Raw genomic sequence first — 64,797 nt, 5'->3', positions numbered from 1 at the left:
TGCCAGATGAAAAGGCTTTACAACAGGAAGTTACAAACCCATTAAAAGTATTTTACAGCTACGTTGTAGCATTTAATAGAGTTATGGAGTGTTGTTCATCATTGTTTATGAACATGTTGTTGAACGCTGCTGTTCAGTGTGGGAAAGCAGTACACACAAAGGATAAAAACAAATGTTCTGCAGAGATGAAGCTGTGACCTTTGACCTTGTCATGGAAGAAGTTATTCAAACTCTTTTCCCTTCATATGTTAAATGAAATGAAAATGTGCTCTTCATATATACAATAAGTCCAAACACTGTTATTCTAGCACTGCTGTTACAGTCATACAGATGCTGTGGGTGGATGTATGTATTGACACGTGTGTGTGGTGTGCTTGGCTCGGTGGGACGGGTGGAACCAAATGTGAATATGTGGATACAGACAGCTACTATAAATCAGTCACATGGATCCCAGTGAGACGCCAGGAATGAGAGAAATGAGTGAGGTGTCTCACCGTGCATTCATGAGAATTAACACTGAGCTGTGAATACATTACACGACCACCTCATTAAACAGAACCAGTATATGTGAGCTGGGATTTGACTGAACATTCCCAGTGTGACCTGGTTTCAGCTTTGAGTCCATCGGCTGCTCTCTGCTGTGTCAAGAGACTGCGACCAATGGAGACGCTGTTACTTCTACTGAGATGGCAGTAATCATCCACAGACAGACAAACAGAGCTGCTCCCCATTGTCTCTCTGCTCTGCAGCCTTCCATCACACCGACTGAAGATGTCACTGTTGTACACCAAATAGCTGCTCCCTGTTCTTCTCTGTCTGTGAGTGTGAGACGAGAAAACATGTTTCTGTGTTCGTCAGTGAGATACAAAGCTATGTTGTCGTATTTAAGATGTTCGACTGTGAAGTTTTGACAAAGCGGGGGGTACGACAGACAAAAAAACAAAAGAAATCCATCAGAATTAATCCAGCTGGGTGATCTTTAAGAGAGAAACACATTCAAGTCAAAACAACTAAATTACATATTTGAATTTGATTGTTAAGTATATGGCGATAAACTGCATTAACTCGCCGCTTTCCACATTTCAAATTCATCACTTTTCCTTATTTTGTTATTTTGCCGGCAAAGAATTCCCACAGAGAATGAAAATAGAGAAATAACGATTCCATCCCAGCGCAGAAGTGTTCATTAGGACAATTATGAAAATGAAGACTGCTCTTTAAGGGGCAGGAGGTGGTGCCACACACACGTGTCCGGCTTCACCCACTCTTCCACTGCACACGCTGGGTGTTTAGTGCATTTTCATTTTTATTTTTTTATGCTGGTAATTACAGCATCAATGTTATGATTTGATAATTATACTGAGAGATTCAGAAAGACGACAAATAAAAGGAGAGTGAGCGTGAAGCTTGAATAAAACATAAATTCGTCTGTGATCCCGTACGCACAGACATCATTGTTACTCTGGTTCGTGTGCATCATATGTCATTTATTAACCGTTACATTTGACATTTTAAACATTTGGTTTCTCTTTTCTTTGATTGCTGTGTTTGTGCTTTGTTCCACTTTTCCTCTCGATGATCTGTGAAAATTCAGAGAAGAGTAAATTCACCCACAGTGTACACTGATAAATCAGGGCTGGATTATTAAAGATAACAGTCACTAACTGGTAAATATTCTAACGTGGCCACAAACCCAGTTGTGTCCTCTACAGTGTCAGTGCTTCCAGATGTTACTGCTGTGTATGATATAAATAGGCTGTGAGGCTCGTCGATGTCACGTGTAGATGAAAAACACGCGTAGAAATTTTGTATAAAAATTAAAAAATTTTGTATAAAAAACTGAAATTGTGGACACATAAAAAATAAACAAAAATGTGACCTTTACCTTAAAATGTTCAAACACGTGTCTGAAATGATTCACAAATAAAAAGAATGATTTTTACATCAAAATGGTAAAAACGTCATTATTTATTCAGATTACTGTTATTGTTACAGCCGAGCGTCAGAGCTGACAAATGAAGTCAAACACAGGTGCCACTCAGTCTCCTGAGTGTTACAATGTTACATCTTTTTAGTAAAAATGAACAATATTCACATGTCACAGTAACTACTGGACCTCGGGTTACTGTTTTAGGCGTCCGCTTTGACGACACTCTAACATTGAAATGGATTAGTTCCAAAACTTGTACCTGAGATGTAAGAGAACACCTGTGTGGTACGAAGCAGGCAACAAATTCAAAATTAGAAGCCCAAGTGGCCTGCAGTCCTGCCATGCTAAGGTTCTTTGTTTTGGAATATCACAATCTGAGATTGAGGATTTAAAAACCTCCAAACACAAATTCTCAGATACAGCAGAAAGAAAGTCAGAAAGTGAATTAACAAGAAAACATGTTTGATATTTACCTGTGATTCTGGCCCAGTGCTGACAGTCAAACAGGACTCACTTTAAATTTATTTCACTTTAAACTGTGTTTTCTTGAGCTTATCTCCTCAGTGGTGTTCAGTTTAAGGCTTAATGTGCAGAAGGTTCAACCAAATAAAAAAGTCATGACTGTTTTTACTGGGACACCATAAAAAACTGTTATTACTTTATGTGAATAAATGAAATCTCTTTCAAAATGCTTTAATTCGAAGAAACGTTTCCATGATTAAAGCAGCACACGATGTGTCAGAAGGAGTCTTACTCTAAAAGGGAATCAAAAGAAAACGAGATCACAAGTAAGACCAGAACAGTTTGGTTCATATAAAAAAGCCTCTGAGGAATTTTTGTTGGTGATTTCAGAGGACTTCATTATTTACCTGTGACACAGGTATTAGAGTCACGCAGCGTGTGCAGCCTTCCCTGGAGTTACTCTGTTTGGTTTTGAAACTCTGAAAATTTCACATTTTAAATGTGTTCATTCCTAACTTGGTGACACACAGGAGCGACTCTCTGGTGTTACACTCCCATTGTCTTTGCAAAAGGCACCTGAAGGCAGACATGAGGTCACACATGTTGGAACGAGCTTTGGTGTTATTTCAGCTGTGTGCTGCAGCCAGCGAACAAAGACACGTGTACAGTTGTGTCAGTGCCATTTCAATCACACATGTGTCACTTATATACAAATCTCTGCTTCCTGTCTCCTGCACCAGTGCGGATAGAGAGGTTTTTCTGTGTAGGAGAATGCTGCAGCGAGTACTGGTGTGAATGGTACGGAGCTGTGTCGACGTCACTGTCTGCACACATCGTGCCCAGTGCAGTGACTATAATGGGCCCATTAAATTGCCCCACCTACTAGTATGTCCATCTCCCTCCCCTTTGCTTCCCTCCGCGCTCTCTCCATCCTACCCTGTATTTATCAGGCTGTGTGACTTTCTAATCCCTCTCTTTAGCAGCAGTGTGTGAAAGCTAACACTCCTCCGTGTGATTATGGAGGGCCCTGGGCTGCTGATTATCTGAAGAGACCACCACAGAGACCCCCGGCCATGCTCTCCTAAGCCACTGATGCTTTAACGCTTTTTAATTGATCTTCACACTTTTACAAGCCACCCCCCCCCGCCCCAAAAAAGAAAAAAATACACGCAGGTAAAACTGGATGTTTTGGCTGTGAGAGACTGCACAGCTTTTACTTTTTATTTTCTAACTGGATGTAGTTATTTGTTGACGTTTTTCTTGATGCTGTTTTATGCTGAAGTATTCAGTATGCAGTCATGCAGTCATCAGATGTTCACAGATGACCGTCACTGACCCTTCAGCATCTCTCTTTAACTGTCTGACACAGATAATCAGACATCTACAGTAAGCTGTAACTGTAACAGAGGTGTCACCACAGCTATAACATGGGCTCCACTTCCTGCTCAGCACCTGATGTTCTCTATAGTGGGAACACTACACATTACTGTGGTACTAATACATGTTGAACAGTGTGTTCACAAAGAACAATGGTTGGGGTAAGCTAGCCCTAGAGCTCGCAATCAGTTACAATTTTAAACAGATGAAGTGGATGAAAACATTTCCTTACTAACTCATGGTATCAGTGATAGATCCACTGGTGCTTATGTGCCAGAGCACTTTTGTACTCGACCTGGATCGGATGGTTTTCCTTTACATTTTAGTACCTCCATACGTGTGTGGTCATTGTCATAATAACGCGTCGGCGCGCTCCACGACGTAACTAATATGTGACACGAACGCTACACACATTCATGTAAGGCTTTATTCTGTGGGTCTGAGAACTTCCTACATACCACACTCACACTCTGATGGAACCATGGGGGCAGTGCGGGGTTCAGCAACTTGCTCAGGGACACTTTGACGTGAGGAATAGAGGAACTGGCAACCAAACCACTGATCTTCCCACTGCTGAAGACGCGCTGTACCGCTGCTCAGCTTCAGCTAAGACCATAGAAAGACAGCCTCGACAGTGTCTGTCTAAAGGAGATAAAAATAATAAACAGCTTCTGTAGGTGAACCTGTGAGATCATTAACATTTTATTTAACTTTTTATATAACAATTTTCATTAATTATACTTGGAGCCCAAGAAACGTTTCTGCAACACACATTTTCCAGTAAATGTGTGCTTCTTAATGTATAATGGTGTCACACAACAAAAACTGACATTATGACCAGATCCTGATTATTGTTTTGGAGTAACTGAGCAGATCTAACCAACTGCAAACAAATAACATAGGAGTAAAAACTGAACATCACACTTTAGCTGCTAGGAGGTTGACCTAATTTAACCCGAGTCGGCACTGGTGGAGCTAAAAGTTATGAACGTCTCCATCGTTTTCTGGTATTGGGGAGAATTCATAGTTTCATTAAATATACAACCGTCACACTCCCACCATGCTTACTGGTATGATGTTTCTTTTTATGAAGACTAAAAACTTCCAAAACATTTGAGCACATGTGAGACGTGTTCTTTGTGTTTTATCTGGTCAGCAATGAGTTTAACTTCAGTCTCTTTCTTATTGTTGAATCATGAACATTCATCCTAACTGAGGTAAGTGCCGCCTGCAGTTCTTCACATGTTGCTCTCCACAGCCATCGACGAACTCTCGGAGTAATTTTGGTCTCTCCTGGGATGGTGATTACTTTCTCACAGAGGTCCCTGTAGGTTAACTAAAAATGAAATCATGATTTCATTTTGTGTTTAGTTGGGTTATCTTTACCTGATATTAACGTTTGTCTGATGATTTGAAAAGTTCAAGTTTGACAAATAAACAAAACCTGAGGTTTCAGAGAGGCTGCAGTAACTGCAGAGTGTAATATATGTCCAATCATAGGAACCTCCTGACAGGGTTGGCTCATGCAGACAGTTTCTTATTTTTGTTACAACAGGGAGAGACAAAAACTTTATATATATTTATATTTTTGTAGCTTTTAGATTCCAGTAAACATGAGCACAGTCATGCACTACAGCCAGCTTTCATCACTCACTGACCAACTTCATTAACTGGAGTTATTTTAAGTCACTTGTTCTCCTGTAACCTAAAGATGAAAGTCCAGTGTAACAGAGCAACAACGCTATTATTTAGTAATAACTATAATATTGACATATTTACATATATATCATTTTCAGCCATCAGCAGTTTTTACCTGCTTGTTTGGACACAGAGCATCTAATAAAGCAGTACTGACATTAAATGGATGCAGTCACATTTCACAAGCTTTATGAAAGTTACTAAAATGTCTTCTATTAATCATATTTAAATTTATAGTAGAGACTAAAGTAATACATGCAGCACATAAGAAATAATGACAGACCACTCAGCACTCACTGTGTCCTTAAGGGCACAAGCATCACTCATTCACTCCTCATCTGGCATTCAGATCCTTTTATTCCTGTCCTGACGTTACAGTTTTCACTCTGTTTGTCTTCTTGGCTTTTTCACACAGCCGATAATTTATGTTTTTGTAAGCAGCTACACTTAAAAGATAAAAAAATAAATAAATGTGCATTTCAACCCATTGTAATGTAACAGATGGATATATGGTGACGCCATCGTCATAAAGCTTTCCATGAAGCGTGTCGCTCACAATGAACACATGGCACAAAAGGTCAGATATCATAACGACTGAAAGGACAAATCTTACGCTGCACAACGTTCAAAGCACCTTCATCAACACCTCTAAAGCGTACCATGCTTCTGCAGTTTCATCCGTTAACCCTGCTTAACCTCAGTGTTTAACTTTTATGATCATTCCCAAAGGTTTGGATCTTCTTATAAGCAGAGAAAATGTATATATAATTGGTATATATATATATATATATATCAATTTATATAGCGCCATATCAAAACAACTGTCACTTTATACTGTAGGGTAACAATGGTACAATATTAGAGAGAAAACCCAACAATTAGGCAGTCCCCTATGATTGGTGCTGAGGGGAAGGAAAAACTCCCTTTTAACAGGAAGAAGCCACCATCAGGGAGGGGCGGGGCCATCTGCTGGAAGACCATTGGAGGGTGAGGGAAAGAGAAGAGAGCTCAGGGAGCTAGGACACAAGACAGAGTTTAATGAGCAGTAGTGGCTTACAAGCACATGGAGAAGAAGACGTGAGGGAAGGATTAATGCTCAGTGGGAGCCCCCACCAGCCAATGAGGGACAGCGTGACTAAGTGATAGTTCAGGGTCACCTGATTCAGGCCTAAGCTAAAAGAAAAAGGTTTATCAGATATTTGTGACAAACGTTTGTGTTACCGGTGTATATGAACACACTGGAGTCTGTTAGATAGATATGATGAAACAGTATCAAACAGGACCAGCATGAAGACGAGTTTTACTGTCAGAGGCCACGTGAAGGTCAAACTCCTCTCCATCACGTTTACTGCTGTTGTTAAATAATATCTGTTAATAAAGACAAATTCATCATTTAAAACTGAAGCATTAATTAATGTCAGGACTTCTTTGAACAGTCAGATTCACTGTGATGACAAAGAGAGTTTAAAGAAGCAGTTTTAAAGTTTCTGTCTGTGAAAATGTTGCCTCAATATTGTTTCAGCTCATGTGTTATCTGGGTATGACAGTTATACCAGCGAGTCCATCATCCCTTATCTCAAACTTTCTTTTGAGCTACATCCAGACTTGTACACACGGAGGATTTAACACTGTTACCAAAACAACAAAGCTCTGAGGGTGTAAGGTTTGGGTAACTGATGAAGCTGAAGCAGAGTGAACGTAGTTACAGCACAGAAATACATCTACTATAATGACATGTATCCCCCACTGCTGTGCTGGCCATTACTGTAAATTAAAATGTTTTTAAGAAATGATCAGACAAGAGATTTTGGGCAATTCTGCTAAATGTTCAGTTTCTCTGCCACAGACCCGAGTGTGATCACATTTAGATGAAATCAGAGCCTGAAACTATATCATGGTTTCAAAACAGGAAAGAATAAATAAATGTATTTATTCCCCCAAAATATATGTATATATTATTATTATTAGTATTATTATTATAACTCAAAGTGTAGCGATATATAACTGTTGCAGTTATTTCATTGTTACAGTCACATTATCAGTGAACTGAGTCACCACTGCCGTCATATAATGAGTGCACAGGTTGTGGGTCAGCCACATGTCCACCATGCACACAGCATGGGCTGCTATGATGCTGCTGCTCTGCAGAAACACCAGCACCCCGAACACTGGGAGGCTGTGTCCAGTTCCACAAACCCAACACGTTTCATTGCCATGTTTTACTCTTGAAAGAACTCAGTTTTTCTTTCATTTGTCCATCTGTGCACACTGTTCCTTATCTGAACAAATCTGCTACAGTTGTTCTTATTTTTCCACTGTAACTAGGTGGAGGCAGCCAAACATATCTTTACAACAGGAAACTGTTTCCAAGCCTTAATAGTCTCAAAGGTACAAGCGTCTGTAAGGAGCTTTGCTTTGCATTCAAGTAAACTGGTGAAGTGTTCAGTAAACTATTTTCTCTGGACGCTGAACTCATGGACCCCCGATAAGGTGAACTAGGGGACAACTGCAATGAAGCCTAAAGTACAAACCCTGACTTTGGCTAGCCTCTTCTCAGAGCTTTAATAAGATGTGTAGCATCACAGGGAATGCCAGGACTGTGGTGTCTGGTGCCAGCATCGCCCACAACCACAGAAGTGTGTTTGAGGGTTTCTCTGACCTCTCCCACTGAGAGAGGGGCTGCTTTAATAAGGCTGCCTTATCTTTATTCACCATGTAACCTCCCTTCAAACACACACACACACACACACACACACACACACACACACACACACACACACACACACACACACACACACACACACACACACAAGCTGTGGAGTGGGCACTTGCACCCAGCGTCATGGCCGTGGCATGACCACAGCACTATTAGTGGTCTCCAGGACACCAGCTGATCCTCTCTCAGGGTCCCTGTCACACTGATGTCTTCATCACTAAGCTGAGCAGACAGACCAGACCTGCCAGCCAGTGGAGGTGACAACAAATCCAATTACCTACCCTCCATGGTGTCTGGACCAGACTTGGGTGGAGGCAAGGCTGGGGGCTGGGGTGGAGTGTGGACAGGGTGCTAGCACAAGCAGTGACACCAAACTGGCAAACAGGCCTCTGGTTGGCAAGTTTCAGTGTAGTCATGGAGGCTGACTTTGTTTATGAGGCCACATTACTGGCTGTAATCACAGCATTTATGACTGTTACAATCTGAATGATAAAACTTGCGCATACATTTGAGATTTGCTCAAGTGTTTAGTGTCAGTGTGTTTGATCTGAATCCAGTCTGTTGTTCACACGCCTCTGTGTCAGTAAGTGCACAGTCAGGTCTGTCTTGGTGTGTCTTCAGCACCAGGCCACATGTTGACAGGTGAGTGTTGCTAGCAGTAGTTATGGTTATTTTTGGAGTGGAAAATAATAGTGGACACAACCGTGGGCTGCCAGTTACTGGTAATTGTCTTGCAGCAGCCTCCCACAGCTGCTGATGCCAGTAACTACAAGCCTTATAACTTGGTAACTGCCTAAATGGTCACCTGTACCACACAGTAAGCTTTACTCACGAAATGTTCATCAACTGGAGAGCCCAAGGTTTGGAGCCATGAGAGGTGCTGGGAGCAAACGACCAGTCACAGACAGGTTTACTGACTGCAGACATCACTGAACCCAAAACAGTGCTGGGTGAGTGTGTAATAGAAAAAGCACATGAATGTGTTACTGTAGCTCGCGCTGAGTGGTCATCATGACTAGAACAGTGATTAATGCAGATATAATCATCATGTTCGCCACTTCGTTAGAGCTGCGCGTCGTGCGACACAGTTTTTGTGGTTCTTCGGCCGCCGCAGCTGTACGGTCTGTTTCCCGCTGTGTTAATGATATTCCAGTACAGTCGCTCAGAGACGCACACGGAGGGGCTGCTGGAGCCGTCTGAAAACTTGGCTTATAGTTTGGACTTCTTCTCCTCCTGTTTCAGTGCTTATGTGGTATTACAATAATAAATCAGGGTTAGCGCTAGGGTGGAGGTAATCGGACAGTATAACCCAGCTTTATTTCAGGCCCTCTGCCTTACAAATGCGTAACTATGAGAAATATGTTGTAATATAAAGTGTCAGGGAGCCAGATCCCCGTCACCCCCCTGTTAACTTATTCATGGATCAAACTGCCAGATAAATTTTGAAGTAGCAGCTCTCATTTCACTTTGGAACATGAGAGTTTACACACTTGGTCACATTTGCCTCTCCTCTTCCTCAGCATCAGCTCTTCAAACAGTTTGACCTCTTGCTCTCTACAGATAATGACTGCTGACCATACAATACGCCACAAAGCAGTCAAACTTCATTCAGGGCCTCTGTTCACTTCCACATCAAGCAGAGCAGTTGTGGGCAAATGCTAACCAGCTCAAATCTGAACAACAACACTGGTCCCTGCTGATTGCTTTGGGGAGAACGCGATAAACGAAGATCAGCGCAGGTCGGGCTCGATCCGCAGCACGGACTAAGGTGAAGGACAAGGGAAACGTGTCTGGTAGGGATGACGTCTGGAAGGGAAAGGAAAGCAAAAGGCGGCAAACAGCCAAAGCAGAACTCCTCAGCCATTATGTTTTCCCTCACGCTGTCAGTCTCCTCTTTCCACCGGAGCCTCGCGCTGTGTCGGAGGAGTCTCACCTTATCATCCACATAGCTCAGCGTCTGGAATTTCGCCTTCAGTCACTGACTTTGGTGCCCAACCGGAGAAGATCATTCACCACTTCCTCTCCCGACATCCCCTCCATACAGGCACGGGATGATCGATTCATGAGAGGGAAAAGGAGGGGATTTTGGGACAGTGTGTGTATGCTGTGAGAGTTAGAGGGCCTCTCACTTTTGAAGGTGGTTGAAGTCTTGCCAGGATATTTCGTATTCATAGTTAAATATTCAGCGCGCATGGTGGACAGGGGCAATTTCTGCAGTCAGCCCACCATCCAAAAGTGAAAAGGATGTGGCTTGTGGATGAAGGGAGCTAGAGAGATAGACACGCATGGGGCTTCATGGTAGTCAGATGAGAGGCTGCCAGCTGCTGATGGGTGACTGTTTGAGCGTGGCGCCTCAGGACATGCCCGTTGAAAGGCGATCCGATCCGATACCCCCACTTATGCAGAGTTTATATACATATGCATACATATCAATTGCAGAACTTCCAATGTTTTGGTCATTATGCCAAGTTGTTTGAGCGAGCATCTTGCATGTCTGAATGGGGAATGTAGACCTACTGGGCTATGACCACTGAGAAAAGCCTCCTCCGTATAAAACCACCCCGTGGTTCTTCCCAAATGTAGAATTGCATGACTGGTGTGTCAACAAAAGCTGTGAAAGCGACTAAAGTTTGGATAAGAGAACTTGCTGGAAGGATTAATCCCACCTTTCTATTCCCTGTGAGGCCAGTAATTATATTAAAGCTGTTGGTCTCATGTCTAACAGCACTAACTGCACTTTTACTGACATACAGTTGTGCTACATGGTGTTGGCACACATTCTGTAAAACTGTGTGATCGCACCGTAACAATAGAAACTCTGTGGCCCTGTGACATCAGTCTGCTGATGGTATAAAGATACATCAGCACATAATCAGAAAAAACAGCCTTGCTGTGTTTGTTTGTAATGCAGACATAAAAAATGAACTGAATGTTTTGGGATACGGCTGGAATGAGAGAAAACCAAAAATGATCTGACTTAATGTCATGACCACCAAACTACCAGGTGAATGTAAACCTAAGCAGCTCCTGCAGCCAGGCGTGCTTTATATTTGGGATGCTGCAGAGCACGAGTGCTGTAACTGCTTGTTATGCAGTAGAAGCTACTTTAGACTCTTTACTTTGCACACATGTGTGTACTACTCAGAGAATAAGGGACTGGCTATACTTCTAGTTTTGTCCCCACCTCCAGACTGAACACTGTATGACACATTTTGGTTAGCTTGAACATATGGGAAGAAATGCAGCAAACCTCCAACATATTCATTTTGAATAGGATTAATCTGTCTCTATTAACAGCTACACAGCACAGCTCTTTAAGGTGGTGGTAATTAAACCACTACTTATAAACCCCAATTATAGATCCATATCTAAACTCCCTTTATTTCACACTTCTTGAAAGAGTAGATGTTAAAGAATAACTGATCATTTGAAAAATGGTTTGCTTGAATAGTTTTGTGCAGCTGCTGTTAGACTCAGTGCAGCATTTGGTACTGTTGACCATAATATTTCACTACATGGATCAGAACACGCTGCTGTTATCAAAGTAACTGCACTGCAGTGATCCTCACACACAAAGGTCATGGAGTTCAACATGGCTTTGTGCTGGGACCAATACAGTTTACATTATACGCGCATCTCTTAGGCAATGTTACGAGCAATTCATTGATATACAAATCGATTAGTTAAACTACAGGCAGGTGTGAAAGATCTGGATCAACTCTGGTTACTACTTCAAAATTCAAATTACTCTTGGTCTTACAAACTGTAGAAAGACTGTGTCTACCCAAATATGAACTCTAGATGGCGTTACTTTGGCCTTTGGAGTCATTTCCGATGTCCTTCGGCTGTGATGACAGAGGAGAGTGAAGCTTTCACATAGGATTCATTTGCACAGTATCCCTAAAATTGGAAACATCCTGTCTCAAAGTGAGGCTTAAAAGCTATTTCATGCATTTATTACTTCTAGGCTGGACCACTGCACTTCATTATTATCTGGTTGGTCTAAAAGCTCCCTGAATGGGAGGTGGAGCCTTTGGGCCCCTCTGGTGTGAAAACTCTGTTATTGCTCCCAGTTTGGGTTTAGAAGACAGACACTCTCTGCCTCTAAGATTTAGCTTAAAGCTGGACTCTTAAATAAAGCATGTAGTTAGAGCTGGGTCAGGTGACCTTGACCAAACCCTAAGTTATGCTAGGATAGATTCAAGCTGCTCGGGGTTCCCATGATGCACCAAGTGCTACTTCTTCAATCGTATCTCTTCATTCCACTACTGTATTTAATCATTAGCATTATTAAACTCTGGCTCTCTCTCCCATGGTGTGTCATATATTATTTATAGGTATATCTATAGCGAGAGATGGGACTGTATAAATGTGAACATGTACCCAATCTCCACTCTGTGAGAAAGTAAAAAGATATCCCCTCTTTGTGTGATGTCACAGGTCACACCTTGTGGTTTGGAGGTGATTAAAAAGGACGAGTCTTATTCATCAGAGAGCTTCACCTTCCTCTCTCGTCACACCCTGCCGGTCCGGGACAGGAAGTCGCTCCTCTCCCCTCTGGCCCCGATCCAGGCCGATTCAAAATGGTGTACACCCCCTCTAACTACACATCTAAGTGATTATACTGCACCCCCAACCACAGCCACACACACACGCACAAACACACGCTCAGAGGGGCTAATTAAGGCTTTAATATGCAAATGAGAGCCGCAGTAAATTACACAGCTGGCAAATATGCCTGTTTTTGCCTGAAAATACATCATGAGTGCAGCAAGGAGTGTGTTGTTGCAGTTGTTGTTGTGTTTGCAGAGAGACTGGGGATTGCCCCCCTACCCCTCAGCAACTCCAGCCCCCCCCCTCGTCTGCTGGAGAGACTCATCCAGCTTTGTCCCTTTCAGAGGTATCATGAGAGAAATGTCGACTGCACAAGTAGTGCTGCATGTTAGTGAGGACAAAACCAGAGTTTAAACACGCTGAAATGAAACTGATATCAACCGGTATTCACATATACTAACATTACCAATATGATTACCTGCTAATGACCAAACATTAATTCACACATATATAAGTGCTGAACAAATCCAGTGTTGTGGCACAGCAGCCCTAAATGAACAATATTGGTTTTTACCAACAATATTATGAAAATATTTATTTATTTCTGTGCTCTTTAATGGAAATTACATTTATTATCTAATTATATAATTGTAGTTGTTAACCATAAATGTTCATTATGGTCATTATTTTAGCCAAATGACAGTTATTGACAGAAAAATGAGTTTTAGTCGTTACATTTAAGCTCGATTATTTCTCACAGTTGCCTGAAAAATAACAAAATAATTTTGAGGTTTAAACAAGTGTTGACAGATTCGTATAATATTGGTGCTTTGTTGTTTTGACAGTTGGTCTGAGATAAAATGAGGATAATAAAGACACACACAGTTATGTTCGGTGTGCTCGTGGTACCAGGCTGATCTGGGAGCAGTGAACCCTGCTCCCTCCAGCTACTCTAAGCCATTCCTCGCTGCCCTGTGAGGCATTGCTGGGAGGCTTGTTCTGCCTGGTTGCTGTTGTCTGCCTACGCACTTTATTCCCCAGAGCAGCAGTGTCATCATGATGTGAGCTCAAACCTGAGTGCTGACTACATGCATGGTCAGGCTGTCCCGTCACCTAGCTACCCTCCTGGGACTGACCGTGACAGGAAGGGGGCCCAAACACATACCCAGAGACCTTTTTGTCTCACGCTATTCTCCAAATAAGAATCCACGCTCCTTCAAATGATGCCCCCCTGTGCAGTTCATTTCTCACAGCAGTCTCTCCACAGATCCTAGCAGCCACATGCATCTTTTCTCAGATGTCACTCTCGTCGCTCTCACATTCACAGCAAAGTGATCCAAAGGCAGTCGCTAAACTAAACTGAGGTGTGAACAGTCAGCATTGTTGGGTGAAGTCAGAGCTGATCTTTTCACGGTCATTTATCAACCGCAGACATGATCGTTGTGTTTAGTTCAGTTTTATTTTGCCTCAAGATGCTTTAAACTGGAAGGTAAAACAATCAGATAACCCCCTGTGAGCCAGCACAGTGGTGACACTGGGAAGGAAAAACTCCCTTTTAACAGGAAGAATCCTCTGGGAGACCCAGGCTCAGGGAGGGGCCTCGTTACGGCCACTCAAATTCATTACAGTGGAAAACCTGCTACATAAACATCACACACAGTGAACATGTAGGGTTAGAAGGTTACATCTTACTGACAGCGTCACTTTGGTTTACTTAAATAAAACTTGTGTTATTATTCCATTTATTACCTGTAGTGTTAGTGAAACATGAGAATGATGCCAAGTTTATACCATGTTTGTTGATTGGATGGTCTACAGGAGACTCTGTGAGAGTCGTCACCTCCTAACTAGTTAATGCAAACACAAAGTACAGCTGAGCTTAATGCAGCAGTCTGTCGTGTACTTTCATGTAAACCAGAGTAACACTGGATCAGATGATTCTTGTTACATGAGGCTGCAGGTTTTCTTTGTCAACACTGAAATATCAGCAGCAGATTGAACAGAAACACCTTCACATCAAACAGCTTCAGAGGTCTGCTGTTTGATTCCTGGGCACACTGTACTGCAGATTCAGCTCCAAGTCCAACAGGATCCGTGGTCTCGGTCCTCCAGGTTATTTCGCTGGAGCAGCGTTCATGAGATGTCTCTTATGTGCAGATGTTAAAGTCATTCTCGGACTCTCTGAAAGCTTCTGGTAACAACAGAGACTTTACTGAATAATTCTACTGATGAGCAGATTTAGTAAACATGACTGTCTGAGATGCTCCAAGGCTCAAACATCAGTACAGTTTTCACCTCTGAGAAAATGAGGGCCATGCAGTTCGAAAGCCACCTTTATATAGGAAGAGGTTCACTCTGATTGGCTGGGTCACAGTGCTGCTAGCCTGTGCTGCAGGTCCCCTCACAGGAAGCAGTGTCCTGCACACACACCACACTTGTAATTATGCCTCAGTGAGACAACAGGTACACCTTGCTGACGCACAACATCTCCAGCGTTAACAGCTGACGGGATGCACACGTTGGCCAACTCCAAAGCCAAATATTTAAGCATCAAACAGGTAAACATGCTGCGAGGCCCCCTCGTCCAAGCCCACGTTCAGGGAGAGCTGGAGGGAAGTTTAGTTCATTAGCTGGGTTACACAGTCTCCTGATAAGGGTGTATAAACAGCTCCACCTTGTAGTGGCTACAGAGATAACTTGCCCCTTGGAAAAAAGCTGCTTTCCACCAGGGCCAGGGTGCATGAATATTTCAAGTGGGTAAATAATTAATAATTAACAGTAAACAGGCCACTGATCAAATGGAGCAGTGTGGCAACAGACATGAAAAATCAGACTCTTGTAAACAAAGACAAGAGGACCCAGATTTCCTCCCCCTCTCTCTCTCGCCTTTTAAATATGCGCATCTTCAATCACCCCCCACATCGCCATAAAACCACACACATGCAAGAGACACATGTATGAACACACAAAGTCCATATCAGTGACTGTGACAAATACACGGCGCTGCCACAGCCCCCTCTGTCACTCACTCATGCCCACACTTATTTTGCTTTAGAAGAATGAAATTTTCACATATTCCTCGGCGACCCGGGGAATGTGACTGAGCGAGAACACTTGATCTGGCCGCCCGCTGTTTTCTGATGGAAAGATTTGCTTTTTAATACAATCGTCACTCCTCCCACCTGGATATGCCAAGCCAAGACAAATCCCAGCTGTGTGGCTCTAAAAGCCACAGAACAGAGCTTAAAAATTCCCTTATTACAATTCCCCCAAAATGTCCCGCCACACTAACGCCGAGCGATGGTGGAAATGCTAATCACATCTCTCGGCAGCTTAGAGGAGCATGGAAATAGATCCGGCAGCGTGCAGGTTTGTGGTGCAAAGAAAGAGAGAAAAAAAGATGAAGAAATCCCAGATTTAATGACACACATTCACAGAAACGTCGTGGCTCTTCTCCAGAATCTGGCACATCCTGCCGGTTGACTTTAGCCAGAGGACACAGTTCATAAACATCAGACTAAACTGTGTAAACAACAAACAAGCCGCTCCCCCGCCAAAACAACAAACAAACAATGCAAACAAAAATAAAACATCTCTGGAAGCCGTGCACGGATCGCCTTCAGAGTTCATTTTAAAGTAAGCGTTCCTTTCCTCAGAGATTTTAATTAATGCTTTAATATGCAAATAAGTTAGCAGAGATAAAATCATGACAAACAGATGGCAAGTGTGGGTAATTATTTTGTGAATCCAGCAGGGGCGTGTATTAAAGTTATGGCATCGTTTTCCTCAGGCCTCTGCAACCAGGGAAGGTGGAGAGAGCGGCGAGCACACCCACACCCACCCGAAAACAAAAGTCACACATGAACCGAGACATAAATGAGTGACTTGTGGCTCAGAGAGACAAATCTGTAACCACAGCCTGAGTGGGACAAACAGACATGGAGCCTTTAATTCTAGATTAACAGGAGAACAGCAGCGTTCCTGTTTACTGCCTCACACGAGGCAAGTCTACGACACAGGGAACTGCACCCTACTGAAACCCTGCCCCATAACCTGATGAGCTACATGTCACACAGGCATATATGCTGGTTACATTACAGGCTTTACATCACGGGTGTCAAACATGAGGCCCAGGGGCCTGAATTGGCCAGGTCAAGACTCCAATTTGGACCACTGGACAGTTTTAGAAAATGTTAAGGGTTGCATAGATTTTGGACTTTTACAGCTCTTCTACTGACACCATACACTTCCATTTGTACTAGAGTCAAGTTCTTAGCTACTAGATAAACAATTAAATGCCAGAAAACCTGCTGGTTTTCATTTTTGTACGTTTTGCAGAGAGGACAAGGGGGAAATAAACCCAGCGAGGACCCTAACCCTGATGTGGTAAATCTGTGTACTGTATAGTCAAACCTCTGAAACGGGCGAGGTGGCTTCACCATGAGTGAAACTGAGAAGATGATGTTGGACTTGATAAATCTTTCTGGGCTGTTACAAACACTGAAACCAACCAAACATCCAAATGTCTGAATACATACTGTAACAGTACAAAGCTGTCGAGACTAAATTCAAGTTCAATTCTGTTCAGTCTGAAAGTTTAGATCATATTTTGCCATCATTTTACAAATGTAAAGACATGAGTGATCAGTACCTAACACCAAGCACGCACACAGAGAAGATGCAGTTCAAGTTGCACCTACCTGCTCCTGTTGGGGTATGTGGTCCACATCTAGACTACAAAGAGAACGGTTGATTTTCAAGGCCAGACTCAGGGCCATCAGGCCTCCCACTTTCACCTCATTGTGACGGAGGTCCAGCCTCTGAATCTGACGACTCTCAGCAAGGAACTCAGCAAGCGCCACGGCACCTCCACCACAAAAAACAGGGATATCAGGAAGATACAACATGCAAACCCAATATAGTCCCTCTGTAAACATAACATTATTTTATCTTATTTTATTTTCAGTTCAGTTTTTAGATATATTTTGATATAGAGAACAAGTACCAGGACAAGGTTGGGGGTGAAGGAGAGGAAGACATGATGTCAGAGCAGCATCAGTCTGACGGGATATATGAGTGTAAATCTGATCATTCACTGGAGGATACCTGAAAAAGTAAACGTGGGTCCTTTAAAGGCTCATGGGATAAAATAATCCCTTAGCCTATGAACTTTAGCTAGTGCCATAAGGTTCATCCATATGGGAAAATAATTTGAAGATTCAACAACTAACCAAAAACATCATGGCTCTGGATACCAGAGCATGTTTTCATACAGGATCTGATGGAACTGGAACAATAATTAATGCTTTGCTGTTAGGGGTAGTTTGCAACCAGCACCATGTTTCATCGAGTGATGCTGATGGCAACGGGGCAAATTTTGGAAAATGTTGAATCCAGGAAAGGAAATCTGTTTATCCCAGTTTATCAGATCAGCAGAGCACGCTGGTGTTAGGGTCAGTACTATGACCTCACAGGCCGAGGGCCTCCCTCCATAAATAAAAGGAGTTTGTTGTCTCTGTGGCTTCTCACTGTGTAGTCTGGCTTTTTCCCACAGTCCACAGAAGTATGGTAGTGGGTTATGTCTCTGTATTAGCTCTGTAACAGACTGGTGAGCTGTCCAGGGGGTACCCAGCCTCGTGGCTCAGGCCCTCCTTCTCTTGTGGCCCTGAACTGGATCAGCTAAAACAAATGGATGGATAGAATCATTACTGGGTTTAACTGTACTTTTTGGAATCAAAATGTAGGTAAATATTACTTTTACCTAACCATAGCTTTCAGGTTTGACCTGCTCCTGCTCCTAAATCCTGATGTAATTACATGGTACATGGACTGATTCTTATATAGTGCTTTTCTACTCAAAGCACTTTATACAACATGGCTCATTCACCCACTCACACAAGCCTTTTTTCTACACCTGAGTGCTTTCAATCCAAGTTTCACTCATGTTCATTCTCCGTCTGATGGATGCACCGCACAGCAAGGCAGGGATCCAACCACCAACCCTCTGATTATTGGATGATCTGCTCTAATGCCTGAGCATCACACAGCAACAACCAAGAGGCCAAGGTTTCCTTTACTCTGCATCACTGAAACTATTATGTACTATATCCTGTTACACTGATGCTCAAAGTGGGTCATAACGTGTTTTGTGAGCAGAAACAAGCTTCTGGATTTAGACTGAGGTGCGAAAGTAACTGTTTGATTTTTCAGTTTTTCCTAGCAGAGCTTAGACGTGTTTTTCACTGGTTAAAATATTGTTAATATCTCTTGTTAGTAAGATGATATCAGGCCCAGATGATGGAAAAAAGAATAAGACAGCAGCACCAAATCTGGACCAACCCTAAGGCTAATGTTACTGTGCAAAGAAGCTAATTCTGACTGATGCTGCGTGCAGTAACCCAACGTGACGCAGGCTGTATTACAAATGCAGAATAAAGACTAACGTGGTGTGTCTATCGTACCTTCACAGGTGATGCTGGCTTGGGCCAGGCCAAGCTGCAGCACTGAGCTGTTGACCATGAGAGGTTCCCTGATGATCTGGATCCCCTCGTTCCCCAACAGATTCTCACCCAAATCCAGGACCTGCAGGACCTTCAGCACCGGCTGCAACACAGGTTCAAGACGACTTCGTTAACCCATCAGTTAATCACTGTGTGCTACTTTGTGCAAGTGAGTGTGAGAAGTTTTAATTATCATTGTGATTATACAGTGATTATTCTTCCTTTTCAAAATGTTTCCTCTCGTGTTAATCTTCAGAACTTCTGTTTTTACTCTCCAGAGCCACATTAGCGTTGAAGGTTGATTAGCTGGTGCAGAAAAGTGGGGGTGTCGAGGGCACAAGGGGCCCGTGTTGCCCAGCAGCTTGGAGAGGAACGCGCCACCCACTCCTCGGTTGCCCCCTCGCCTCACCACCCTTGTTAAACTCCTCTGGTCACTGCTCTGAAGAAAGAGGGAGCGCGGGGGTGGAAATGAAGCTGGGAAAGTGACTGACAGACCCCGAGAGCGTCTTCCTCTATGTTAATTTGCACCGCAGTGACAACAAACACACTCGAGAACCCCCAACACCCCACCTTTTTTTCCTTTCCCTCACTGAGTCACGGCACACGGAGGCAGCGCCGCATCCGACGCGTGGCGAGAAGCTTCTCCGGTGAAGAGGGGAGGAGGAGAGGGAGGGAGAGCCTCCCTGAATGGATATGCACGAGGGATAATAGCAGACAATTAAAGAGGCAACTGCATGGTTGAGAGTGTGTGAGAGTCAAGCATGGTTGAAACCTGTCAAACGTAAACCACGGGAGGGTTGGAGTGAGAAGTCTGAGGGGGGTGCAGGAGTGTGAAACCACCAAAAACACAGTATGCTTTCACACATGCCGTGCTGGCTTCAAACAAAAAAGCAGCAGAAACAGGCAAAGCTGGCGCTCGGTGACACGTCCACCTCGGAAAAGCCCTGCTTAGAGTTTCTGTCATTAAACACGCCGTCTGATTTGACGTTGAGCAGGTTTTGTATGTCCCCGCTCTCTCAGGCCTCCAAAGGACTAAACCAGCCAGGAGGACAGAGAGAAAACGCAGATACACCAAGCGGAAAGGTTAATAACAGCTCTCTTCATCATCATATTCGACACAACCAGCTATGGCTCTAATTATCATCATTACGGCCTGCAAGGACACCTACTTATCCCTGTGACTGGCAGGCTGCATGAGCAGCCCTTCTTAGCACACATCTATTATTTAATCAAACTGTTCCTTCTTTTGGGGAAGTGTGTGTGTGTGTGTGTGTGTGTGTGTGTGTGTGTGTGTGTGTGTGTGTGTGTGTGTGTGTGTGTGTGTGTGCTGAGACAGAGAGAGAGGCCTTTAATTTCCAGCCTTTTGACTTTTACAATCGCCACTCACATGACAGGAAGGTACAGTTTATGCTGCCAATCACACAGGAGGAATGCATGTTATTAGGACTGTACAACGATGCTGGGAGGTTGGACTCATCTCTCCAGGCTCATGTTCCACAACTCCACACAGAGGGAAGCACAAAGTATCAGCTGGAAATGAAGCTCGGGTCGAGTGTTTGCTGACCGCTCTCCAAGAGAACACCGTCCTGGCTCTTGGTTTAGCTGTGCTCGTCAGACAGATACTAACAGGTTTCACTGTATTTCAGCCACATGCTAAACAAGCCTAGTGTCAGTAACATAAAAGATGTTTTTTAAAAAATATAACCCATAAAATGAACTCATTATTAACGCCCTCGAATCTTAACAACCACGTTGGATCGTCTAATCTCCAGCACCAAAGTGATATTCTCAGTCTTGGAAATGTGCATAAAAGCAGGATCCAAAGAACATAAAAGATGCTCTGCATGACTACAAAATCTGGCAGTGAGCGCAGGTTTGAGATCAACATTCATATTAGGCACGCTGTCAGACCTCTGCTGACAGTATGACTGGTGTCATTTTATCATCACAACTTAAAAATAAAAATAAGGTAAAAACCTGATATGATAAATCTGCAGCTGCAAACCTGCGTGAATGTTGACCCCTAACACCTTAACCTGACGCTGACCTGCTCTGAGTAACAGTCGGTGGTGTGCACGTTTGTGTCGTCGTCTGGGTGCAGCCAGCTGCCTAAAAGTGAGCCATTAGTTCCATTTGTACACTTCATGGCATCGAACAGTCAGAAGCCAGGCAGCGAGCCATGTGAGACAAGAATAAACATTTTTGCCTTCACACGTGATTGGACAGCATGTCGTGCTGGTGTCTTTGAAACATGCTGAACTATTCAGTGTTCACAGTTACATTTTAAAAGAAACACTGCAATGATGAGACATCACATGACAAACATGGACCCAAATGATAGATGTGTAATGTAAATGAAGCTTTTCTAGATAAAATGCTGCAGACATGTAGTAACAGTACATCATAGGTGTGTGTGCAGACGCTCAGAGGCAGGCAGCTGACACGAAACACATCACTTATGCATAGACTGTATATGAAGATGGACACAGCATCAGGTCTAAAAAGTTAAGCCAACGTGGAAGTGCCATAAATATTTTGTTGCCAAAATAAAAGCCTGTAAAAATGACTCAACTCAGCAAACATTTTCCTGATTAGTCTGAATCTCTGCTGCTAAGCCTTCTTTAATGTAGTATTTTACACATTAACTCAGGGTGTGTCGACCTAGAAGAAGCTATGACTTGCAGACTCTTGACATCCAGCCACACATGTAGGATTTGGCCTGGGTGTGGTTTATTCACATGCTGTGACTGTTTTACATTGAGTTGTGCTTCACAACTCTGGGATTGGACGCACAACTCTGTGGTGACCCCTGTGAGTAAGGCTACAACACATCGTTTTCTCCATTTTGGCCTCCCGTCCACACTGAGACGGCGTTTTCCTCAAGGAAAAACGCAGCGTTTTGGAAACGCTCTCGAAAACGCATGCATTTGAAAACAGAGCTGTCCCGTCGCAGTGTGGACGCTCGAAAACGCAGACTTTCTAAAACAATGACGCATTTTAGTCATGTGATGCAGTCATGTGACCAGTTAAACAAAGAAAGCGGAGTGCATTATACAGCAGTTGTTTTGATTGCTCTCAATTTTGACAGCCCTAAAAAGGATTAATATCAGTCTGTACATGCTGCAGACAGCTTTTCTTCAAATTCTTTAACTCTCACTCGCTTTTGCGCACGCGCAGGACTGGAACGTAAGCGTTTGGGCCGTTTCAATGTGGACGCACAACTCTGTGAAAACAACTGAAAATGCCGTTTTCAAATTTATCTGGGCTAAGGCTACGTCCACACTAATGCATTTTTTTTTCGAAAATGCATTGTTTTCTCTCCGTTTTGGCCTCCCGTCCACACTGAGACGGCGTTTTCGCTCAAGGAAAACACAGCGTTTTGAAAACGCAGCGTTTTGGAAACGCTCTCGAAAACGCATGCATTTGAAAACGGTGCTTTCGCGTCACAGTGTGGACAGCGAAAACAGACCTTTTGAAAACAATGATGCATTTCAGTCATGTGATGCAGTCATGTGACCAATTAAACTAAGATAGCGGAGGGCATTACACAGCAGTTGTTTGTTTGACAGCCCTATTAAAGATTAATATCAGTCTGTACGTGCTCCAGACAGCTTTTTTTCTTTAAATTCTTTAATTCTCACTCGCTTTTGCAACTTTGTACTTTTGTGTTACTCGCAGCAACAACTCCACCTCATTGTTAGTCCATTTAAAAAACTTGGTGCTTTTCCTCGACCTGTTGCCGCAACGTTTCAAAGAGCCAGAATGTAAATAAGTGGCAGACAGAAATGAGGCAGGTCGAATCGTCTTGCTTTCACACATGCGCAGGACTGGAACGTAAGCATTTTCGGCCGTTTCAATGTGGACGCAGAACTCTGTGAAAATGACTGAAAACGATAGTGTGGACGCCGTTTTCAGACAAAAACGTCATTTTCAAATCTATCCGGGCTCGTGTGGACGTAGCCTAAGGGAGCAGCATACATACATGTTGGCCTTCTTTCATCATACCTGTTATCCATGCTGGTGTACCACACAGGCGTACACTGCATTTGGTTCATACCTGTTTCTTCTGTTTCACTTTGCTTCAGATGCAGTTGGTTTGATGGCACATAAATGTCTCCACAGCTTCAGTGGTCCTAAACACGCTCTGAGAGTCGTGTTTTTTCTGCTAGCCACAGTTAGCAATCCTAATGCTAACTGTCACTAACACTGTCGTCCTTAATGTCTTTACATGGCTCAAAATGACTGGACACTGTATTAATTCAACACTTTGGCTGACTCTTCACATTATTGGATTTTGTTCCAAACAAAGAACCAACACTTTGTTCCTCACCAGAGTTTTAGCCAGATAGTCCATGCCTTTTACAGTAATCTGGTTATTCCTCAGCAGTAAGACCTTGAGACCTCCTTTCTGCCACCTCAGACCGTCGCACAGCTCCTCCAAACCTTGGAAAACAAACAGTAAAATATGTTTATTAGCAGGCGGCACAGACAAACTTTCATTGTTGTCTGTGCTGGAGTTAAATGGCACTTCCAGATGTATAGTGGGAGTGTTGGTTGTAGTGACTCTGATGTAAGCTGCTATGTGAACATTTGCATGTCTGTATTAGTGAAATAATAATAAAGTTGGTCTGTGCATGTTTGCAAACTTCATCTACCTAAAATGTGTGAGCAGTAAGGGTTCAGCCATGGACTCATCCTCGTTTAGCTTCACCTGTTTTATGACTGTATGACTCAGGGCTCATCTCCCCACACATCTACATACTAGACTGTGAACTATGAATACATGTAGTTCTATGATTTATGTATGAACATCTTACCAGCATCTGCTACAGCATTGTTGCTGAGCTCCAGTGTCTGCAGAGTACTGTTGAACCGTAGTAGGTCTCTCAGATGAAGGGCATCCTGGTAGCTGTTCAACAGGTTATTAGCAAGGTGTAGCTCTCGCAGCGCCCGGTTTGTCTTCAGGGCACCAACTGCAATGGACAGGTTATGATAGGACAACTAAGCTGTAAATGCACAGATGTTCATGGCTTTACATTACATCAGTTATTCTTGCAGGTTAATACGCTGAACACTAAGTCCTCAGCAATTAGCGTAACCTTGAGCCTATGCTACACAAACACATATATATGTATATATTTTTAAATCATTTTGTCTGAAGTCTGGGTAATCAGCAAACTAAAAAACGAATCATTCTAACTGACAAACATCAACTGATTTGATATTTTCTAAAAATACAACCTTTTTCTTCGGGGCTAGGGTTAGGACACAATGACAGACTTCACAATCACTTTAATAATCCCTGAAGAAATTATGTGAGAGTGTAAAAAAGATTGTTAATGATGACACATTTGTGCATTGTTTACTGATGTGAAGGGAAGATCGTGTCCTTGTTAGCAGAGCTGTCCATCCTCCCCGATTACTCTGTTGGTGAGGGTGGAATCTAAAAACAGTGGTGGGCGGATCGATCCAAATATCGATTGCATCGATACCAAGTCAGCATCGGTATCGGATCGATACTAGCCTGGCCGATTCTTTACTTTAAGTTCTGCTCTTGTTTGCAATGCTGTGGTTTCAGCAAAGACAAACAGCGAGGTGGCCGGACTCGCCGTTCCCGTGTCAGCGCAGGCACACTTTGCTGCTCCTCCCCTTGTGTTTAGATGCTGCACCGTCACGTGACGTGACTTAGACGCTTTGGGGGTTGTTTACATATTATTTATATTTTCACCAGTTGTTGTTTTTGTTGTTGAGGATTTTAATTGTAATTTTAGTATTATAGTTTCTCACCAGTACTTGTTTGTTTTAATTTGTTTCCTGGTTTGCGTGCACTTTTTATTTAAGATTTTTCTAAAGAAATGATAATAAAGCATTTTCTATTTAATTATAAACTTTGTCATAATTATGTCCTGGGTTTTAACTATTTAATAATAAAAAAGGAAACATCACAAAAACACTTAAGGTCATGACAGTTAATTGAGATTTAGCAATTTAATGAGCACCCACCTTATTTATTGAAAAGTATCGGTATCGATATCAGTATCAGCGATACTGGCTCATATTTACTTGGTATCGGATCGATACCAAAATATGCAGGATCGCACACCACTATCAAAAACTCCTGCTTGTTGCTCACAGTGGGAGGGTTCATGGCCCAAATACATCTCAAATCTAGGAAATCTTAGCTCTGACACAGGCCAGCTGTACTAATGTTATTATCTTTGTGCCACTACACTAGTCTGTCGTCTGAGTGCCAACACAGGCCAGCTGGGTAGGACTGATTGAACGTGAACGTGAAAACAGGAGCACAGTACAAAGTGTAATTACTGAAAATCTCTTTCAGTAATTACACCAAAGAAATGTTTCTCCTTGAAGCCATTGTTAACACCAGAGTTGAGTTTTCAGCACAGGAGACCTAACAAAGCACCAGCGAAGCTCCACGACCCTCTCCTCCAAATATCACTGTGCACACCATCGTTACCAGTCTTTTCACTTCTTTATCACAGCTGAGACGCTGTTTTTGTAGACATATTCTGTATTTATGTGTGCGCTGTGGGCGTTCCCTGTGTATTTGTGTCATGTGTACTGTACATGTGTCCGTGTTGTCTAGGTCCTCGCTGCCCTTCCATCCAGATCGATGCTGCAGATTTGATCAAGCCTGTTGGGCTGCATGTGGAATGCCAACATTGTCATCAGGCACAGTAGGAACCAAATGGTGGTATCAGTGGGATTGATCCGGTCGACTCCACTGCAAGCACCCAATCCTGCAATCACAAGCCCCTCGAATCGAAGGCAATGATCCTCAGCTGGGACCCCCTGCTGGGAGGGAAGGAGGAGGAGGGCGCTGGTGGGCCTCGGTAATAGCAGAGGTAGGAGTGGGGTGAGGATGAGCATGGGAGGAGCAGAATCTTTAGCAGCTCCGAAAATATCAAAGAAATCCAGGAAGGAGCTGTAAATGTTGGAGGAACAAGTTGGGATGTGGGCGGCACACTGTGTCCATTTGGGTCTTTGCCTGCTCCCAGCTGAGAGGAGATCGGATGCTGCGTTCACCGTTTTTGATATTTGTGTCCCAGTCGGACACAGAGACGGATTTATTATTACACGAGTTCATGTACTAGGATTCAAAGAACCACATCGTCCTGTGATTGTTGTGGGATTATAATTAAAGCGGCTTTAAAGCAAGAAAATTAGTTTTCCATAGAGCACTTTGGGCGCTGTGATAAATTTACTGCTACATCACTGTCTGGTTTGCCTCCTTAAGGCTATTAATAACTACTCACGTTGCACTTATTATTTAATCAAACTGTTCCTTTTTTGTAACAGTGTGTGTGTGTGTGTGTGTGTGTGTGTGTGTGTGAGCAGCTACAATGCAACATATCTGTCCATCTGTGTACCCACCCTGGGTGTTCTGTTAGCCTTTTGTGAGTGTATTTCTGTGCTATATACTCACCCAGCGATTGTGTGTTTGTAGGTGTGTGTGTGCCTGTGCACAGACCACTAACATAAAGTCCTGTAACCTTCCTAGTCACCATCCTAGGGCCTCTCCTTTCCTTGTCCTTCCACAGTGTTGGGAGGTCACAAAAATCAGTGAAGGAGAGAGAGAACTGCTGAAGTTTGAATCATTTGTGGGTCTTCGTATGTTGTAAACACGTATAGCTGTGTGTGCAGTGTGAGCATGCTCACATCACATTACATCCTAATATGTATCTGACAATACACGACACCAAACTGAGTGTGTGTGCGTGCACGAGTGTGTGTTCTGTGGCCAGCAGGACCAGATTTTGACCTGTGACCCTCCCTGCAGGTCTGGACCTGGATTAGAGGCCTAATCTCTTACCTGTCACTTTACACACCACTGCACATGTCTATAAAGGCTCTGCAGCCAGGACACAAACCCCCACGCACGCATGCACACACATAAACGTGCACAAAACCCACATTTTTAAATCCATGCACATACAAACACGATATACACAGACACTATTTCAAAAAGAAATTTTTAAAAATTGTTGCAACACAATAGCCTGCGAGTGCAGAGCGATGCACACGCACACGTCTTACCCAGTGTGTACAGTGGCATCCCGCTGAGCTGAACATGCTGAAGGTGTAGCACTGTGAGCCGGCTGGTCCGCAGCGCTTTAGACAGAGCCTGGACAGGATAGTCGACCAAGGCCACATTGCAGACATCCAGTCTGTAGAGACACACACTCTGAAACACACACACAGTGCAGACAGAGTGAATACAGACAACTGCAGAAAAAAGACTCGTCAGAATGTCTGATCTGACCAAGAGTAGAAAAGGAGAGAAGGGGAGGATGAATATTGAAAGAAAGAGCTTCACCAGCTGCTGTCAAACACTCAGACCTGTGGAAAGACAAGTGGAGAAGGTGCTTCTAAGGACTTGCATTCGAACAGTGGACTGACCTGTCTGTCCTCCCTGACATCAAACACTGGGAAAAAACCCCGGAGAAAGAACAACCCTGAGTGACAGGGAGGTTAGGTCCATGCTGCTGGATGATATGGAGAGCTGTTGGGGCAGATATGGGTGTCTCGGCCAAGGTTATCAAAGTAGTGGATCTCAAAAATGAGAAAAGGTTACATTTTTTTGTAAGTTATTCAAAAAACTAAATATTTTCATTACACAGAAAATGATTTTTTCCTTTTTACATTTTGGTGATTATGATTTATAGTTCATGAAAATCTCAAATTATCAGGAAATTTCATTTCTAGTTTGAGTAAAGTATTCCCAAATACGTTGTCTAGTTCAGTAAACCCAACTGCAATCATGGGGAAGCCTGCTGACCTGTCACTAGATGATAGTTGACACCCTCTGTAAGGAAGCTAAACCACCAAAGGCCATTGCTGAAAAGCTGCTGACTGAGTGCTGTTTGGAAGACTGCTAATGGAAAGTTGATTGGAAGGAAAAGTGAACAAGCAACAATAAATGTTAATTCAAACCATTGGAGGGCTTCACAAAGCGTGGACCAAGGCTGGTCCCCACACAGACCCTGAGATGAAAGCCCTGATATTAAAACTAAAAGTGAAACTATAAATAATTATTAAGTCATAATTGCAGCAAATTGAATCAAACACTATAAAAAACAAAGCCAATGCAGAGATATCTTAACCCTTCCACAGCATGTCTTTGTCCTGTCTTCCTTCTCTCACCCCAACCAATCACAGCAGATGGCCCCGCCCCTCCCTGAGCCTGGTTCTGCTGGAGGTTTCTTCCTGTTAAAAGGGAGTTTTTCCTTCCCACTGTCGCCAAAGTGCTTGATCATAGGGGGTCATATGATTGTTGGGTTTTTCTCTGTACCTATTATTGTGCGATCTACTGTACAATATAAAGCACCTTGAGGCGACTGTTGTTGTGATTTGGCGCTGTGTAAATAAAATTGAATTGAACTGTTCCTTCCAGTGGCTCGTCCTATTTTCAGTTTTTTGCCTTCATTTCATTTGAATTGTCATCTATGAGCATTTTTTGCTAACACTTCACAAAACTATAAATATTAATACTGTAGTGACATTTACCATAGTCAGTGAGATTCACTGTTATTGCCACAACATGTGCCAGAGCTCTTACCAAGCTGTGGGTTATATGCAGCAGCACTAAAGAAGCTTTGACAGTCATTTGGTCTTTACGTGAACTCAAAGTCAAATTTCTCACAGTTTTCCCCTCATTCTATTCCTCCCTGATGATATTAATCTATCAGCCACTTTACCCTCAGAGCTAACGAGCTATGCCTGCTAATGCTAGTTGTGATAATCCAGCGTTTGCATGTGTTGATGTGTTGATGTTCATAGCAGGAGAACTTCTCACCCGGTTTGCTCTGCCCTGCATCTTCAGTCCCGGTAATGTGCCACAAACTCACTTTGCAGGATGTACATTATCCCTGGGAGATAGCCTACATGAAATGATTGCTATTCCACTGCGTCAGCCAACCTGCTTTATCAAATGAGCGAGGGCCCTCCAACTCGATGTTCCCATACTGCTGTTGTCAGAAATGTCAAGATGTGTTGTAGATTCATAGTACAAAATCATATCCAACAAGGACGATGCTCCCTGGAATAGAAAAAAAAGCAGAGGGAAAAAAAATAAAGAAAGCAAGGCCCCAAATTTGACAGGAATGTTATGAAGTTTCTTTGGAAGGAAAAAAATAGCCTCTAATCTGATACAAGGGAAGGCCTGAATATGAAACTGTATTGCAACTGGAAGATGAAGATGAGCAAAATAAGTTTTGCTCATAAAACTCACATTTTCTTCCAGTTGGGCTGCCTGCAGATTGATGAAATCAAAGTGCAGCGATTTCAGGACGGCTTCCAGAGCTTCACAGGAGCGGTGGTCTAATCGCTCACCTTGATGGAGGCAAGCAATCAAAGGGAAGATAATTGGGAGGCTGTTTGCTAACAGGCAAAATTGCACTACTCTAAATGTGCTTTATCCTTTTTTTCTGAAATGAACATTTCAGCAAAAATCACGACAAAACAACTTCCCTTATAAGCAAAGTTTATCTGTGTGTGTGTGTGTTTTCTTTTAATAAAGTTCTGAGAGTTAATCAGAAACACAGAAAGAGAAATAATGATGACAGCTCCAGTTTTTCATGATTGGACTTCCAAGATGTGAATGTTGGAGGGTCCATTGATTACTGTCTGCCTGCAAACCATCGTAATCAATAATACAGCACCTCAACTTCTGAAGCTGCTAAATGTAGTCTGATTACTTTACCTGCACACTGAATGTGAAATGAACAGTTTAACAGTATATAATAGCGATATACATATAACAATGTCTAAACTGGCAACTTATCCTTTGTGCCAGAACCCAGTAGTGAATTACAACTAATACATTTAATTATGTTTTTGTAATTTACTTGAGGAATTCACGTTGATGCCACTTTATACTCACAACATCACACAGAGAAGTATGTTTTGTTAAAACGTGAAAAATACTGACATATCATAATAATGATATTCAAAGTATTTCTATTTTATTCATATGTCACAACTACAAACCAGTAGTCATCTCCAGAAGCTTCATATAATAGAAACCCCAACAATCAAATGATACCATAAAACTGGTGAGCGAGCAGTGGAAAAACGGCCAAATCTGTAACAGACCGGGTGATGGGCACACCTCTGCAGGAACTGGTGTTATAAACATGCAAGAGCAGAACGTGGTTTGTTTTGAGTAAATTAAATCCAAACTCACATTTTAGCTACAGTGTTAATATGTATTTGTTATTCATTGCTCCTGTCAGTGTAAAACTTCAGAACTCAGTGCATTTATTTTATTTTGGTGAAATACTCAACAATGACATTTTCTTCAAAATGACTTAATTGATACCATGTTCCATCTGTCGTGTTTTGTTTGTGGGCAGAGGAGATGCAATACAAAAAATGTTTAATGCTATTTTAAACTGCTGAGGCGTGTAAAACGACTGATAAAACTGATATTCCAGTACATCCAGTTAGAGAGGTTATACGCAACACATGTTAGAACCAAGGTGAGTAGGCACATGAGTCAGTACATGAGCACAGCTCATAAAAGATACTGGAGATAACACCAGAAAGCCAAAACACCAGTAACTGGTTGATACAGCTGTACACGAGACGGTAACATGAGGGACACCAACTGGACGGCCTACGAGTCCGTGTCCTGCACGCTGATAATGTTCACCAGGAACCCAAAGGGAACGTAGAAGAGAACACTGCAGGCCAACTCCCAAAGTTACCATCAAGTGTTCTTCACAGGCCTCAACATCTTAATCCAGCTTATCGTTAGGAGCACATACAGGACAGATTCCAGAGTGGAGCGAACGCGAGCCACCTCCTGTGCATGCATAAAGCTGCATACCAGGTGTGTGTGGGACACTGACTCACTAATCTACCTCACTCAGATCTGCAGAGAAGAGTGGATGTGAAGTCAAATGGTTACAAAGGTGATGCAGAGACGTGAAGCTGCAACAAGGCATAATAGTAGATATATAAAACAACTACATGGACAAAAGGTCAACAGGACTTTAATAAAGGTCAGCCACAGCCAAAAACCTCCAGAAGGTAAGCAGGACTAATAAGCTGGTCTCAGTGGCTAGAAAAGGCCTAGTTGAAGACTATGCAAAGGTGCCTGGAGCCTATCCAACACATAGTAGTAGGTTTAAGTTGGGACTGCGTACACTGAGAGGTACAACCATGGGGCAGGGATAGTATACAGGAAAATCTGTGCATAACATGGACTACAAGTCCCCAAGTCCCGATGGGAGACACCACCAAAGGTGGTTGATAAGGACACGGTTAAGGTCCTGTGGGAGTTTCAGACAGACAAGCAGCTGCTGGCCTTCCAACCAGACACAGCGGTGGTGGACAAGTAGCAGAAGACCACAGTTGTGACAGATGTGGAAATCCCAGTGGACACAAACATCAGGAAGCAGGATCCTTACAAAATAGAGAACTAGCAGGGATGGAAGGAACAACTGGAGCACACGTGGACAATAAAGACCAAAGCTGTCTTTATTTGAGGCCTTGGGCGGCCAAACAAAGACTCACAGCCTTGGCTAACCACCTGAAGAGGTATACGAGAGAAAGAAGTCAGGAGAATAAATCAGACGTTTCACACTGTAGGAGGTACAGCAAATGTCATTTGGAGTGGAGAAGTGTAGTCGTAACAAAGAGAAGGAGGATGGTCAGGACTGAGGGGCTTGTACTGCCAGAAGGCATACTGAACTGGCTGTAGCTCAGGAAGAGCAGGTCATCAGGAGGTAGAAGCCTCTGGCATTAAGGCAAGAAGCTTCTAACCATGCATGGAGGTTCACCTCAAATCCAGACTGTAGGCTTACTGGAAGGAAGGAAGGAAGGAAGGAAGGAAGGAAGGAAGGAAGGAAGGAAGGAAGGAAAGAAGGAAGCTGAGGACTAGTGAGTGTCAAAACCACTATTCAGGATGAAACAATAAAGCAAACCAAAGAAATATGAAAAACTGTGTAAAGTTAAAGAGTGGGGACATGAGTCAGAAACTGTCTAGTACAGTTAGAACTTGGTATAAATTATATGAAAGAATGGACCCACCTTGTATCAGTATAAGCTAATGCTATGGGGGATATTTTCTTAGCACATTCTGAGACCCCTGGTACTTCAGCTGAAACATTGCTTATAATCACAGCCTAACTGAGTTTGCTGCTGACTGTATTCATCCCATTATGACCACAGTGTACCCACGTAATAATGGCTGCTTCCAGCAAGATAACACCTCATGTCACAAAGGTCAGATTGTCTCAAATTGGTTTATCGAACATGACCATAAGTTCACTGTAGTCTAATGGCCTCGTGTCACCATCCAATCAATGACCTTTGGGATGTGATGGAACATCATGGATGTGCAGCCAACATTTGTTTAGCAGCTAGGTGAAGCTATCATGTCGATATAGACCAACATGTGTGAGGAAGGTTTTCAGCACCTTGTTGAATCTGTTCCATGAAGAGTTAGAGAGAGTTAGGGCTGACAAGCCTGTACTGATAAAGATACCAGCGTGTGTGTGTGTGTGTGTGTGTGTGTGTGTGTGCCAATGGCAATTATATTTATACAGCACATTTCATTGTATGTAAATTCAATGCTGTAACACAGAAGATAAAAACCTGTGTAGGTTTACAAAGCAATGAAAACAGCAAAATGAAATATCAAACAAACAAAAACACAGCTGTTATCTGTAAGGCTACGTCCACACGTACGAGTATTTCTGAAAACGTCGTGTTTGGGCCTTTCATCCACACATAAATGCTGTTTTGGATCACTGAAAACTGAGATTTTTTGCGTTTACATGTAGACGAGGAAAACAGAGATCACATAACGTCAAAGGTGTGCAACATGTTATTGTTTACGTGAGATGAATTTCTACAATGGCAGATAAAATACTGTTGCTGTTAATCTATCTGCAGTTTTTACACACTTACACAGACACACACAGTTATTGTCAGACTCCTGTGCGCCATCTTTGTTTACGCTTTCCCTCCCAGGCTTCTAGACTTCTGATTGGCCAACATTTCTACACAGTTAGGATTATATCGCCACCTGCTGGTTTGGCATGTTCTCAACAGTGTTTGACTTTGTTTTTTGTCTTTACACATGGACGAGATTTTTGTTTTAAATGAAAACATAAAATCTCTGCTTTGTACGCGTGGGCGTAGACTAAGCATGTGTGGTTTGTGACTGTAGGCACAAGTGTAACTGATCTCAGGTCAGTCATTAATTCCACTTACAATATTAATGAATTAACACAGATAACATATTTTACACTGAAATATAAGGGTTCTGATTTTTGTTCCGATTTTTGTCACTAATGCCTGTTTATTAGTGTTTGTTTATTATCAAGGCCCAAATGCAATACAGTTCATGAAAACAGGCAGAGGACAGCACACTAAGTAAACGTCTCCATCAGTTCAAACCTGATGAACACAGAAACTGTTCCACTGTTACTGTGTCGCTACATGTTTCAGGACGTGTGTCATATGTAACTGCAGCACGTGTTGTCAAATTAATAAAGGTGTTTTCTTAATTTTCAGAGCGTTGAGCTCTTTAGGCCATTGTAGGGTTTGAGCTTACCACTTTGTAATCTGATTACTGTAGGAAGTCACTCCAGCCTGATCAGAAGTCACACTCCACATTAAGCTTTGACTGATCAGGCAAATTCATGTGACTTTTAAGACTCTTAGTCTCTCCCCCTTTGCTCTATCTCCTGGGTTCATTCTTATCTCCCTGGCCAAGAAGGGGAAACGATAATTACTATCATAATTATTTCCAAAATGATTTTTCCCCTCTGTTTTAACAATAATCACCTAACTGAGCGATGGCAGAGGGCGTGTGGGGTTGAAGGGAGAGCCATCTGAAATCCCATTTTTTCTAATCCGCCCTGCGTCGGAAAGATAATAAGGCAGCAGCACCCGCAGTCAGATGTCATCAGTGCGTGACGACAGTGACGCCCATCATGGCATCACACACAAGTTTACACTGCTGCTGTATGCAGCTGTGGCTCCTGCTCTCCATATTAGCACATTTAAAGACCTCTAACAGGAGAAGAGCGTCCAGTTTGAATTTAAAACTTCAGCCTGTTATATGCAGTAAAATGACAGACCTACAGACTGAGGGAGACTCAGACTCTTCTGCATGTGGATTAGTTTCATTTAGAGCTAAACTGTACTTTAATCAACGGGACTAGATTGTGTTTAAATTCAGTTTATGATAACGATTTGATATTTGTGTTAGGTTAGGTAAAGCTTAGCCTCTCCACCAGGAAACAGACAACCCAGCCACGGTTAGGGTTTAGTTAACATCCATTTATTTATTTTTGTCTGTTTGTTCCCACAGTGTCAGCATATAAACTGCTCTGCAAAGGGTTTTGGGTTCAATGCTAAGAGATGAACAGGGATTAATTTACGTCTATTATTATAAATCAAATGTTATATTTAGTATTATTTCAGGATAAGAGCATTAAGATGATGACCAGGGTTTGGAGGACTTTCAGCTCTACCTTGGTGCTACAAGCAAAGCGTGGAGACCAGATCTGAACTGAGCTCAGGTGAACATTTTAACATCTTTACCAGAACACCAGGATTTAGGTTCAGTTGCATTTTGTCACCATGCTGAAAAGTATTTGAGAAACAGGAAGCTGCTGTCTTTAGATGCACTCTCTGTATGTTGGCCATCATTTGGAGCAATCTGACTGAATCATCCACAGGCTGATACTGGCTCTTTGCTCCTCTGTGTGTCTCTGCATTTCTAATGGAAAGGTAAAAAGTGAAGAACAGAGGAGAGAAACACGCTTCAACCTGCAGAGTGCTCTGCAGCTCGCCTGTTAGCGTCACGTGTGTGGGAATGTCACAAGTATAGAAACGTCGCACAGAATGTACATGCAAATAACTGCACATATCAGATCAGGCTAACCTCTTTATAGTCTGTGTGTCTGGAAAAACTGTCGGCTGCAATATCAAAACATCAGGTACTGGTCTTTGAAACGTCGGTCAGGTTCTAGTTAACAGATTTGGTATACAGAGGGGTAGATGTGAGCATAACCATAGTGCTTCTAACATGGACAAACCACCCTAACCCTACCTCTGACCCTAAACACATCGCTGCATACCAACGGTCTCTGAATTATCCTTCAGCTCTGTTTAGTGTTTGAATCTGATGTTGGTTTGAAAACCATATAAAACTAATCACCTGAAAGAGTCCACAGCTTCTGGTACACTGGATTATTTGGGCAGCAGATCGCAGAAATGCAGTTCTGTGTGTAAACATTACAAAATGACTGGGTGCATCACGAAGTCACAGTCATGCTTAATAATGACAGAGTGAGGTGCTCAGCTTACCTTTGAGATCCAGACACTCCAAGCTGCCACCTACATGCACGCCCTGCTGACAGACACAGAGAGGAAGAAGAAGCTGGAGATGTGAGAAGAAATGTGCAAACACACAAACACACATGCACACACACAGATCTGGCTCCGGCAGCGCACCATCCACCCTCCACCCTCCCCGGCCTTTTCCCGTACGGCCTCGCCATCCATGCCACGCTATGCTGGTGTGATCGGGGAGGGCTTATTGGATGCCACAGTATGAATTATGAATTTCACACAGTTTACCGCCAACGTTGATGGTGACACAGCGTCCTAATTAACCAGTGTATAATAATTAGAAACAGCTGGTCATCAGTTGATGTGTTCATTTTCAGAGCCAGTGTTCCACATACATCTAATTTGACTGCATCAATCACTGGAGGTGGCAGATTTGTGCAGCGAGTGGAAAACACACTTTTTTATTTTTGCACTGACAAGCAAAACAAGGAAAAGGAACAGCGACTGTGGATTGATGAGCATCACTTACAGGAGGTCGTTCCAGCTGCACACAGGGTAATGTACACTACAGGTCTCTGTTGTTTCAAAGACCAGAGATGGTTTGTATCAGTCACATGTCAGTCTGGTTATCTTCTGGCAGATATCTCACCTTCTTTTGTTTATTTTTACTTTAAAAATGTCTCATTTGCACAGAATGAATATCTGCAGAAAATATTACATAGTGGAGGCTTTGGTGATGGCCCCACATCCACCAGGGGGCCCCAAAAGTGAGCAAATTAAAAATTTGCTTCGTCTTTGGTTCTGTCAGCTCATTTGTACTGTTAACTGGAAGGAGGCTGCACTGAGCCCAGTGTTTAGCTGATTAGTTTCTCTCTTTTCATCAACAAACAGCAAATTGCAGTGTGGGGTGCCCAGTTGTGCTCAAGGCCCCGTAAAGCCTTGCCCAGGCCCTGTCACCTCTCTCATACCCACGTGTCAGTCAAAGGCTTCCTGACTAACCCCCCCTCTCTGCGTCGACTCATCTCTGCTGGCTCGCTGAATTGCCACCTTCTTCTCTTTTCCAAGCGGCGCCTCGTTTCCTTTCTCGTTGCTAAATACGATTCATTGTTCAAAGAGACACGTGGAGCACAAAAGGACTTGGAAGGCTTTCCTCGCTCGCCTCTACTGCCGCACAGAAGAGAGCAAGGCGGGAGACAAAGGACGACGGCCATAATGTGCTCCCGTTGAAGGAATTAGACAGATCAATGGGACATAAACGGCACTGTTTGTGTGCGCGAGAGGCTGATGTGTAATTGTAGAGGTGGTTGAATTTATCCCTGGAATTATCTTGACTGAGACGCTCACACTCAAGAACAAACGTGTTTACAGACACATACATACTAATATTATACGCACATGTATGTGCTGCGTGTGCTGTTCAGGTAGAAGAGGATCTTACTGAGCATGAGGTGCCCGAGTTGTAGTATTATATATATATTAGAAACACCAAACCAACAGGATTCATGGGCGTGTTTGACATTTTTCTCAAGCGCTTTTATCCATTTTAAGCATCTTATTTTTTGGACAAAGATTAGGGTCCTTTGATAATATTAAAATAATAAAATGACCCCTCCCCCATCACTCACATGTTGGTTGTTTTTTTGCTGCCTGCAGCCAACAATGAAGGGAAAAAGGCATCAAGAAAAAATCTGAGAAAGAAAAACCCGGCAGCTACAGAGTGCATATGCTGTGTGGGTCTTTATGCATGAGCCAAAACATCTGGATTCATATGTATTTATATGTTACTGTCTCCTATTTCTGTCTTTCACCTTCAACTTGGATGACAGGTTATAAACCTTGTGTTTTAAAAGCGCTAGCTACTATTTTCAGTTTGAGTGATTTATTTGATGTTTTTGAGCTGATTAAACTATTTTGTACATTAAGTCAGTTTAAATATGAGTATTTACTATAGTCTGGACTTTAATATTCCAGACTCCAGAGATATTATAATAATGATATTATTCAAATATTCCTCCATGCTCTATCAGACTAGGATGTTCTGTTTTTGTTCACAGCTCAGGTTGGTTTGATTTACCTTCATGCAGAAACACTTGTTATTGACCGTCGCCATGGCAGCAGAGACAGAAGTGTGATTGGCTCTCTCATCGAAGGAACATAAAACAGGAAGAAAATTAGAGTCTTTTTTTAAAATTAAAATTTTCGGGGGGTGGGGGGGTAACTATTAGCTACAAGTTTTATAGGCAGAGTAATAAATGATGAGCACTACTGCAATATTTGTGCATTTACAGGAGCCTGTGATACACACATGTTGAAAAGTCGTCCTAACTAATAATATTGGTTTTAATTAAACTGAAAATAGTGAAAGCCAGGTTCAGTCTGGGGCCTAGGATGAGCCATGTGCTCGTTTACCTATCCTATCTCAGATCTGATTGGTGGACCAGTCACCATCTAAACCCACTCCATGAACGATCCCAGCATGTCACCGCTGACAGCTCACTCAGGTTATCAGTCTCATCGATCGTTATTATTAATCATTTGCATTTATATGAAAATAAATAGGTTTTTTTCCCCAATAAATTCCAGCACTCGTTCACCTGCCCACAGGTGACACCTCTGCCAGTTATTGATTATCATGTGATTCACTGCATATATCTGACTGGGTAACAGGTGTGTGTGCTGTGAGTCCATTTTTGGAGAATCCAGAAACGGAGCACGAGGACAGGTCGGTGTTATTGGTCATTTTATGCACATATTTAAATCACCTGGGAGTTTTTTTTAATGTGTCACAAAACAAAAAGTCGTTTTTTTGCTTTTTCCTTTCTTTAGTGGCACCAAGTCAACACGTGAAGAACGAGCACGCAGATGACTCTGTCCATGTTCCCAACACACACACACACACACTGCATGTGCTCCTCACAGCGGCAGCTGTTTTTCATCTTAATGAATTTCTGAACTTGTTCGTTTCCCTCTCTCTGCCTCGTGGTGAAAGATGGAGAGCGAAGGCATCGGCTGCCAAAGCAATTGATGTGTCAGGAGCGAGAGAGGACAAAACGCAGTGATAAAAAGAAAAGCTTTCCCTCCCTCCCACACACACACACACACACACACACACACACACACACACACACACACACACACACACACACACACGCAGGCAGCAGAAAACGATGGTGGGTGGGGGGGGGGGTTCCTAACTTGACTTGTACAGAAGTCATCTCTGGTGCTTTCACTGCTCTCAGGTCCACAGCCACCTCTTCAAATATCACACACTCTCTGAGCACACTGTTCTTCTTCTCAGCGCCTTTAATTAAGCTGCACAAATATAAATAAATACATATGTACTTGTGTGTATTTTTAACATGTATTCCTGAGCTTTGAGGGGTTAAACCTCACCCCCACATTTTCCTTTCAGCATGTTTCCTGCAATAAAGGATAAATTATTTAAAATAACACGACCTTTTATCTCACACCCTTTGAAGGCAGCAAATTAAAAATGTAAATTGGGAACTAATTAATATGCAAATGTATTCATTCGCTGTTAACAATTAGCAATTAAAGCTGCAGTGTCTAGAAAGAGCACAGACAAAATTAGTAACTTCATTTATCATTTAAAAAAACCCAGAGATCTAAAAACGTACATAAAATTCTAATTGACTTTCACAGTATTTCCCTGGGTTGTTGCCTTTGTTCATGCACAGACATTCTGAAATACATGATAGTGTGTGATTAGTGACTTAATTAATGCCATTTTGTGTAAAATATACTGTCCTGTTAAATGGCTGATGTCAAAAATAATGTACACATCGGAGGGCGAGTGTGTGTGTGTGACACGTCAGTGCTCAGCGCTCTGATCTGTGCCATTTGGTGTTTTGTTCATTTAACTCACAGCTGAATTTTCAGGCTCACTTCGTTTCACACGACGTGACGATATCGGCTCGCTGCTGTCTTCTTTGCATCTTGGAAAATACACTGGGGCGCAGATGGATTTCAGATGAGGGGACGGGTCAGATAAAAAGTGGACAATTGGAAAATATTTGTGAATCCTGGAAATGTGTCAGAAGGAAGTGTTTATCGAGGGATTTTGGGAGCTGGAGAAAACCTGAGCCTATTCAATTGATTTAGTGACATTATGCTGTTAAATGAAACATAAATCTACAAAACACACAAAGAGACCTGGCCATAGAGATGTGGGCTGAAAACAAGAAACTAGACATGTAAATATATATAAACTATGCAGATGTGTGGCACACCAGGAGTGAAACACTGACTGTGACCTGGAGAAACGACCAAAGGTGTGTCGCTTCATGTATACTCCCTCTGTGCTTGAAACCCTGACACTGTGGGCAGAAAGATGAGACTCTAGGTACAAAAACCAAAATGTCCTTCACTTGTTCAGCAGACAGGGTCATCATCAAACATTACTTGTGCATAATTTATGCTATGATAATCGTGGCTATCTGCATACATATTTACAGCATACGAAGAGGCTTTTTTTCAGCCATCACTCCCATGCAGTGCTCCAAAACCCCCACAGCATGCCACAGATGTTTTTACTATATATTTACTGTACTGTACAGCTGAGGGACTGTCTTCTAGCTTGTCAAATACATTTCATTGCAATGTGACCCTGTGCTAACTTGCATATGACAAATAAAAACTGAAACTGAAACTGGGATGCGGATGATGATGTGCATCAGCTGAATGCTGATTGGTTGACAAGTGGGCCAGAATATGGAAGGAAGCCAGGTGGAGTTCACTGAGAGTGAAACGTTAAGTGGACACTTGTTGTTTTAACACTGGCAGCAGCACCAGTGTGACCCACAGAGCGGCTGGGCCACACACACACACACACACACACTCACACACACACACACTGCCTTCATCCGGTGGATGAAGTCCACACACAGCCAGTGGACTGACAGCAGTCACACACACACACACACACACACACACACACACGCTGAATCCACCCCTCTCTGCTCATGCAGTTTTGTTGAACACACCGTGACAGTGAGCGCTGGGCATCTCCTTCATTGGGTTTGGATGAAATATGTGAAGAAAGCAAAGAGGAGAATATTGCACTGATTGGGTTTCAACATTAGAACCAAAGCATCTCGATTAGTCGATCACTGATGTAAGGCGCACACAGATTACGTTTTAAAACGTGGTCATTTCAGTGAGGAGCCCCCCCTCCCCTCCAAAAGCACTCATATTACATGTGCAGCCACCCGAGCGTGCAAATTCAATTCACCCTAATAGGCCACTACCAACAGTGCATCACACGTGCCATTCAGTTTAACTGCAACTGCTCCCAATTCAATTAGCTGCAGAGAAAGTAAAATAGACTGTTTAGCACGCAGACGCGCGTTTATCCTTCTCCACGTTCCCACGCAGCGTTAGAGCCAAACTACAGTGGGACGTGAAATAAAGCCGGGGTGTGTCAGGCTGCCTGAGTGACAGACCTGTGTTAGCAGCAGCGTTTTTTGGCCGTGGCTGCGGCTCGACAGCGTTTCACGTGTAGCACAAAGTTCCCCGTTATCGCCACCTCAGCCCGACATATGTCCGCGCGCTCCCTCCTCCCCCCTCCTCGCTTTTATTTTGCATGTGAAACCTGTGAACTACCGCCCAGGAAAATACTGTGGCACTTACTTAGTGACATTTACCTTGCTGCCGACTACTCCACCCACGGGGGTGGGGGTGGAGGGGGGGTCATTAACAATCAGCGTGCATTTCATTTAAGAGAAGAAGAAAAAATCCTCACTTACAATGACACAGGCACTGAGAGATATGGCTGTGCGTGTATGTGCGTGCGTGTGTGCGCGCGTGTGTGCGTGTGTGAGGAGCTATAACAGTTGTGCCGGCAGACTTCCGCAGTGCAGCATTAATGCTAATCAAAGGAGCTGAGAAAGCAGCGGTGGTCTGTAAAAACAGATTTTCCCTTGTCTTTTCATTTCTGGAGGGATTCGCTCTTCTCCCCCACCCCACCCCACTCCTCACCCCCTCCTCCCTCCTTCCTCACAGGGATTTATCCTGGGAAAATAACATTTCTGGGAATTGAATCTGACCCTGAATTTAGGAGAGGCACGCTGTCATGTCATCTTTGTTTCTTTAACTGTGGTATAAATAATGAAAGTTAAGTTGGAGTAATTGATTTCTCTTCAGTCCACTCAACTGAATAATCTGCAAGGGAAACAACCACTAAGCTATTCATTAGAAGATTTGCCAACATGCAACTAATTTCAAGCTTACTCTCCAAACATGATGAAAAGAATACAAAGTGTTCTGTTAAAGCTCGCTTAATCTAGAATCCCTTTGTGTTTACAGGGTTGGAAAATACGTCACTTTGAGCCTGGAAGTGGCAGAAAAATGCTTTTCTCTGGAAACTGGAAGAAATAAGAAGAGTTTGAAAGGAAGAATACCAGGACAACGTGTTTAACAGTTCTGGGGGAATAATTATTGTGACTTCATGAAGTGAATGAAAACTGCTGATTGTTCTGAAATGAATGATGTGATCAAAGGTAAAGATTTAATGAAGCGTTAGTTTGGATTTTACAAAAAATGAATGGAGTTTTCTTTAAACCTGTGACGTCCTTTCATTCAGACTGATGCTGACACTGGACAGCTGAGTGAGGACAGAGTGCTGAGTCATCACATTAGCCCGACTCTTATCAAGACGCAGGAGTAACCTGAAGCAGACGCCGCTCAGATACAGACTAATAAATAAATACATACTATTGGACTGAAACTGAAAAAGCTCCACCCACAGCAGAGACACAGCTTCCAGGTCCGGCTCAGACGCTCCAGCTGTGGAAGGTGGTTCTCCGAGTCTGCTGTATCCAAGAGATCCAGCACCTGCGAGACGGGTCAGCGTACAGCAGCTGTTACACCATATAATAAAATGAAAGCATCTCTATGTCCACTGTTTAAAAGTAGAAGCCCACTCCACCGTTTACCTCCTCCTGCACGCAAACAACAAGAGTAACCCAGATGTGCAGGAGCACACTTTAACTGTAACGTGTTATATTATTATATTACTGAAAAATGTAATGTGATTACGTTACTTTGGAATGCATTACATCCAGCACTGGTGTAGAGGCCGTACGAGGCATAAAACACTGATGTTCCACCAGTGGGCCTGCAAACAGCCACGTGTAGCTCCTCTCCTAACAGTGGAAGTGTTAGTGTGCGACTGCGCTGTACGTGAAGAGCTGTACTTCAGAGTGAATCACTGTCACCTGGTGATAGTTGTGTGTTATTCTGCTATCTTACACTGTGCACTACACTCATGAGGAGCGTATGACACAGACGTAGCACATGTAGTCATCACTGAAGTGTGCGAGTATTACTGTGGCTGTCCATAGCTAATCAATGAATCCATGCACCGACTGCATTGGTTCCTCAGGTCTTGTTCTACCTTAAATCATTGCAGTGGATTCACAGTCAGGACCACCTTCCTAATTACACTGAGTGAACGACATATCCGACACTTGAGTTTGTACAGTGAAATCTGACAGTTTATTCTTGTTTACCTCTCCGACAGCAGTACTGTTTTATCCACTTAGAGCATTTCAAAGGAGCACGCAGGCCCCGAGGGTGCAATAAAAAAGGCTTTAAATAGTCTTCAGCGCTGGTCCTCGGGGGAATCGCCTCTCGGCTTAAAAGACCTAATTTAATAAATTTGCTCTTTAGGCATTTGTCTTTTCCATTTGCATCGTCTGATTATGGATTCGTTCGCACGCAGCCTTTTGGTCTAAATATTGCCCCTCTTAGCTAATGCTTAGCCATACATATTTTATTATTTGAGGAGGACCACCTACATTTGTTTCTATTGCAGCCCGCTTCATTAGCACCTCAGAGATAATACGGCGGCTGTATGCTTAACGTAAGCGCTACTAAGTCTCTAATTTTCCACAAATAATTCCCCTTGATCTCGAGTGAAATTTGTGCCGGGGGGCTGGGTGGGTGGAGAGCAGCGTGCTTTAACATGGCTTGGTCCAAGTAAAGTGAGTATGTACATAAAATGAATTATAAATGGCACACTGTGTTTCAAGTGTGGCTGAGACAGAAAGTGAGACTTTATCTTACTGAAGGCAGAGAGGAGTGTCGCTAAGAGAGGAAATACTTTTAATGCCTGCGTGAGCGACTGTGATGTGTGAGCACGATGATGTGCATGGAATTCAAATACAGATTTTTTTGCTTTTTTAATATTTAGTTTAGTCACAGGCAGTCAGAATGAGCTGTATTCCTCACTCAAAAATCATAATGGCAACAAGATAAACCAACTGAGTCAGTGTGAACGTGTTTACTGCAGACTGCTCTCACACACATGCACGGAGCTTCTGACCAAACGCTTCCTAACAAGTGTTATAAGAGTGAGGAACAAACAGCTGTGTCACATCACCTGACCACGTCCGGCTGATACACAAATAAAAGCTCTGAACACTGAGCGTTACTGTACAATGGGTCCAGAATGCTGCATTAGCTCTGCTGCTAGCAATCGCTGCTGCCCGATGCCGACTCGACATAGAGGTAAATGTAATTGGCTGCTTACATGTGTTGGCCCAGTGTTGTCATCACCTGATCTGAGTCTGATCCAGGATTGGATATGTGAGTCAACGTGTCGCAACAGGGAGAAGTTATTTTTCTTAAATACTGACGACTGCCAGTGCTAGTGATTTTCACAAATCTGACCTCTGACCTTGAGTTCAGACTCAGAACTCAAACTCACTTTCAGCAGCTGTATCTGTGAAGTGAATTTTGAAAGTAGCCTAATTCTCGAGTTCTTAGATTTTGAAAAAACTTGACCCCTGACCTTGAAGACAAGGCGACTGAGATTTGAACTGCTCCCAGACTTTTGTACCTGTGGTGTTCATTTGAAAATCCCAGGTGACTTCCTTTGTGAGCTGCAGCTTTCACAACATTTTCAGAAAGCGACCTCTGACCTTTAAGTCACTGAGATTCGAACTCATCTGAAAATTCTGATGGACGTACCTATGCTGTCAATTTTAAAATCTATGTTATCACAAACTTGGGTTAGCATGCCGCGCACCTGCCAAAACCCTGCAGATTAGTAAACACTGCTTTCTATAGTTATTTAGTCCCTCTAATGATCTGAACCATTCAGTCCAACACTACAGCTGCTGCTCCACACTAATGTTATTGGGATATAATTTGATTATATCAGATTTGGACTTATTGGAGTGCTTACCATCATCATATTGTAGAAAGATGCACTCTCACACCTTTAATGAACGACAGACATGATTCCAACAGGTGTCATCTTCATTGAGAAAGAATATTTATTTCCTTATTGGAGATCATTTCGTCTTAACTATGACCCACTCCTCAAACCATCCCCTTCTTGCTGTGAGTCTGTCCAATCCTAACCTGAGTTTGTTTCCCAGCCTGTCGGTCATCTCGGTGCAAACTCCTCGGGCTCCTCCCAAAGTCTTTTCCTTTGCTCCTTGTTCACCTGGAAACCGTGCTGCTTCCATTGTCAGTACACATATTTGAGCTTGTGTTGGCCTTTTGTTGCCCTGCTGGCCAAGCAGGTCAGATCTGTGATGACGGTAACAGTTGAAAAGAAAACTTTTGGAGACTTTTTTTATTATTTGCATCAGATATCTGCTCTTGGTGCTGGAGCAGCCTATCCTGGACAAATCGACATTCTTTTGAAATCTATGCCATGTGTAGATCATCTTCCCTGTAGGATGATTTATTTTTAATAATTTAGAGATCTGTTCAAAACGTCTGCCAGACACAGCAGGAGGCTGAAGCTCTGGCACCCGGATCCTGGATCACATTTTATGCATTTTAAGATTCGATAATTATAGGAGTGTTTACTTTTTCCTTCTGACTGATGTTTTTTTATTTCAATTATAGGAATGATTGTAAAAGAAGCCAATTTTATGTATTATATCTTTGAATACATAACCTTTATCAGTAGCAGTGTTTCAAAGAGGATTACACTGGTGGGATGTGCTGATGTTTTCCACGCTACTGTATTCCTGATAAGAGAGAGCGACTACAGGCTGATGTCAGGTTAGAAGTTAGTACCATAGGTACACTGCTGCTAAATGTGCACGAGGAGTGTGTTGTTGTCATTGTGTACTCCCACAGCACCCACAGGAGGCTGTCAGGGGCCTGTCCCGTCGCACAGTTTAGGGTTACAGTAACAACATCATCAACACAAAACTGCCCTGTTTGAACTGTTGTTCACAACACGCTGAAACAAACACTCCCTGCTGTCATGACACGGTGCATGCAACCAGTGTGTGACAGCAAGCACACAGTCGCCACTGTCCAATCAAATCTCACAGTTCACTGCTCTTTCAAACGACCTCATTCACAAAGGCATTTATGGGTTAAGCAACTTTTCTCACAACAACAGGATCAAGTCTAAATGTCAGCACTGATCTGCTGTCCAGTAAGAGTTTAAAGTTGGGTCAATACTTATTATATCCCTGCTGAATTTATCCGTTAGCTCACAACAAATAAACAGTCTCTAAATTTTATGGCAGTTACATTTTAATGGATCGATATCAACAAAAATCCAAAATAAAAACAAAAAAGTAAAAGAAAGTAAAAGTGACATCAGTAATTGTGTCTCCCACAGACTGGCTGTGTCCATGTGGGCACACATGTGGGACTCCTTGGTCTCAGTGTTTTATGTGTATGATGCACACTTGTTCACAGAATCCATTTCTTCTGTTCCAACCTCTCCACCACCACCATGGACAAGAACCAAAGAGCTGTTAGAACATCCAGACTGTAGACCTGCACAAGGCTGTGATGGCCTACAAGACCATCAGCAACAAGCTTAGTGAGAGTTATTTGGAAATGGAAATGACATGCAGCCGCAAGATCTTCCTCATCAGGTGAAGATGATCATGAGAAAGGTGGCAGATGAACCCCAAACTACATGATGATCTGAAGGCATTTGGACGGCAGTCAGTAAACATCTCAATGATTCAGAGTGCTGTGGTTAGATAAAACCACGTGGAGCCTTCGGCATGAACACAGCCTGCTGAGTTTGGAGGAACAGAAATGCTGAGCATGACCCAAACAGCACCGTCCTCCCAGGAAAGCACAAAGGTACAAACATTCTGTTTTTCTGCAAAGGTTACAGACAACCTCCTCACACTGAGGGGCCAGTGGATTGTGCTGTGGACTTCCTTCAGCAAGAACACTTCAGATGGGTTGTGGATGATAACCGCCCATGACATAGGACCAAGCCAACAAGACTATGGCTACGTCACAGAGTAGCCTCGCCAGGATCCAGACCTTAATTCTACAGAAAATCTGTGGAGGAAGCTGAAGCTCCAAGCTCCAAGTGGCAGCCAAGAAACCTGAAGGATTTTTTCTGTAAAATCCCTCCTCAGAGGTTTGTGTGCAAATCTGTTGCCAACTACAAGAAAAGTCTTACTGCTGTGCATGTAAGGGTTTCTCCACCAACTACTTAGTCATATTTTGCTAGGGGACTAAATATTTACTTCCTGTAATGACATGCAAATCACATTTCTATAATTATAACTGTTATGTAATGTGTTTTTGGTTGATATTCTCTCTCCATCCACTAAAATGAAACTAGAAATGACAGACTGTTCCCACTGTGTGCTTGTAAGATGCCAGAGGTGCACTGCGGACCCGTCTATAACAGACAAACTGCTCTTTCAAGAATTTCTGGAATAAAAGAGAGAGAGCGGTCTATGATTAGCCAAGACAGCGGGATCAAGTCATGGTTTAATTATTGCCACCTTAAAAACCTCTGGTATGTGATTTCTCTCACTCTGAGAAACAGACGTAATCATCACTGTTAGAATGACTGCTGGTACTAAACGTACTACTGTCAATGTTTTTTCCTTCAGTATTAACTTAGACAAGGTGCTGTACACTCTTTCCACCTGTGCACGTTTTGTTTACAGGTGTTAACTACTTGCATTCATACTAGCTTGAACGCTGCCTAGCTTCTAACCTGCTCTTAGCCTCTTGTTTAGAGTGGAGATGCTGTTAGTGCTGTGTCGCAATAAGCCTGATTGAGGTTGATGGAACCAAATCATTCCAATTAAGCAAAGGACTTCAGTATGTGTGTGCACAGACTGAGTTGCAGGGAGCGTGGATACGATGCTCTGACATCATACCTGAGAGTGCCTTTGTTTGGATAAAATGGCTGTGACAGCGTCTGAGGCTTGAACTGTACCAGGTCACAGTGTTGATATTGATCCTTTCTGCAGAGCCGACATATCATTGCATGCTACGCTTATTTTATCAGCAGAACTGCTGATGTTGCATAGAAGAACAAGGTTACACACGCTGCTTTTAAAGCAATATTTCACTTTGTTGGTTTAAGATACGCGGCTCTGTGGCCGAGCTTTGAATTCAAATGTTTTCTAATGTTGTTCAGGTTCATGTACAAATATGTTCATACTGAAGAGATACAGGAACTGCACTTCTTTCTGAAAACTGCTCATTTTGTTTAATGCAGCCAACAGTTTTAGCACACATCACAGCATTTCACTCACAGATTCACTGTGAGGATCATAAAGGAAAGAAATCACTGTAAGTATGACTCCCCCCTGGGCGGCTGACAACATATACACATACAGGATGTATGGGGATTCTAGCTATCACATCATTCTGGACCAAAATAAGGACAAACGTTCACAGAGTCTCTCACCTTTGCAGCGTTTAGGAAATGATCACTTTATAGTTTACCTCAGAATATTTCTACGACATACATACGACCTGTCTTCTCACTTTTACACTTCACACCTGCCTTCTGTGAAGTTTACTGATAAATGTGTGACTGCACTACAAGCTTCTTAAAGAACATTTAAAAACACAAAAACAAACTGAATGTATATAAAATACAACACTATTCCCTTTAAAGTAAATATTGCACAGAGGTTTGCACTGAGTGCTGGTTGTATTTTTTACATGTAATCTCTAAATATATATCTCCTAGCAACCTGGTATAAGTCTGCATACACGTAGATTTCCACCATTCTTAGTAACCTGGAAGAATAAAACTCATTTGAAGGGCCGTGCAATTTAATTAAAACCTCCAGAAGAGCTAAAAATTGATTTCTGTCAAACTGCAGTTAAACAAACTGATTTTGAAATCTGGGACAAAAATCTTTGCGTAACCAAACGAAAATAATTCATTTAAATGTGTCGACTGGTTTTCTGGCTCTAATTCACACATGATATAGTCAGTTTTTGATTTCACAAGTCAGTATGATGTTGATCATTAGTGTATAAGGCCACTCGTTAATAAGAAAATAATTCCATCTTTGGGTTGATCCTGGGCCTCAAACACAAGTATATTACAGGGCACGCTGGCTTCACTGACACTTAGAGTGTCTGCAGGGCTTGACCAGGAGCTGGGGTGTCAAAGATAAGATAAGATAAGATAAGATAAGATAAGATAAGATAAGATAAACCTTTATTAGTCCCACACGTGAGAAATTTGTTTGGTCACGGCAGAAAGTGGGCAGTCAAAGTTAAGAGCAGCAAAAATCAAGAAAAACAATAGAATAGAATAAAATAGAATAACATACTATAAAAACAGACAGACAGCTCTGCTAGATTCAAAGATGAAAACAGACACACAAGAGTGTAACAACAGAACCAACAAAGACACGTGTCTGCTGCATTTGACTGAATCCATCAGGAGCTGACGTGAGGCTGCATACCTGGAGCTGCTGCAGGATGCGCTCCCTGGGCTGCACCTGATGTCTGCTGCAGCTGTCCTGATAGGCCAGCGACACCTCTGTGAAGGTGAGTCTGCTGTCAGCTGAAACAGGAGAATCTGCTCATTCACTGCCTTAATGTCTCTGCATTCAGTGAGCAAAAGCAACCATTCAAAAGTACTTAAGCTAAGTCTCTCTGTGTGTGTGTGTGTGTGTGTGTGTGTGTGTGTGTGTGTGTGTGTGTGTGTGTGTGTGTGTGTGTGTGAGTGTGTGTACTGCAGGGAACTGTCAGTGAGAAGGACATGAATATCACTCTCTGAATGATCAATCAACCAATGACGTATCTTAATGCATCAAGCACAGCTTTATATCCAGCTGACGTGAGAGACAACATTTGATTCTTCACTGAGGTCTGAGTGTGCACAGGTAATCCCTGTGGATACCCCTAATGTGGATGCACCAAGTATAGGTAAGTCAAAACTACTGTGTGGAGTCCAGGGGAAATATGGAGGAACATGACCACAGAAAGTCCCCATTAAATTGGCTTCAAAATAATGATAAATAAAGAAAAAAAAGCAGGTGTTACTAATGCTTTTCTTCACAGCAGCAAACAGAGGCATGTAGGAAAATATTCAAATATTATTTTTCTGCAAAATCCCTCAAATTATTTTTATAATACATGTTATAATCCCTAAAATTATTGTTATAAATAATACATTGAGTTGGTGACTGGATTTTAGTTCAGCTTTTCTGCTACATGTTTGATGCTTTTTCAAGGACAGAATAAGAGTAACTTGTTAACATGATGTAAGGTGCATCTATTTAACAAATACGTTCAAATCGTTGATTCAAAATCTCAAATATGATCCAAAATTCTTTAATTTACTTCTTTTAGTGAAATCATGGGTTGATCACGTCATTTAAATGTTAAGATGCTAAAATAACATGTAGTGGACATTTTTAATGAGATGTTAAGAGCTTAAATCAGGTTTGGAAGTGAGAACTACACTTCCACCATCACTGAACGTCATCCATGACACTTGCACAGCAGCTTACCCAGTTTCTCAGCGTTCCCATGCTCAGCAAAGCTGGACACTAGCTGTTCGTCCGGAGGGAAGCACACATGCTTTCCTCCTTTACTTGTCCTCTTTGGTTTCATTCTGGGCTGTCCTGAGCTGTCATCGTTCTGCTCATCATCATCATCACTGCAGTTGGTCATCACCTGTCTTTACTTTAGGACTGCAGCATGGAGCGCTCTATTGTAATAGAGCGCTAATGGTTAGGGCTAATGGTTAGTCCAGCGCCGGTCACGTTACATGCTATCCATGGAGCTGTGACAGCAGCTACTGAAGTACTTCTGGTAATATAAAAGAGTGAAGTAGTGACGATGTACCCTCGTGAACGTGAAACGTCTTCAGTCTGTGGCGCTCGGAAACACAAGACACTGAAGAACCAATATCTTATTCATGAGCTGTGCACTGTTACCCAATATGTTTGGATCAAATGACACACTGAAAACAGGTAAGGCTCTGCACATTTACATACCTATTCAGATTCATTTACAAAATTCAGGGTTGTTCTGGATAAGACAAACACAGGTAAGTTACCGAGGTAACCACGTTTGATCAAATATTCTTAGTTATTTAAATACTTTGGTTGAGTTTCCCACTGAAGTGTCTGTCTCTGTAAACTGTCTGATAATGTTTAAAAGACAGAATAAAACAAACAAAGAACAGAAGCAGCAGTTTGTGGAGACAGTTCAGAGACAACAGTCTGGTGTATCACAGCCAACCTGACACAACACACTGCAACAGCCACTGAAACACGTGAAACCTTCGTCTCTACAGCAGCCCCCACTAAGCTTCTCTAATGATGGTTTTTCAAGGGTTACAGTTACAAGAATGAACTTTTCATTGGAGTAATTTTTTCTTACAGAGAACATTTCTTAGAAACACACAATTCTCTTAATAGAATTGCAAATAAACAGCTAAAGTGCAGCAGCCACTCTAATTATTGTGCTAAGTACAGTAAAGTGTGACAGAGCTACAGCACAACAATCTGTCAAGGACCTGGACAGAGCATAACTGTAGAACAGGCCAACTCACCCTAAACACCAACAAAACAACAATGGATGCCCCTCCCCTCTCCATAAAAGTGACTATGTGGAGAGGGTATCCTCTATTAAGTTCCTCGGCACCCACATATCTGAGGACCTATCTTGGACCACAAACACATCAGCCCTGGTGAAGCTTCTTCTACTGTGTGGTACACTGGTTGCACAACAGCTGACAAGAAGAGACTACAGAGGGTCATAAGAACTGTAGAGAAGGTGATTGGCTGTCCACTCTCCTACCTGGACTTAATTTCCAGCTCAAGATGTCTCTCCAGAGCCAGAGCAATTATAAAGGACCACCTCCATCCTAACCACCACCTCTTCAACATCCTACCTCTGGAAAAAGGTTCAGATCCATCAGGTGCAAAACCAACAGACTAAAGAACAGCTTCTTCCCGGGAAGGGACCGGTCCCCTCCAACTACCAACCAATAACCTGCCTCAGCATCACATGGAAGCTCCTGTCAGGCATCATAGCGGCTAAGATGAACAGGCACATGGCTCAATACATGAATGGGGCACAGAAAGGGATGGGCAAGAATACCAGAGGCGCAAAGCACCAGCTACTGAGGGCGGTGCACCGTTGATCGGACCAATCGGAGTCTACGCTGCGGGACTGTTTTGATCACGCGGACTGGGAAATGTTTCACGTGGCTGCTAATGACATTGATGAGTACACGGACTCAGTCTGCGGATTTATCAGGAAATGCGTGGAAGATGTTGTCCCATCCAGAACAGTTAAATCCTTCCCAAATCAAAAACCCTGGATTAACAGAGATGTTCGCACGGCACTGGCGGCACGGAGCTCCGCCTTTGCCTCCGCGAACACATCGGACTACAAACATGCACATTACCAACTCCGGAAGACGATCAAAGCAGCCAAACATGAGTACAGGGACAGGGTGGAGCAACAGTTTGACAACCCTCGGAGTATGTGGCAGGGACTAAACACGATCGCAGACTTTAGAGGGAAAACCAGCACACCGCAGACCACGGCCTCTCTGTGTGAGGATCTAAACGTATTCTACGTTAGATTCAACACAGCGAACACCATGAGACCGGACAGTGTGCGCACCGCGGATGACGTCAGCGCGCACACTGTGTCTGAGGAGGATGTGCGGAAGTGCTTCAGGAAGGTGAACGCACGCAAAGCTACTGGTCCGGACGGGATTCCCGGCCTCGTCCTCAAGTCATGCGCGGCTCAGCTGGCTGGAGTGTTTACACACATCTTCAACCTTTCCCTCTCTCTGTCTGTAGTCCCAGCCTGCTTCAAAATGGCCACCATCGTCCCTGTACCCAAATCCTCCACCATCTCCTCATTGAACGACTGGCGACCCGTAGCCCTGACCCCCATCGTGAGCAAATGCTTCGAGAAGCTGGTCAGGGACTTCATCTGCTCCGCACTACCCGACTCAATGGACCCTCTACAGTTCGCATACCACCACAACAGGTCCACTGATGATGCCATAGCCCTGACACTACATACTGCCCTGTCACACCTGGAGAAAAGAGACACGTATGTGAGAATGCTGTTTGTAGATTACAGCTCAGCATTCAACACTATCGTTCCCTCGAAGCTGGACAGGAAACTGCAGGATCTAGGACTGAGCAGCTCCCTCTGCAGCTGGATCCTTAACTTCCTGTCTGACAGATGCCAAGTGGTCAGACTGGGCAGCATCACCTCATCCCCCATCACACTGAACACTGGTGCTCCACAGGGGTGTGTACTGAGCCCTCTCCTGTACTCACTCTACACCTGCGACTGCACGGCCACTAGCAACTCCAACATCATTGTGAAGTTTGCGGACGACACTACAGTGGTGGGTCTTATCACCAACGGTGATGAGACGGCCTACAGGGAGGAGGTCAGCGCCCTGACCCACTGGTGTCAAGACAACCATCTCACCCTCAACGTCGCAAAGACAAAGGAGTTGATAGTGGACTTCCGGAGGTGCAGAGGAGTACACACCCCCATCACCATCAACAGCGCTGCTGTGGAGAGAGTGAGCAGCTTCCGCTTCCTTGGTGTACATCTGGCTGAGGATCTTACGTGGTCAGTACACACAAACAAAACAGTGAAGAAGGCGCAGCAGCGCCTCTTCTTTCTCAGGAGACTGAAAAGATTCGGCATGAGCCCCCGCATCCTCAGGACCTTCTATCGCTGTGCCATTGAGAGCATCCTCACTGGCTGCATCACCACCTGGTACGGCAACAGCACCGCTTACAACCGCAAAGCTCTCCAGAGAGTGGTGCGGTGTGCTGAACGGATAATTGGAGGTGAGCTTCCCTCCCTCCAGGACATCTACAGGAAGCGGTGCCTGAGGAAAGCGGGGAGGATCATCAAGGACTCCAGTCACCCCAGCCACAAACTCTTCAGACTACTTCCATCAGGAAGGAGGTTCTGCAGCATCCGGTCCCGTACCAGCAGACTGAGAGACAGCTTTTTCCACCAGGCCATCAGACTGCTGAACACGTCATAGACACCTCACCCACATTCAACAACATTATGCACTCCACACTGTATATAAATGCCACTTGTTTTGTACATGTCTCAACTACCAACCTCTGTATATTTTATATATTTTATTTTATTGTTTAATCTATTTAATTTGTAAAATATGTATACACACACACACACACACACACACACACACACACACACATGTAGAAAAACATATTTAGTATACACATCCAGTAATGGATATACTCTTATATTGTACATATATTTATTACTCTCAGATTTAGCCATTCTTATATTTTGCTTGTTTTACGTTATTGTATTTTTGCACAACTCTGTTGCTTGTGAAGCTCGCACACAAGAATTTCACTCGCATGTACTGTACCAGTGTACCTGCACATGTGACGTGACAATAAAAGTGATTTGACTAGTAGAAAGAACAGTCAGACGAGGCTGCAAGACTAGGCTGACCAACCTGTGCTCTGCCTGGATTGATTACAAGAAGGCCTATGACTCCTCACACCTGGATCCTGGAATGCCTTCATCAGGAACTCAATGGGGATGTGACAACACTTGAGGCCAACTTCAAGCCCATAGCAGTTAGGACTGCTGCACTTCTCCACACAGGGAACTAGCAGCACTAGCAGCAGTAGCTTCTTCAGCCTTTGAGCACTTGTTACTAGTTGTTGCTGTTACTACTGTTGACGATGCAGCAGCCACGACAGATAACAAGTCACTTAATTAGACACATTTTGCTGCATCTTTTTGTAGTTTTGTCTTCTCTCTTAGCTTTTTAGTGCCACCTTTTCATTTTTGTTTGTTCATCTTTATCATCCACTTCTTCCACAGTAAAGTCTGCTATACAGGCACATAATGAAAGTAGGGGAGAGGTATTAAGACTTTTGATTGGGCGATACAGTGTCAGTAATGAAATCAATGAATGCTCTTCTTAACCAAGGAAATATGACTTTTTCCCTTCTGTTTCTCCCAGATGCCTTGCTATGATGAAGCAGTACTGGTGTAGCTGGATGTGTGGGACACAACATTATGGTGCATGGAGACAAAAGCATATATATTTAATCACTTTGGTGTAAATATATACAATCTGAACTATGAACTGCACGGCCTGTGTTTTACTCTAATATATCTGCAGTGCCTATAAACTGGGTGTGGTGAAGATGTTTTCATTATTATAAAGACAAAAAGTGATTTTGCATGACCTTTTACTGACTTAAGCAATCACAAAACTCATGGTTCTACACCTTAGGGAGTTATTGACTGCAAAGTATTACACACAAGCCCTAACATTGAACTGTTGCTGTTTTTTCCAAATACTTTTGAGGATCTGAAAATGCGGTGCTATGTATAAAAATGATGACAACACCTCAACATCAAGGTAAAAATCTATACTTTACAAAATTAAATAAATTTACAGAATGTGTGTTTTTTTCCAAAAGCCTTCGGACTTAACTAAATGGCACAATAAGACATATTAGTCCATGGTTTGATAATAAAACAATAAGAAATTAATAACACAGCTCTGATAGTTGATCATGTACTGAAGACCTGCCCAATCGAGGATAAGCAGAAGATAATGGATGAATGGATGATGGTTCCACATTTAAAAAAAAAGGCATTTTCTGTAAATTAACAAAAACTTTCTGCTTTATATTTACAGGACAGTCTGAGCTATCGGATCATATTTATTTATTAGAACTGAACCCACAGGAGTCATGTTGGCAGATTTCTTTCATGTACTGCAGCAGAAATGCAGAACATAGACTTGCTGTTGAAAACTTTTTCTTATATTAAGACATGTTTAAAATATTTTTATATTATATCTTTCATATATTAAGATATCCCAGGGATTAAATGTGTATTTAAACTTCTTTACAATAAACAAAAAGGACAGTTCAACGTGGGCCGTATGTGGCCTACATCGCTGTTCACACAGTAGTGAAGCAGCGACTTCCCCTGCTTCAGGTCATCCGTCGGCTCTTTGTTACTCTTTGTTACTTCAGAAACATGGCTTGAACAATTTCTCTTCCACAACGTAATCCGATAAAAAACAATCTCTTTACCCGTTGGCTTCCCATGGTTGTCATGCGACCGGCTATTGCAGTTAATAATACAACAGCTTCTTGCCATTTTTTGTGTTTTGTGACTGTTTTCATGTGAAAGCCTGCGTGCGCTAGTACCGCTTGCCTAGCATTCCCAGAATCCTTTGCGGTTTCACCCCGGAATGACGTCACATTTTCAATCTCATTGAAAATGTGTTTTCATGTGTTTTCACTGACGTCACATTTTCAATCTCATTGAAAATGTGTTTTCATGTGTTTTGCACCCTCTATCACCCTGGGTCATACCGAGTTTAAAGCTGCTACCACAGCCAGATTTGATCGGTTAAGAGAGAGAGCGATATCAAAACAGCCACGAAAGGTCCCGCATATATGTGCCCAAGGGTTGTATTGAAGCAATCAAGTGATGAATAACTGTTTTCCAGTATGTTGTTTTGCATTGTTGTTTTTCACCGAAGCAGCTAATAAAGCATGATGGATTTTTACAATTTTGCCTCCTTCTTGTAAGATTCTCTAATAGAATGAAACAATAATGCCAGTTAGAAATAAAGACAATAAATTGAATGAATTACGAAACACTCATGTTATTTCTATTAGATCTGAAAATGTTGTGTAATACTACAACCTGAAACGACAAATAGATTGCATTTGCCTGTACAGGAGATAAAGGAAAAGAATGTAACAAGAGCTGTGAAATGGAATAGTCCAAATCACCAAAGTAAACTGGACCTGGGCTTGTTGCAGGGATCTGAAGTTAATAAACATCATGTGAGTGTCTGCACTCACACTTAGGACCATATAATAATAAATATGTGCGTGATGAAAGTTGGGCAGCACGCTGACGTCCTTACTCCGCTCTGTATGCTCGTACGGGTCTGACCCTTTCACTCCTTTGATTTTTTCCTCGTCCTTTTTTTTTTTTTGTCTTTTCGTCAAGTCTGTCTTTGTACGGACCTGCCGTGTTCTCCCTCGTTTTGTACATAACTGTTTTGGGGGCAAATAAAATGCAAGTAGGGATTAAAACCGCAGAATTAATGATTACCGGTGCTGGAAATGCTACCGCTTGATGCACTGTTTTGATTTTGTTGCCACGGGTACCCAACATGCAATGCGCGAAAGTCACGTGGTCTGTCAATCTCTATAAAATAGCGCGGTACGGTGACGTAACTTCCTGACCGGTAGTTTTGCGGGAAGTTTGGTCCATGCACAGTTTCTGCTACAGGGAAGCATAAACAACGAAGTGACGGTATGTTTTTGTCATAGATGTATATATCTGTATACTAACGGAACCAATCACAGGTACTCGGGTACAGCGTTTGCTGTTGGACGGCGTCATGTAGCAGGTCATGTAGGCGCTAATGTGACACACGGTTACTCACAAAACCACGCAGTTAGCATGAGAGCTAACGAGCCTCGAAAGAACCGCTAAAGGTGCAGGATTCGCACGACGCCATCACTTTACTGTTCCTCTTTCTGTTGGTTTTAACCCACATGCTAACAGGCGGTTCGTGTTAGGGAAGTGTCTCGTATAGGCTGCACACATTAGCAGGTGATGGGGAACTCAGGATGTGGTTAGCTAACTTCGGTACAGATAAAAACCTGGTTCTAATGTGACCCAAAAAGTACAATTTTCCATTTCTTGTTGTGTTTACAACGATGTTTAGCTTAGTTTTATTTTGGAGTTCTGCTTCCATCACGATGAAGCAGCACTAACAACCACCGTGGCTCTGTGTGTGTTAGATGCCCCCTAAAGCCAAGGCGGCAGGCAGAGGCAGAGCCCCTGCCAAGAGGAAACTGGCAGAGGAGTTTCCTCCTGGAGAAGTGCTGAAGGACACCATGAAGAAGGAATGGAAGCTGGGGGCTCCGATCGGTCAAGGGGGCTTTGGTGTCATATACTTGGGTAAGAACACAGGATGCTAGTGACACACAGTCATGGTAAAATAAAAGACAATGTTATTTGTATTTTAGTTCTAGTTAACATCTGAGTTTGAGTTGCAAACTTTATATTGAATAGAAGTTAATAAAGATTTTAAGCATGTGTCAACCAAATACTGTAAATAATGAACATATTCCCTCTTATGTTTTCCCCAGCGGAGGAAAATTCTGCAAAGCCCGTGGGTGCTGATGCTCGCTATGTCATCAAAGTGGTAGGACTAAGTTTGTTCCAGTCCAGGCATTATTACTCTTTACATACTTTTTTCTTTATTCACAGAAAAGTAGCTACAAAAGCCAACTCAACCTGAAGTGCTTTGTATTTTATGACATATCAATTTTTATTCTATAACACTTCCACTTTAGTTAAGCCCATCAAAAGTTAAGACTTAATTGGCAACATAAGTTCATTGGATTAAGTCCAGAAATAATTCACATACTGACAGGACTTGTTTGACTTGCTTTTCTGCTCTAATGTGCAGACTCATCAGGCTCAAAGTCTCTCCCATTTGACTCTGAGAATTGTCTGATTTATTTATTTGTTCACTAACTGCAGTGATGCAGCCAGCACAGCATATATATTGAGGCCTTGACCCTGGACCTGTCAGATGGCTCTGTCCAGTTGCTGGTCACTAAAGTCTCACCAGAAGTGATCACAGTGCAAACGTTGCAGCCAATAAGGCACTTTCTGCACTGTGACAGTTTCCCTGTTTCTATTCTTGAGGAGGAGAAACGGGGAGGAAAAGCGTGGGGATGCCACATTACCCAACATCTGAACTGAAAATCAGTGGCAACATTTGAGGGAGCGATGAATCCTAATTTTACGTTTTTTTGGTTCAAATCGTTGTCGAGATGTGAGGAGAGACCGGACAGAAAAGCGCCGTCAGATCCACTGTGCTGTAGCCCACTGCAGGCTCACATCTGCACGCTGCAGGTGTTGCTGTTAAAAAGTGACGTGATGGCTGTTGTGGGCCAAATGTAAAGGTCTTCCTATACAGTGTTTATTCTAACTTTAACTCTAATTATTTGTGCTGTCACTGTCTGAAACAAACTGTGGATGGAAGCTATTCAACATTTTTATTGAATATTTTAAATATTTTTATTTAAACTGCAGCACGACCGATTGGTGGGGCTGCCCTGCTCCTAACTGTCAGAGATGTAACAGTCTGTGAACCTGGATTTAAACACACAAACACATAAACACACCACCAGTTTTTGCAGTTTTGTTTGTTTGTTTTTTAAATGTTTAAATGGAAGAAAATGAACCGGCCTGCCGTACTTTGAGTCGTACTCTGAATTGTGTTTCGTTTTTTTTTTTCCTGCCTGTTAAGGGTGAAAACAACAACCCAGTGTGCTGTTGTGGGTCTGCAGACCTAATGTACCTGTTGTTCTGTCCACAGGAGCCTATTGACAATGGACCGCTTTTCTGCGAGCTCGCATTTTACATGAGAGCTGCCAAGCCGGATCTCAGTGAGTCACATGATCAGACACTATAAACACACTCATACTGTCAGCAAACCAAAGTTAGCCCTGCGATCATAACACAAGAGTCTCACCAGCAGGGCAAACAAATAAAAAGAGAGGCAAGTTTCTTAATTAAAAGATGGTGTTGTAGCCGGGGCTCAGAGGAGCCCTACAAAGGAAAGGAAGCGTTTGGTGGCAGCGCCGCCGGCCCTCGGGCCACCGCTTTGCATTTTATATAATAACAATCCAAATGTCAGTCTCCCCTGACGATTAACTGTTATATGACTAAGGAACCAAAGCCTCATATTTTATTCATGCTGGAGTCTCACGTTGTTGGTAAATATTTGTCCCAGCAGCAGATTAGCTCGCGGCCATATTGGCCACTTTCCCCCACTGAATTATACTCTTATTACTTTGAGTCTCACATCCATCACCCACTTAAACCAGCACCAGGCTTTTCAGAGTTTACTTCCTGTGTTGTTGATTTCATGTATGCACACATTAAAAGCTCACTTTAGTCAAATATGTACGTGTCTGATAAGTTTACTCTTGCCCTGCAGTTCAGAGTTGGATGAAGTCCAAGAAGCTGAAAAACCTGGGCGTGCCCCGGTACTGGGGCTCAGGTCGACATGAGAGAGGGGGTCAAAGGTAAGGGTGGGAGTGCTGGGGACAAATCTCAGTTTGTAATGATGCAGCCCATCTCTCCTCCATCTATGTGACATTCAGTCGTTCAGGTTCTTCTTTTGTTGACATGTGAGAAATGTGTCCAAACTACAGACTCAGCAGTTATATTTGGTGCAAGCAGCTCGAGCTGTGCATCAACTCTGTGTTTGACCTTTCCTCCATGATGTTTGCATGTTGCACATTGGATGGAGTCACATGACTACACACGCAGTTTTAAAGGAGAGGTGGGCATGATTACGCTGATTAGAGCTTCTGTTTTCATTGCCCAGCTCAGGTCTCTGCCTTTTATAGCAGACCTCACTCTGACTCATTCAGTGGATTACTTTGGCACTGCCTGATACCATGTAGTGGTTCTCAGTAGTAGCACTTATTACTGGTTTCATAAGGGAGTTCCCCCCCAGTGGCCTAATAAGGCATCAGCTTTGGTCCTGCCTGGGTCACATAGTTAGCGCTATCGTCAGCCCTTCCATCACACCTCCTGACTTCCTCTGTGCACTTATGTAACTCAGATATTTAAGCTAATCTCCCTGTTTACACCTTTTACAACTAACTTTTTAATATTTTATTAATTTTTTTTGTGTGTTAATGTCTTAATGGAAGCTAGATAAACCAAAACACCAAATAAGAAGTAAAGTGAAACAGCTTTGTTGTCCTCACAGTAACGGGTAAAGCTGCAGCCTTTCTGACGCTCTGCTAACACAGCTCTCTGTACCAACCAGTTACAGGTTCATGGTCATCGACAGACTTGGCACAGACCTGCAGAAGAAATTTGAGGAATGTGGAAGGAGATTTCCCAGAAAGCTGGTCCTGCAGCTCGGCCTTCGACTGGTTGGTTATGTCATGATGAAGTTGTTTCAGTTTGAAACACTTACATTGTAAACAGCAGGTCATGGTGATCACAGGAAAGAGAATGTGTGATGGGGAATGACCAACATCCTGAGGATGAACGTTGTACGCAAACTGAAAATAACTGATGATGAGGATTGAATAACAAGTGGTTTCATCCTCAGAGTTAGTGATGCACAGGGGAGGAAATGGGTTTTCCCAAAAAGAAACAAAAGTGTATTTTCAGTTGTTTTAATGATTGTGGGTCAGAAGCATTCTCCGGTTCATCCTGGAATGATTGTTTCTGCTCAGGTAGAGTTTTAAAGTAAGCTGCTGAAACTGTGTGTGTAATCTGACACCGCTTTACGGAAAAGCGAACGTCATCAGCAGATTTCCTGCACCTGTGCTTCCGATCGAAAATCCTTTGTTTCCCTGAAAATACCAACAATGAAGTAATTTGTTTACACAGTCCAGTAAGATTTGTCACAATGACACTGGATAGACTGTAAAATAGCCTTTTACTATGACTTTTTCTTGTTAGAAATCCCACGCTGCCTCTTCTTTTATAGGAGCGCGTCTCCCTGTTCGCTCTAGTTTATTAAGATCTATGTGGAGGAAGTGAAACTTTGTTTCTGGTCAGACTCACCTCTGTGCTCTCTGGTGCTCAGCCTGGCTACATTCCCCTCTAAAAATGACAAATGTTTGTTCTGAAACTGAACGTAATGAATCAAGTTACTGTTAATAAAATCCTTCTAATGTGATCACAGGTTTGGCTTTACGTGACTGCTGCTCAGTGAGGTGATGACGGGCTGAGCAGCTTCTTGTGTGGCCAAACGGCACATTATATTTAAACCATGTAGTGTGATTACTTTGTACTAGGGTCTTGCTACATTACAGATGTATCTGTACTCTGTATTTGATGGAGTATTTGTTTCTGTGCAGCTGGATACTCTGGAGTACATCCACGAGCACGAGTACGTGCACGCTGATGTGAAGGCGTCTAACCTCATGTTGAGTCACAGCGATCCTAACCAGGTCAGTTGGAGTTCTAGCGTGCTGACTGAAACTATGACTGTTTACAAAGTGCCGCTGTGACCCCGTGCATCAGCAGGAGGAGGAGCCTGGTTTTGGTTGGAACACACTCGCACCGCTTCATTAGATTCAATTAGGCTTTTGCGACGGGGGGAGGTGAAGCGAGAGTGTTCAGACGGGGGAGATTAGATGGCAGGAGCACAGAGCTGCAAATAAGGTGGGGGCAGGGGCAAATATTTAATTTGGAGATTAATAATGTATCATCGGTGGTGTTATTAAGGAGCTTTTTATAAATGACAATTTAGAAATCAGCCCCTCAGGATTTTAATATTGGCTCTGGTTGTTTTTCCTGCTCTTCCTTGGAGTTGGTGAATGTAGGTTTGCTTTTATTGCTCTACATTTCTTTATTAAAGCCACAGAGAATATAAGCACAATGCAAACTGAGGAAGAATAATAAAGTGCTATGGAGCTGGAATTAGAATTGAAATCGTGTGTTCTCCTGCTCTCCTTCATCCTGACCCGTGTCTGTGTACAGTCAGTGAACACTGGTAAAACATGGATTAGTATAAAGTACTGTGTGTATGTGTGTGCATGCCTGAATCTTTGTGTTTGTCAACTGTAGGTTTACTTAGTAGATTATGGACTGGCCTATAGGTACGCACCTGAAGGTCGGCCCAAGGAGTACAAGGAAGACCCCAAGAAATGTCACGATGGTACCATCGAATTCACAAGCATCGACTGCCACAAAGGAGCATGTAGGTGCAAACGTACGCGAGTAGTCATGATGCCCAACATGGCGTACAAAACCAGAGTGGTAATCTGAAAGTGTCAGCAGGATCTGATGTTTTTAACCATGAACAGGAACATCAATGTGAACAGATTTCAAACCATTTTAGTGAGGACAGTTTGGAACAGCTGGGCTGTTTCCTGTACAGTCAGAGCACTTTAACACGGCAGTGGGCTGGGACTGACTTGCCTTTGGGGGCCACAGTCGTAGTACTGAGTCTACTGTGTGTTCAGCCACAGACGTTGTTACTCAAGCTAAAGTATGCCAAAGAACAAGACTGATACTGATTGATGTTCCTCATCTCATACAACATGGAAATAACCTGAATGGTATTCTGTACATAAGTGTCTGATATTGCTAATGTTGCCACGTACGTCATGTTTGCTAACAGCCGTGTCCAGGCGCAGCGACCTGGAGATCCTGTCCTACTGCATGGTTCAGTGGCTGTGTGGTCGGCTCCCCTGGGAGGACAAGTTACAGGACCCGCTGTACGTCAGAGACTCCAAGATCCGGTATGAGAAACACAGTACCCAGCCTGGGTGCTCCACAGTCAGCAACACTTTGCCATTTATACAATTCTACAATACTTTTTATTTTTTACATTTTTTGTTGTGTGTTGTACAGTTCACACAGATTGATGTGTATTAAAGAAAGTTGTCTAACGTTTTCACCTGCAGGAGTCAAGAAAACATAACAGAGTTCATGGCCAAGTGTTTCTCCTCTCAAGACAAACCAGGTGAGACAGACTCACAGCGGAGGCTCTGTGGCTACGATGGAGCAGCGCTGAGCTGTTTCACACTGATGTGCCTCACCGTATTATTCATATACTGTAGACTTTCTACACTTGTCACATCATGAATACTAATGTTTTAATCTGGTTGTGAAAACCACAATGCCCTGCATAATCTCACAGTCTGAAACTGCTGTGACCTCAAATCATATCAAGTTCATGATTAGTCGAACATTTTACCTTTCCATTATTTTAACAGTCTTTAAGGAGTTTAAGTTTCCTTGGAGTTGTGTTGTCAGCTATGATCAGTACTGTTAGTGTTCTTTGATAAGGTTTGTGTGTTACAGCAGCATGATTAGCAAAGTGTGAATTGATTCATTTCGTCCGTTCCTGGCTGCTCTCGTGTTTTTAACATGATGTAATTCCTGCCTTTGAGCAGTCACCACCTGATCTCTCACTGGGATAGAAGTACAGGCCACAAGCTGCGGCAGTAAATGGCAACATTGTTGCCCAACTGTGCTAAAAGTTGCCTTTTAATGTTAGTGCTTTGACCGGAAGGCAGCATGTCGGTTCAGAGTCGTCGCACCTCCGTCCTTCTGCTGTGCTGAGCACGAGCAAACTGTTGTTTACTGCTCCATCTGTGCGCGTGCCTGTGCGCGTGCCTGTGCGCGTGCCAAGTCTGAAGAAAGTCCCACCACACAACATTTAGCCTGACGTTGACATCTGAATGCAACACACTATGGTGACAACAGTGTGTGGGGGGGGAAAGCTTGTATTTAAGTTATGTCTTGGTTTATGAAGTGTTTGATTTAAAAAGAACTAACATGGATGACCTGATGGTTTCGAATGAGCAAGAAGGTGTGAGGGTTCTGATGAACGGGCTTCTCATTGTGTTGCAGATGAGATACAGCGGTTCATGGAGGAGGTGAAATCTCTGGGCTACACAGCCAAACCACCCTACGACAAGCTGCGCTCTATCCTGCAGGCTGGACTGAAGACCATCGGTGCTAAAGAGGACGGCAAGCTGGAGTTCACCTCTGTCAATGGAGCAGCGTCGCCTCCCACCAAGGTCAGCGCTCCTACTTGTTTCAAGAGGGAAGCAAGAAAATGCAGTATTTGAGATCGAGACTGTGGGGGTGTACAACTTTGACTTACCGTCTAATTATTTTCCTCATTTAGTCGACTAAGAATTGAACAACTGTCGGTTCATGATAATTATTTCTAACTTTGTTTGGTGATGATAGGAGTAATTGTCCCATGGTTTTAGGCATCATTGGTGTCCAGTTCATATTTATGAACTATATAATATGTAGTTCTTTTGTAGTTACCAATCCTCCCCATTATCTGATCCACCAGTTTACTTTCTTCTCGGTTAGTGTCCAGCCTCCAGCTGTCTTTATGGTCGAGCAGAAGGGTTAGTGTGTAGGCTCAT

General features: G+C 42.9%; 2 protein-coding genes across 2 annotated transcripts in view; one reads left to right on the top strand and one right to left on the bottom strand.

Moving 5' to 3' along the window:
• Window positions 1-4,375: 4,375 nt before the first annotated feature.
• On the bottom strand, window positions 4,376-29,078 carry si:dkey-288a3.2 (protein phosphatase 1 regulatory subunit 37). Its single transcript, XM_039603144.1, has 7 exons — window positions 29,055-29,078; window positions 27,296-27,443; window positions 24,055-24,210; window positions 23,568-23,680; window positions 19,199-19,340; window positions 17,438-17,604; window positions 4,376-4,411 (listed from the first exon to the last, which is right to left on the bottom strand). The coding sequence occupies exons 1-7, from the start codon at window positions 29,073-29,075 to the stop codon at window positions 4,376-4,378; spliced, it is 783 nt and encodes a 260-aa protein (XP_039459078.1). The 5' UTR covers window positions 29,076-29,078.
• Window positions 29,079-57,024: 27,946 nt separating this feature from the next.
• Window positions 57,025-64,797, top strand: part of vrk1 (VRK serine/threonine kinase 1) — a 10,303-nt gene continuing 2,530 nt past the window's right edge. The window contains exons 1-11 of the mRNA XM_031744425.2: window positions 57,025-57,157; window positions 57,652-57,811; window positions 58,003-58,058; window positions 59,244-59,313; window positions 59,868-59,955; window positions 60,711-60,819; window positions 61,759-61,851; window positions 62,471-62,603; window positions 63,027-63,147; window positions 63,313-63,371; window positions 64,265-64,434. Coding sequence (XP_031600285.2) covers window positions 57,652-57,811; window positions 58,003-58,058; window positions 59,244-59,313; window positions 59,868-59,955; window positions 60,711-60,819; window positions 61,759-61,851; window positions 62,471-62,603; window positions 63,027-63,147; window positions 63,313-63,371; window positions 64,265-64,434 — 1,059 coding nt within the window. The 5' untranslated portion in view covers window positions 57,025-57,157. The remainder of the gene's footprint in view (window positions 57,158-57,651; window positions 57,812-58,002; window positions 58,059-59,243; window positions 59,314-59,867; window positions 59,956-60,710; window positions 60,820-61,758; window positions 61,852-62,470; window positions 62,604-63,026; window positions 63,148-63,312; window positions 63,372-64,264; window positions 64,435-64,797) is intronic.

Source organism: Oreochromis aureus, linkage group 19, assembly GCF_013358895.1.
Source record: "Oreochromis aureus strain Israel breed Guangdong linkage group 19, ZZ_aureus, whole genome shotgun sequence".
Classification (NCBI taxonomy): domain Eukaryota; kingdom Metazoa; phylum Chordata; class Actinopteri; order Cichliformes; family Cichlidae; genus Oreochromis; species Oreochromis aureus.
This window is presented reverse-complemented; position numbering and strand designations above follow the sequence as displayed.

Coding starts and splice junctions, on each gene's coding strand:
- si:dkey-288a3.2 (XM_039603144.1), bottom strand. CDS start 29,075: ATGCAGGGCAGAGCAAACCGG. Junction 27,444..29,054: donor TGCAGGGCAGAGCAAACCGG/GTGAGAAGTTCT, acceptor TGTGTGTTTCAG/AGTGTGTGTCTCTACAGACT. Junction 4,412..17,437: donor ACATACCCCAACAGGAGCAG/GTAGGTGCAACT, acceptor TATCTCCTTTAG/ACAGACACTGTCGAGGCTGT.